The sequence below is a fragment of the Lissotriton vulgaris genome, chromosome 3_2 (assembly GCF_964263255.1).
Source record: "Lissotriton vulgaris chromosome 3_2, aLisVul1.2, whole genome shotgun sequence".
In the NCBI taxonomy this organism is placed as follows: domain Eukaryota; kingdom Metazoa; phylum Chordata; class Amphibia; order Caudata; family Salamandridae; genus Lissotriton; species Lissotriton vulgaris.
This window is the reverse complement of record NC_141690.1, coordinates 48,088,116-48,160,204: the sequence shown is the minus strand read 5'-3', so window position 1 is coordinate 48,160,204 and position 72,089 is coordinate 48,088,116.

The window sequence follows — 72,089 nt, the reverse complement described above, 5'->3', positions numbered from 1 at the left end:
CTTGAAAAAGTCTCTTACTTTCCAGACGTACCGGACGTATTGTATTATTAAAGGGTCTTCCCTTACCTACATATGCTATCATTTCTCTTTCTCTAGCTGGTAATTGCAATGCTTCTGCTGTGGTCTCTGGTTGTTCTTCCTCCTCCGAGGATTCATTCTTGTCTGTATCTATTTCTCTTTCAGGCTGTCTTCTTTCGTGTATTTTTACTACTACCTTTCGGATCCTTCTGTACATGTTATCTATACAATTCTGTTTATCATGCTTTCCGTCTGCTATATTCTGACCCCATTTGTTAAGTGCGTTCATTTCTTCCTTGTCTACACCGGGCCTATCTTGGTCTCTTATCAAGCAGTTTATGAAGAAACGTAATATCATACTTTGAGTGTCAACTTTCTGGTATGCCATGGCCTCGCCAATACTTTCAGGACCTTCCCCCGTTTGGACAAAATGATATATTCTGTCTAGATGATCAATCATTCCTGGTAGTAACATTAAATAGTTTGAAACTCGTCATAGACGTACTGATGCTAGCATCATTCTGTCGTCTTTACCGGGTACTGGATCATATCTACAGTCTGTGAGAGGCTCTTTAAGTATGTTGTAACTCGCTGTTTGAGGTGTACGTTGTTTTGCTAAATCCCTATAGGTCAGTCGATGTGTTTGTGACGGCGTTTGAAAACCTCCTGTCGCACCTCCCGAGGTGCCAGGTCCAAAAGGATTTAGTGGATGAATGCCAGGAATAATAGGTGCAGGAAGGGCTGGGGGAATAGGCGCAGGATGTGGAATGGGAGGAGGAGTCTGTTGTTGCGGAAGTGGTAGATTATCTCGGGGCGGGGTGCCATCAGCAGGCGGTACATGGACACGTGCATTTGTATATGCAGGAGCTACGTCGTCTAAATAGGAAGAAAGGAATATGTCCTTTGCGGTCTTGTGGCGTAATTTAGTCGGAACTAATGGAGGGGGCAGATCTTTCGGTACTTCCGGGGTGGCCTTAGGTAAACCCTTGGCCAAAAGAGGATACATACCACTCGCAAGAGTGTTTCGTTGTCGGTCTACTTGTTCTGCTTTGACTCGGATACCTTCCTCAACTAATTCATTTTCTCGGGCTTTTTCTGAATCTTCCCTATGTTTTTCTGCTTTTCTGAATTCTTTTTCTATTCTTTTATGCGATTCTTTACGCCACAATTCTATGGCATCTTTCTGAGATTGTCTGGCTTTCTTTTTCCATAGCGCTTCTTCTACTCTCATGATGCAATCTGCATCCCATGTCCCTGTAACGGGCCATCTGTATTTCTCTTCTAGGTTCTTAGTATAATCGGCCCATAAATCTAGGTACAGTATGGCCTCGAAACCATGCTTATGGTACATAAAATTTCCGGGAGTGTCCCTGGGTGGGACAGGAATTGCTTCCTCTAGTATCCCTTTCCTAGTTCCTATCTGTCTTAATTTGCTGAATAATGGCATCTTGATATTCGGTACTCGATACTTACTTGAACCTGAACACACTTTTAACACGGAAACACAGTAATGTATATCAAACAGTCACTCATACCACGACATTAATCACATAAAAACATTTTGAACACATATTGACTACCCTTGAACTCTAAAACGAGAACAAAAATCGAACCCTTGAATGTCTTGATATACTGCTAAACAGTACAGATACACTGCTAAAACAGTGCAGACCGGGTCTGTGTACCCAAACCCGTCTTTACCGGATACATAGTAATGCACCCGTCTAGATGCGTCCCCAGCAACGGTACTCACCGGGAAGCACGGAACGTAAGGCCTCGGAAACTCGACTGGACTGGACCGGACTGGACTCGACTCGACTCGTGACGTAGATACTTCGGAACTGGTGGGCCTCTAGATACCTCGGACCTTGTTCTCTTTGGCTGGGCTCTGGTCGGGATCCTCCGCACTCCTCACGGCCTCGTATGGGTGCTGATCGCAGTCTCCGTCACCTCCGTAGGCCTGAGGGAGATACAGGAAATCCTGCGGGTACGCGTAATTGTCCGTCTTGGCTGGGGCAGGGGGCAAAGCCTGCAACGCACCTACCGGCGCGTGGGGTGGGGGAGGGGTGCCTATTCGGGCGCCAAAATTAATGTGGTAAATAAATATTTACCGTCGGAATTTCTATGCAGTAAAGTTTAATAAAATAACTCAATCGAAAATAAAGAGACAAAGTCCGTGGCAGCTGGGTTAAAAGGGGTTTTATTCCATAAAATGGAATGGTTCGAACCAGGATATCATGTTCCTTTCACCATAAAGGATCAGGAAGGGATAGAGCATACTTTATTGACAGAGTACAACTTGTATAGTTAATGCACAGAATGGTGATCAATACAGAAGGCGTAACAGCTGAGAGAAACGAGATAAGAACACATGTGCGTAACAATACGTAATCAGAAGGCGTGCACTAGGGCGTACACGGAGGTGTGTGCTAGAAAACGTCACATAAAAGTGTCACAGGTGGGTGGAAACATAGTGGAATCTTGCAGTGTCAGCAGAAATCTGTAGCAGGGATGCGCGCGCAGCAGCATGACGTGTGACTGACGTGAGACTGGAGGGTGCAGGGGACTTGACATTTAGCACTAGAGGAAAGAGACAGACGTCTGGCATGTCAGATCAACTCGTCCCTAAATCATATCTGATATCTTGTGTTTGGGGAACTATATTATCTAGAAGGAAAGGTCTCTCGGGCAGAGGCTACTCTATACTGACTATTAATGCGTGCATATGTGACTACGTGTCTGCGTGTAATGCGAGGGGCCATGGGCCTACCATGGTAACAGGAGCAATGAATTACTTGCATGGAGACAGAGAGGCCGGGCCCTTTGCTCTGCAGCCGGGGAAATGTTTATCTATTCTGCTAGACTGGAATGTGTTTTCGAGGAGCTGAACTCGGCTATACTGATAACTTGAAGGCAAAATACTGTCTTTGGCAGGCAAGCAGGCCGAGCCGGGCACCGGTCGCCGCGCAGGGAGTAGGACAGAGGTCAGGGAGGCATCCCACGTTGCAGCTTTTCAGGAGGCAGAGAACAGAAAGGGCTTGATGGCAGAAATCAGGGCCTAGCTCTGCAGGGCTAGGAAAAACGTGGAAGTGCACCATGAAAAGACGTTGGCAAGGCATACTTAGGAACTGAATTATCGATCCATTCATGGTGGATCTGAAAGAGGACATGTTAACGTTGGACGCAAATGTATTTGCGTCTTCATAGCAGGTTGAGGAGGGAAGTTACATGCACTTTAAGCTCGTACATGGAGACGGTGGGGTTCACGTTAGGGGACACAATTGACTATAAAAATTTATATTACCTCACTTGTACTCATGCAATCACCCAGACACTACCCTTACACTCTTTCAATCATCCAGGCAGTATATATACACTGCTCTATTCACTCAGGCAGTACACATGCACCTATAAAATCACCCCGGCACTATTTATGCAATCCTCCAATCACACGGGAACTACTCCTGTACTCCTCCAATGACCCAGCCAGAACCCTTCAAGTCATAAAATCACCCAGGCATTACCCCAACACTCATACAATCAACAATATATTACCCCTACAATTACCCAGGCATTACCTATGCATTCCTCTAATAATCAGACACTGCGCTTGCACTTATGCAATCACTCAGACATTATCTCTGCAGTCATGCAATCACCCAGACAGTACTCATGCACTCCTCCAAACATTTACACATTATCCCTGCACTCATACAATCAACTAGACAATACCCAAGCACTCCTTCAATCACCCAGTCTCTACCCTTGCACTCTTCCAATCACCTGGCACTATCCCTGTACTCATTCAACTACCCAGTCAGTACATCTTCACGTATAAAATCACCTAGGCACAACCCCTACACTCATGCAATTAGCTAGACATTACCCTTACACTCATGCAATTACCCAGGCATTACATATGCACTCCTCTAATCTTCCAGCCATTACCCCTGCAATCACTTAGGCTTTAGCCATACACTCCTCCAATGACCCAGATATTACACCTGCACTCATGCAATCTACTAGCTAGTATCCATGCAGTCCTTCAATCACTCAGGCAGTACCCATGCTCTTATAAAATCATCCAGACACTACCTGTGCTCATGCAATCACACAGACACTACTCATGCACTCCTTGATGTACCTAGGCACTCTTCCAATCAGTCATGCAGTATCCATTTACTCCTTCAATCACCCAGTCACTACTCTTGCACTCCTAAAATAACCCAGGCACTACCGCTGTACTCATATATTTACCCAAGCAGTACTCATGTACTTATAAAATCACCTAGGCACTACCTCTATACTCGTGCAATTAGCTAGACATTACCCCTGCACTCATGCAATCATTTACGCATTAACTATGTATTCCTCCAATGACCTAGACATTACCCCTGCACTCATGCAATCACCTAGGTATTACCCATGCAGTCCTTCTGTCACCTAGGCAGTACCCATGCACTTATAAAATCATCCAGGTACTTCCTACACACTCCTCTATTAACCCAGGCACTAGTTATGCACTCCTCAATGCACCTAGGCATTACCCATGCACACCTCCAATCAGTCAGGCACTAGTCTTGCACGCCTCCAATAGCTCAGGCACTAATTTATAATCGTGAAATCACCCAGGAACTGCCACAATACTCATGCAATTACCCAGACAATACTGTTGCCCTCATGCAATCACCCAAGTACTAGCTATGCACTCATAGAATAATCCAGGCACTACTCTTATACTGCTGCAATCATCCTGGCACTATCCATTCACTCATCTAATCATCTAACCAGTACCGATGCACTTATAAAATCACCCAAGCACTACTTATGCATTCTACCAATTGCCCGGGCACTACTACTACAGACATGCAACCACTCAGACATTACTCCTGCACTCATGCAATCAGCCAAACATTACTCATGCACTTCCCAAATTATGTACACATTACCCCTGCACTCTGCAACGACCCAGACATTACTGGTGCACTCATGCAATCACCCAGCTATTACCCACACAGTCCGTCAATCACTCAGGCAGTACCCATGTACTTATAAAATCATCCATATACGACCTATGCACTCATGCAATCACACAGACACTACTGATGCACTCCTCGATGCACCTAGCTCTATCCATGTACTCCTTCAATCATTCAGGCACTACTACTGCACTCACCCATTAACTCAGGCACTACTGCTATACTTATATAATTACCCAGTTAATACCCATGTACTATTAAAATCACCCAACACTACCTCTACACTCATGCAATTAGCTAGACATTACCCCTACACTCATGCAATTACACAGGCATTAACTATGCGCTCCTCTAATCCCCCAGACATTACCCCTGCACTCATGCAATTACCTAGCTATTACCCATGCAGTCCTTCAATCACTCAGGCATTACTCATACACTTATAATATCATACAGGAACTACCTATGCACCAATGCATTAACCCAGGCACTACTTATGCACTCATGCGATAACCCAGGAACCACCCAGCACTACTTATGCACTCATGCAACCACCCAGCCATTACTCCTGCACTCAAACAATCACCCAGGCACTAGCTATGCACTCATAGAATAACCCAGGCACCACTCCTGCACTGCTGCAGTCACCCAGGCCATATCCATACACTCCTGCAATCATCCAGCCAGTACCTATGCACTTAGAAAATCACCCAGGCACTACTTATACACTTTTTCTTTGACCCAGGTACTACTAGTACAGTCATGCAACAACCCAGACATTACTTTTGCACTGATGCAATCAACCAGGCATTACTCATGCACTCCTCCAGTTACCTACACATTATCCCTGGACTCATGCAATCACTTAGACATCACACATACAATCCCACAATGACCCTGACATTACCCCTGCATTCATGCAATCACCTAGCTATTACCGTTGCAGTCTTTCAATCACTCAGGCATTACCCATGCATGTATAAAATCATCCAGGCATTACCTATGCTCTCATGCAATCACACATGCACTACTGATGCACTCCTCGATGCACCTAGGCATTACCCATGCACTCTTACAATCACCTAGGCATTACCCATGTACTCATGCAATCACTCAGGTAGTACACATGCACTTCTGCAATCACATGCACTACTCTTACATACAATTCTCCATATATTCCACTTGCCACAAGTCATACAACACTTACAAATGTGTCTATTTTTAACCAAATAGGCTGTTCTGAAAAGAACCATTTTTCTTTTTTTTCTTTTGTACTTTTTTGTATTTTTTTAACTCTTTTTTGCATTTTTTGATGTTTTTAAAAAAATAAACAGAACCAATAGAGAAAATATAAAAAAAATTATGCAATTAGAAAATCGTTGCATAAAAAAAATTAACAGTGGTGGTTCTTAATGGCAACCAGGATGGCATCCACTGATGCTCACCAAAACATAACATCTAATAGCATTTAACACAATGTGATCCACTCTGACAAACTCAAGGATGATTTTTGTTGTAGCAGTTGCTGCGGAAGCAGGTGAGGTGCTTGGTCCAGCAGCGTTCTCCTGAGTTGCCTGCTTTTATTGCTCACGTCGCAGTTGTTCTCTTGCGAGATGCCGAGGGTGCATTGTTTGCAAATGCTTTAACATAGATGGCGTGCAGCAAGAATAATTCTTCTCTGATCCTCGTGAGAGGACCTTCTCGTAAATGGTGCATATTACTTTGCAGGCACTCACCTTTTTTTTCCCAGGTGGTATGGAGAACAATGCCCAAACATTGCTCTCTTACCTGGTCTTCACGGGTTCCTCCAAGTCTTCTTCCTCTTTAGATGGAAGCTGCTGAGATGCATTGCCAGCTGCCATTTTTATATGGAAAAACCCTCCAAAAAAGGCAAAGAAGAGGAGCAAAAGACAACAGGTGTGTCGGCTAAGACGCACTAGAAAGAATGAAAAAAATGGGTGGGGTCCATCAAGTTTTAGAATCAAAAGCTTCTTAACAAATGAAATTGTGGGATAAGATTTACGCACCGGGAACAGAAGCAGCACGCACCCAATGCAATTCCCGAAAACGATACTTAACAATAATGTACTTTTATTACAGTTACAAATATATGATATTTACAATTATGGTAAATAATCTCTTGGTATAATATACATATTAAAGTTATATACAACTTTTAAAACTTAAACATTTTCGGTGGATTTGTGCACCTGGCGTGACCCCTAGAAATACGTACTTTACATTACGCCAGCCTGGGAAACACTGACCCTTCGCATACCAAACGCACAATGCCCACCCCTTATAATTGTAACAGTAGGGAAAGTGTTGGCTAGCAGAGGAGTAAACATTACTATTCCGACTTCAGTGAGTGCAACAATATGGAAAGAAAAACATGAATATAGTTTCAGGTCGCATCTATAGATTAGTAGTGGCTCTGTTATATCACAATTTCAAGGTGATATATATCTCTGGGGTTAAGAAACAGGTTGCTGATTGCCTGCCTTGTTTGAGCTCAACACTAGAATACCATGATCTTGATAGAGTAGATGAATTGTGGGACTTTAATGAGTACACAGTTTGTAAGGACACTGATAGATTGGTCAGCCAAGATGAGTTTTGGTGCTGTTTGAATGAGGATGAAGTCTTGAAGGAAGTAAGAAGCTTGTGCAGAAAAGGAGAGAGCAAGGAGTATTTGAGGTTTAGGCTAGTGAAGGATGAATTGTCTGAAATTAATGGATTGCTTTGGAGAATACAAAATTGATAGCTTATACAGCTGAGTCACTGTGTTAATTTAGGAATTTTAAAAACCAAGGAGAGAATTAGATTACATTTCACATTTTGTGGTAGTAATAGGAGTCTCAAAACCAGAGTGCAACTCATGATGGATAGGGATGCCCCGGTGAGAGCATGGTAAGATGTGGTGCTAGATATTCTGCATCCAGTTAAGAGCAGAGTGGGTCAATTTTATGTGTTGGTTCTAATAGATATGTTCTCGCGGTGGCAAGAAATTTGCATTACACAAAGTGTGGAAACTTGTAAGTTAGTTGCATTTCTTAAGGATATTTTTAGCAGGGCAGGTTTCCCAGAGTTTATTTTTTAGCATGGAGGGGTTTCCAGAGTTTAGTTTGACAGACCATGGTGTCCAGATGGTGTCCACGGACATGGAAGAGTTTCTATAACAGAGGGGGATGAAGCCCAAAAAGTGTTCTCTCTATCATCCCGAGATCAATGGGAAGATAGAGAGATTAAACAGGTCATTGAAAGCAAGGCACAGAATAAGGTCCGGAAGGAAAATTTATGAGAGAGGGTTGACATATTTCTGCTTACTTTACACTCTGTTATGGTTAACACCTTGGCTGCCAGGTGTTTTCCCCCTCCTGTGCTGGATTTTGCCATTTTGCTGTTCCCATGACGAGCTCAGCTCGTCATCAGCACACGACACCCGTGGGTGATGACGAGCTGAGCTCGTCATCAGCATCGAAGGGGTTAAATAAAGCACCTTTGAAGTTGTTTTGAGGTAGAAGACTTAACACAGTTGTGACTCCATTGTGGATGTGGAGTGATAAGTTTGAGGGGAAAGGAGGTAGAGAAGGCATACATAAAGGTAGCGATTTGCAGAATTGATGACATATGAAAGTGTGTACAATGAAACAAGCGTGTGATGTGCATAAAACCTGAAGTTCTACAGTGGTGTGTGTTGGAAATGTGGTGAAAGTGAAATTTCCACTCAAGTGTGGAACAACAAAATCCTCCTCATCCTTCCGGGTTGTGAGTGTGTTTCCAAATTCAGCCAATCTGTGAGACAATCGCATTTGGAATTTAAAAAGAATTTTGGTGATACGTGCAAACCCAGAAAAGGAGAAACCCCAAAACTAAAAAGGGAAACCACAAAACAAAAATGGGAAAATAAAGTACAGTTCCTCTGTGAGTGGTAAGGACTGTGGGTAAAGACGAGTAGGCATAGAGTAGTCCCTCCCAAGTACATGAAAGGTTATCTGAACATGGATAATAGAGGTGAATTGATTATTATGCATAACAGTTATGTTGCATTTATGTTTTGAAAAAGTTATATTGTATGGAGTTATATTGTAATTAGTACCTTGTAGTATTGTATATTTTTCAAGGGCTCCACTTTTGTTGTTTTTCTCTTTCCTCTTTCGCAAAAGGAACAAAGTATGTAGTATTTTAGTGTATTGTACCAAAGCTTAAGTGGGTAGAGTGAAGTGGCGTAACTTTGAATGTAGAATCCTAGTTCAGAGTGAGAATGTAAATGAGTTCAGTTGATCTCCAGCATTTGTGGTGGCTAGAACATTTCTTACAACAATTGTGTATTTAATTAAACAACCTTTGAACCAGCTTCCAGGTGGTCGGCTGTTAAATACCATATTCACCTTTATATTCAGAAAGAGAGCCACCAATCAATATGGCCATATCTAGGCCTGGAAAGACTCAAATGGAAAGGGGCGACCACTCGGTCCCCCCGAACGTATGGTTGGGTGCCCCGATCCTCCCGGGAAACCATTTTGGGCGGGGGGCGTGTCTCGGCTGGTATGCCCGAAGCGGCGTAGCCGAGGCGCGCCCTTTCCCGCCCAAGAGGGGTTGTCCTAGACACCTACACTGATGGCCACGCCCAGAGGCATACCGGCGGAGGGTACACGCCCTCCCGAAGAAGAATAAAGAGAGCGGTAATCCGAAGAAGCATCCTCTTGTTCCTGTGCTTGGAAGCTGCACCCACTCGTTGCACGTGAGCCCTCGACGGAACAAGGAGCAATTTTGAGAACTTGTAATTTTTGTGTTTATCTTTCAGTGACTTTACAGAGAAGAGTCCCGGACCGTCTTGATCGACCCGGAGTGAATACATCGAACCATGTCTGGCAAGAAGTCAGGAAAGGGTTCCGAGACAGACCAGGTGCTTTGCATGTTGGTGAACAGGATGACGCGAATTGAACGCAGCGTCGGTCAGGTTCCAGCGCTTGGTCGAGATATGGCGGGGATTAAGAAGCAACGGGCCGCAATGAACAAGCCTGGTAACCCGAAGAAGGTAATAGGACCGGCATTGCCAGGAGTCGCCCCCGAGGGTAGAGAGAAACGGTAAAGAGGAGGGCGGCATCAGGGGAGGTTCCGGTCCCAGAGGTGCCCCCGGCCGGCCCTGCCTTACCAGCTGATGCCCCAGTACCAACTCCAGACGCGGGTCAACCGATTCCGGTTGTGATTACGCCCGCCGTCGATGAGGACATGCCACCCAAATTGGCCACCCAGTTGGCCGCGTGGCTCAACAAAAAGGCAGGGAGTGCTACGGCGCCCGGCGACACGGCCGAAGAGGCCAGGCTACTAATCCAGCAGTTGCGGCAGTCGCGAGATGCCGCGAAGGCGAATCTCCCTCTTGTCTCCCCACAGGTGACCCCGGAAGGATCAGCAGCTGGCACCGAGAAAACGGCGGGAACAACGACCGAACCGGGTAAGCTCGCTTTGCCAATGGTGGGGGAGGGCTCCTTGCCCTCAAGACGGGAGAGGGTGGTTCAACATATCCCGTTGGCCACGAAAGAATTAATATGGGCAGACAAGTATGTTAATATGTTTTCACTGTTGACCGACCATCGCGAGATGGAGTATGCTAAGACACAGAAAGATTTGTGGCACCCGAGTGTCTGGCGAGCCAAAATGGCGGGATTCAGGGTGGATGAGACAATAACAAATTGGGCCAAGGCCTTTGCAATGTTTACTGTGATTATTGGCGAGCGTAAGCCCGAGGTGTTGCCCGAATTGTCTTGTTATCAGGCACGTATAATGGATTTTTATGAAACATATGAGGGAAATGAATGGATGGGTTACGACATGAAATTCCGTAAAGCAAAAGAGTATGATCCCTCTCTGACATGGGATTGCCTCGACTCGATTTCTTGGCAGAAACAGCTCCTCCCTGGCGCGGTGAAGACGTCCTCGCCGGGTGGGAATGGGTCAGGGTTTTCCCGCCAGCAGCCCGCGGTACCCTTTCGAGCAGGCGCTGGTGGCGATCACCAGCCGAGAACCGGCGGGAATGGAGGGAAACGGGGGGTCTGTTGGGGCTTCAATAGAGGCAACTCTACCAGACCGCAAGGGGCATGTAAGTTCAAACATGCATGTGCGGGTTGCGGGAATTCCTCGCACCCGGAGATTTCATGCAGGTCGAAAAATAACGGGTCGGGGGGTAGAGGAGGGTCCAAACAGGACTGAGGGGGATCATTGTGTACAATTGCCCACTACCGTTGATCTCATGGCTATGACTCCGTGGTTAAACAAATACCCTGATTATGTCTCTGCTGGGGTGTTGAGGAAGGGATTCTTATATGGCTTCCACATCCCGGCAGGGGATTTTCGTGAGGAACCTTTTTGTAAAAACCAGCTTTCAGCACAACATAATCCAGGCGTGGTAGAGAAGAAAATCGCCAAAGAGGTGACCCTAGGCCGAGTCTCTGGCCCATTTCAGTGCTCGCCAGTGGCGAATTTCATCTGTTCCCCATTAGGGGTGGTCCCCAAAAAAGACCCGGGGGAATTTAGGCTGATCCACAATCTGTCTGCTCCAAGGGGCTTCTCAGTAAACGATGCTATTAACCCTGAAGTCTGTTCGGTGCAGTACGCATCATTCGATGATGCTGTCACCATGTTGAATCGCCTGGGCCCCGGGGCGCTGATGGCGAAATCAGATATCGAATCAGCGTTCCGGTTGCTCCCAGTACACCCACAGGATCAGCGTTTGTTAGGTTTTTTGTTCCAAGGACGTTATTACATGGATAAATGCATGGCGATGGGTTGCTCCATTTCCTATGCCTATTTTGAAAAATTCAGTTGTTTTTTAGAGTGGGCATTCACCGAGGCCACAGGGCATAGGCATGTTATGCATTACCTAGATGACTTTCTGTTCTTGGGAGCAGCCGGCGACACGGAATGTGCGCAGGCGCTACAGGACTTTTGCATCCACATGAGGGAATTTGGAGTGCCATTGGCACCAGGTAAGACGGTCGGACTATCTACTTCACTTGAGTTTCTGGGAATTTAACTCGATTCTGTGGAGGGATGTTTCCGTTTGCCAATGGAAAAGGTAGCTAAATTTAGGGCTTCCCTGAAACTATGCCTTAGTAAGGAGAAAGTGACCCTGCACCAGTTACAGCAGGCTGTAGGACAGCTTAACTTTGCCTTGAGAGTGATACCGATGGCCCGCCCCTTTTCACGCTCTATTGCACAAGCTATGGTTGGTCTCAAGGAAGGACACCACCGCACGAGACTGTCTGCAGAGGTTCGCCAGGATATGCTCATCTGGTTGGCATTTCTGGCGGATTTCAATGGTCGAGTGGTGTGGAACAAGCCGCCGGCGTCTTCGGACGAGCTAGGTTTGTGGACTGACTCGGCAGGGAGCGTGGGATTCGGTGCCATCTTTGGTAATCGATGGTCGGCGCGAACGTGGCCGACGTGGTGGCACACCAGCAGTCTCACAGGTAATATAGGGTTCCTCAAGCTATTCCCTATTTTTGTTGCTCTGATGGCATGGCCGGACGAGTTCCGAGACCGCTCAGTGGTATTTTGGTCCGATAATATGACTGTTGTCGAATGCATTAACAATCAGGCAGCACGCTGCAAATGGATCTTGAGATTATTGAAGGAAGTTGTGCTGCTTTGCATGAGACTGAATGTACAGTTCAGAGCGAAACATGTGCCGGGTGTACTGAATCATGTGGCTGATGCACTCTCTCGTTCACATATGCAGGCGTTCAGGGGTTATCTACCTACAGCGGACCTAGCGGCGGCACCATTCCCCGAAGCACTCTGGCTAATCGGTGCCCCGGATTACAAGACCTCGTGGCAGCAAGCTTAGCCCCCAGGACAAGGAAGGCATATGAAGGAGCGTTTCATTCCTATTGTGCATTTTTGGGTCCGACAGGGAATCAGAACTGGGGTCAGGAGGAGTCCTTTCTTGGGTTTTTGGTAGCACTGCACAGGGAAGGCCGATCAGCGGCAACAGCCAATAGGCATCGTGCGGCCATTTCATTCATGGCGCAGGTGCATGGCATAAAAGACCCAACGGGTTCCTTTTTGGTGAAGAAAGCCCTTCGTGGCTGGCAGCGCCTCAAGGGTCGTAAGCAGGACGAGAGGCGCCCGATTGGCTTAGAGAGGTTGGCCCTACTCATGGCAAAACTAGTCACGACATGCTCCTCCCATTTCGAAACAGTTCTGTTCCAGGCAGCTTTTGCATTAGCATTCCATGGGCTATGCGGGTGAGCGAACTGGTCGCAAAGAATAAGAAAGATGTGGAGGGAGGCCTGTGCAGGGATCACATCTTAATTAAGGGTGATTCGATGGTGGTCACAATAGCTAGGTCCAAAACTGAGCAGGGAGCTATGGGCCACAATGTTGGTGTGCAGCGCATGCGAGGGTCCCCCACGTGCCCGATAAGGTGCATCGAAGAATACTTGGCACTGAGGGCGGATACATGGGGGGGAGTTTGCTGAGGCACATCGATGCCACCCCGCTGACGAGGTTTCAGTTCCAGAGGGTGCTAGCACTGATAATCGCGGCAGCGGGCATGGACCCGGGCGATTTTGGGACCCACTCCTTTAGGATAGGGGCTGCTACTGAGGCTACAGCCAGGGGTCAGAGTGCTGAAGAAGTAAAACAGTTGGGACGATGGTCCTCGGATTGTTTTAAAAGGTATGTGCGTCTGCACATGTTGTGAAGTCAAGTTACATGCACTCACGCTTCTTGTCTTCTGTTTGATTTACAGTTTCGCGAGCATATCATGCGGGGCGAAATTTGCAGTCGACCCAGTACCAGGGGACCAGCGGTCACGGATCACCTGCTGAGGAGAGAGTGGTGTGGGTCGTGGGCCTCTCTTACGTGAGGCGGGCCGGGGACGTATTCAAAGCAGGTGACGCGGCTCACGCAACTGGGGAATACGGGTACAGAGTGGCCTTCCACGGAAGGGGCGGGCTCTGTATTGACCAGTTCGAAATGTTTGTTGAGGGTCTCTTAGGGCGGCAGAGGTCACCGCCATCGGTAATCATAGTACACCTGGGGGGCAATGATTTGGTGGCAATCGGTAGGCGAGTATTGCTCGAGCGAGTTTTGTCTGCTGTTAGCTGGTTGGCAAAAAGAATCCCGGGGTGCACGATTGCCTGGTCCCACATGATTCCCAGAAGGGTTTGGCGGGGGGGCCTTTATGTGTCAGCTCTGAACCATTCGGTAAAGAAGGTTAATAACAAGCTTGGTAGATTATTTCGCTCCCCGCAGTTGCATAGCATTCCGCATGGGTGTATTAGGGGTGATCACATGTATCTCAATGATGGGGTTCACCTGTCCAGGGAGGGGAATGTCTTACTCATAGGAGACTTCATAGCGTGGCTAAGAGGTTTGAGTAAGCATGACCTTTAGGAGGAGATTGTGGGGGGGGCCGGATAGCCTGTCAACTATCCGGCCTGTGGCGGTAAGGTCATGATCGGTGAGCAATAATTTCAAGGTCCCTAGAGGGGGGCGCCACCCACTATGGATGGGAGCGCCCGGGGGAGGCGGCCATTGGCCCCTCCCATTGGGAGGCGGCACCCACTAAGTATGGGTCGCCTAAGGGGAGACGGCCATAGGCCCCTTCCAGGGGAGGAGGCGGATATATGCCCCTCCTACGAATTTCCCGGGGCCCGGATATCCGCGACGGCGGATGTGAGAGAGAGTGTAGGGTGGGGGGGGAGTCCACGCTTTCCTTCCTACAGATACCTCACACGGGTGCTCGAACGACCTTTAAGATGGCGTCGAGCTAAAATGGGGGTCCCCAACAAGACAAGCCTTCCAAAAGTTCAGAACTGAGTCCGTCTTCCCATCCTTGGGGATTGTGTTGGGAGGGGGTGACAGGCATCCCGGCCATATTGCAGTTTGTCAATACCTGTATGCATACTTGTTTCTGGGTGTTTATAAATGTACAAGTGTTAGACCATTTCAACCTTGTGATGGTCTTCAATTTTGCCTTTTTCCCTTCTGTTTTGCTGAATTTGTTATTGTTGGCCGTAGAACTCTACTTTACAACTGCTAACCAGTGCTAAAATGGTTGTGCTCACTTCCTAAAAGATGGTAAAATTGCCTGAAACCGGATTGGCACACTTATTTACTTATAGGTCTCTAGTAAAGTTGTATAGCATATTATCACGGCAAGTACATTTGATTCTATTAGTGGGCCTGCATCACTTATAGTGTCACTCACCTTAGTAGCCCCTTAAAACATGTCACAGGCCTGTCACTGCAACCAGTGTTCAATTTTAAACTGACAAATCTGCCTGACAACATTTTCCTAAGCCTAAAACACCATTTCCAATAGATAGAAATCACCGCTAAGGTAGGCACTAAACACGTTGTTTTATATGTCCTGGTATTGAAAAACTCACACATTCTTTTTGCATTACTCTGAGGCCTACCTCTCCCATAGGATAACATTGTGTTACATTATTACATTTAATAAGTGATAACTTGTGTTTGGGAGCTGGTAGAAATTGCATCTGTGGTGTCTAATAAAATGTAACTTAAACCCCTTGTTAATTGAAAAGTCAGACTTTAAGTCATAATTCTGAAAATACCACTTTTAGAAAGTTGGGATTTTCTTATCTTGACTATTTGGTGTCTGCAGTCTGTTTCCAGGGCAACATGACAAGGTGTAGTTGGAAGTTGTTCTTTGTGTATTTTTCCCAGGCAGTCACACAAAAGTGAGACAGTTGGTTGGCAGGATAGGACAGCCTGACAGGATGAGAGGGGCAAAGCTGTGCATAGCCCCATTTACTATTCAAAGAAGCTGCCTTCATCCTAACACAATGAACTTCACATGAGCCTTTTGTGCCCCTGGACATTCTGGGACCAAATCAGGGAGGAAGGAAATTCCTACACCTTCTGTGGGGGAAAACACTTCAAGGTGGGCACCAGGTATACATTTAGGACAGTCAGACCCATTCTTCAGTTCCCTTCTAGACCTGGGGATGACTCTCAGATGGCTGCCCTGCTGCCTTTGGCCTACAGTGTACTTTAGAGGACTGCCCTGCTGCACCGAGATGACAGCCCTGTTGCCTGAACCCTTTCCTTTGTCCTCAGAACACTGCTCTGCTACTTAAAAGCATGACCACCTGAGTGACTCAAGGGCAAGTTGGCTGGCCTCCTGATCAGAGCCTTAAGGACATAACAGGGTCTAACTGTCTTCAACCCGCACCTGGACCATGTCTTAGTGAGTCATGACCCTCCAAGTGGTGCCCTCCAGTTGTGTACCCTTGGAAGTAGTGCAAAATGTGCCCAGATCACTCAAATTGATCCGCCAAGGTGCATCACCAGTGTGCTTGACTTCTCTGTAGCGACCACTATGTTATTCCTCGCAAGAGAAAATCTTGTTCAGTGGCTTCTAGGCAAAGGGGTATCTGACCTCATGGAGCCCCCATTGGCTACAGCCTGCAGTTTCATCCCGCTGGAGATTTTCCACTTCCAAAAAGCGACTAATGGCCTGATATAGATCTTGGCAGATCTGGTCCCACAGTCAATTTTTATCGGTTTCATCACCCTCCTACAAGGAAGTTTGTCCACTCAATTTAGATGCTGGCAGGTCTATGGAAGATAGTCTATCTGAGTGCTGTGGTCTCCATCATAAATGTCCTCCTGCGTGATGGCGCCATAGGCAAAAGCAAGTGTCGGAGGTAGCCAACCCAATATGTCTACTGGGCAATCATGATTAAGCGTGAGCGCAAAATCCGTTTCGCTCGCGGATTTCGTGGATTTTCGGTAAATCCGCAATCCGCGAACTACAGCGAATTTCTTGAAAATCCGCGAATCCGCGAGCGGCGGATTCGGGGGGCAAAAGTACAAGCCTTCAAGCTTGAAGTTATTGTTGTAACTATTTTAGGATGGCACCGGCAAGCTGCCAGCGCCATTGTAAAATAGTTACTAAGTTAGCTTCAACAGGAAGCACGGGAAGCACTAATAGATAAAATAAAGCAGGTGCTCGAGCACCTGCTTTATTTTATCTATTAGTGAAGCTAATTTAGTAACTATTTTAGGATGGCGCTGGCAGCTTGCCGGCGCCATCCTAAAATAGTTACAGGAAGATGATGGATGGACAGCTCACTCAAGGGAGCGTCGTCGAGGCTGGGCAGGTGTGCCTTTTTCCCAAATCTACCGTCGAAAATCAGCTGTGATGCTGGATAGAGGCCTTTGCATCCTTGACTTTCACGAGTGCAATCCTCGTGCTGTTCCTGTGACCAGGAGCTTCTTTCTCTTGATCTGCTGCTCTGATCGGTCTCTGACCTTTTATACACACAAGAGGCATGTGAACTCGCATGGAAGCCCCGCCCGTTTGGCCCCACTCACACACTCGTGGTGTGCACCATCTTCCTGCCATCTACCCACTATGATGGACAGCTCACTCAAGGGACCCCTGCGCCCTTCGGGGCAATTGCATAGTAACACACACATGGTTGCTGGAACTAGTTGAAGCTCAAATTCAGTGACTCATTCATCAGCCCAAAAACAATTGTGAGCGTCGTCGAGGCCGTACAGAAGACCCCCCCCATTAAAAAAATCTGCGAATCCGCAAATTCGCAGATTTTGCGGATCCGCAAATCCGCAAATTCACGGATCGTAGATCCGCGAAATCCGCCCATGCTTAATCATGATGTGCCTTCCCTCCGACATAACTGTGGCAGGTAATGACACACCTGATTTGGCAGTTAGAAGGGATACAAGGTCAAAACTTACCTTTATTTCTTTTTCCACTTCCATTTCCGTCATGCACCCGATCGGCCAAGTCCTTCCTTTGCTGCTCCTACTTGACCATGAGGCAAATCAACTCTGTTGTTGCCGTAATTGAATGTAAGCTTCTTTTTTACGTGTCCCCTTTTGAATTGTCTGTTTACATGAGGTTTAGACTTGTGCATTTTGAAAAATCTCTTACAAGTAATATTTTTTCAATGTGTATTTCATATGTATGTAATGTTGTTTAAGAAATTTAAACAAACACACCTATTTTATTTAGTTACACAAACATTGACATTAAGCAAAATGTATAAAATATTGGTACAGGTGTGTTTAATTATGTGGATTTCCCTGGAGGGAACTAATACATTTCGGTTTAAATGGGAAAAAAGGAAAAAAACGTGCTGCAGAAGAAACCATCAGTTTTTTCCTGCAAATGACATCAACAAAACATTTGTGGTGCTAAAATCACCATCTTTCCAGCTTTCAGGAATAGGCAGACTTGATTCAGTAAACCACAATTATTATCACAGTTTTTATCATTATACTGAGAGATTACCCATTTTTGTGCATTCAACCTCTTTCCAGTTAATGGTGGAAACATATATGAATACCATGGTGGATCCCGGAAAACTGTACATTTCTGACACCTAGAAAAAATTCTGAAATCAGCAAGGGGTCACTTGTGTATTTCCTTCTGAACAGGGGTGGGAGAGCAATCATCACCAATGCATCCAAGGATGTCTTATCCATGTAAGATCTGACGATCAGGGGTATAAGGGCATAAAGAGCGCAATAGGGTAGAGAGGAGGGGGAGAAGGGTAAGATTGATGAAGGTTCACCGGGTCAAGGTGGGTGGAGGGGTTTTATCAAGGGGTGGGTGGTGACATGGTGGGGTAATGATGAAAGGTTGTAAAATCTTGAGGGGAGCTTTCTAAGCGAAGAAGGAAGAGGAGCTAAGGTGGAAAAAATACAAGACACCAAAAGGTTCTCCAGACCATAGAACAGGAATATCATCAGGCATTGTGACAGAGCAGGCAACAATTTATCTATCAATACAATATAATGCGCAGGAATGACAGGTTGGGGTGGTAACTATGAAAGTAAGGGGCCAGAATGATACAAGAAAGAGAGGCATTGTGGAAGAGGAATTGAGAGTGTTTAAGGAAAACTTGATCTGTATCCAGGAACACTTATTCAGCAAAGTAAGAAGCATTTGTTGTACCCTTGGGTCTGTGACTTGTTGGTTACTACCACACACGAGCCCACTACCAAGGGGATGGTCATATTAGCTGGAAGAAACTACATTAATGTTAAGTGCATGGCATAGGATAAACTAGGCTGGTGATCCATTGTTTTGGTCTACTTTGCAAAAATTAAGTTTACTATTTGTTTGGCATATGAACCTGTATTAGATGATCAAGGTACAATCGCATGACTAACAGTAGAACTAGCACAGTGGCTGTTCCCATTGTACTAATTTGCAATATTCCCTTAACGTTTAATTGTAATGCTCCTTATAAAATATGGAAAAGTAAAAGTCTTAAGGCAATATTAGACCTCTAGAAAACTCATGGCCTCGGCCTGGGCCGAACTAAAATCTTCTGACCGTGGTTATAATTTGTATTCATATGTACTTTAAAAGTATACACGACTGGACTATTTCTTATTATCCCCAAGTCTTTTAAGTGGACCATAAATGGTAAAATATCCTAGAGTATTGTCTGATCCTAATTCATTGTATGGTTACTGTGATATTGGTATTACCATAGCAATGTGGATTTTTCCCATGTAGGGGGACAGTGAATCACATTAGCTGCTTCCATGAAAAATTCTATATATTAGCCCTAAAGCTACAGTGCAGCTAATGGGTCAGGAGTCTATGGCTAGCATGATTTTGAGGGGCATGCAGCAACGATGTCCATTCTCCCCTCTTTTATTCACACTATATATTAAACTGTTTCTGCAGCAGTCGTTTTCAAATGTTAAAATCAAACCTCTTATTCACTTAAAGAACTGCCACAATGCAGATTAAATTGCAGTATTCTCCACTGAGCCAGGCACTACAATGAATGAGATTGCAATAGTAGCAAAGCTGTTTGGGGCAGTTTCAGGATACCAGCTGAAAAGTGATAAAACACAGATAGTCTGTAATAATGTACAGATGGTAGATAGGAAACAAACAGCAATTGCTACCTATCTTGGAAAATGTCAGTTAATCTGGGGCAAGTGATCTCCCACAATTATGATGTGGTTCTTAACAAGACAGAGACATGTTTGAAACAGTGGGATGTCTTGAAGCTCATGATTATTGAACACTGTAATAATATTTAAAAAGTCTGTATTGTGGGGAGTTTTATACCTGTTCAGGGCCATACCATTAGAGGTTAGCTCCAAGTGGTTCCAAAAGCTGGATTCGATTTGTACAAACTTTATATGGGAATGTATGGAAACTACAAGGGCCATTAAATTCATGAGATTTTGATTAGATACAGGTGGAATAGCTCTCCCTTATTTTAGGTTTAACTATGTAGCTGAAATTATGCAGTGCATTCTGTAACTGGACCTTTTATTAGGGAAATAGTGAACAAAGCTCTGCCAACGATCTTTATTTATGAATTTAGGATTAGCAAATTAGGCTTCCTACTAGAATTTACAGAACAGAGCTACGAAAAAAAAAGTTAGATTTAACACACTAAGGATGGTGTTTAGAATATGAATAAGGTGGCTGCAGTGATGAAAATTACAAAAGACAACTATTATCCTCCTTTATGGATTCTCTCCTGTTTCCATCAGAATTTCAAATTTCATGATTTATACTGAAGGAGATGGAGACAGGCTGGGGACATATTGAAAGACGATTATGGGTGTTGATTTGAAATTCTCCAAGACAATTATGGGTTGGGAAGACACGATTTTTAAAAATATCTACAGCTCAGACATTTCTTGCAGATGATTAGTTCACGAGAACTAAATGGGTTGGAAAATTCCATTACGCACTCAATAATATCTAAAAAGGGTTTGACTCTTGGTAAGTACATATGAATACAAATTATATTTCTGGATCTTGAGAAAGACACTAACGGGGCACAGACATCGAAGATGGTAGGCAAAGCGAATAATGGTGGGGGAACCACTTATTTCCATGAGCAACTAATCATGGGTCACAAAGTTCTATTGTCTGCCAGGTTAAAATTGCAACATTTCAAAACTATTTTCAATTTGTATTACATGCCGAAGAAAACTACATAGGTGGGGAAGGAGGTCTAGCTCTGATTGTCCAAGGTGTGAGAGAATTCAGAGGCATTTGATATACACATCTGCCACATGCACTACACTTACACGTTCCGAACAAGGATCATGGAAATCCTATCCGCCATTACCATTACACATATACATTTGACTCCCATGTTAGCTTTACTTGGTTTGAATAGTAATAGTAATTCAGCCACAAGTTCCCCTTGGTTTTTGGCAATAGGCAATTCTTTAAATTGTGTAGTAAATAAATGGCAAATCCAGAACCTTCACTTTGTAATCAATGGTTAGCACAGTACCTTGCTTGTTATCATGACAAAATAAGTATGTTTAAAAGTAAAGCAAGGAAGGCTCAGAATCTTGGTTGCAAAATTTGGAATCTCCTTGCGAGTTGAGCTGCTATGACAGTAGTAGGCAACTTTAGCTAACTGTTTAAAAAATGAGAAGTTGACAAGCTAACCACATGTTAATATCGTTATTTCACTCATAGCTATCTCTGGGTGAAGAAAAAGAAAGTATTGAACATAATATAGTGTATTTTCACTATAATTGCTTTTATTATCTGTATGGTCTAATATTATGTAAATTACTGATGAAGTTGTTTTTGATTGACTTGGCAGGATGTATTAATCACCTCCTCCAGACAATAAATACATTGTTTGAAGTTATCAATGAAATAATAGAATTGTTTTAGTATGATTGTTTAAAGACACAAAAGTGAAATGTGCCTTGTCAACACCACTTGTTCATACAAACACAATGAAGTGGAGTAGAGCCCCAGGTTGAAAGTTAAAGCTATTAATGACAGCATTATTAATTTATTAGTAGTGTCTATGGTAATTGTACTACACACATTATTGACAATAGAAACTAATTATGTAAAGCTGAAGTGAATTCAGAAGGCAAGGTGACTGTTGGAACTGAAAAGGCACAACTGTGGGAATATGCAGATCTTTGTTTAGAAACCTATCCAAACATGGCACAACTCTGGAAATATCGATATAGCTGGTTAGAAATTGTTCCAAATAAGTAAAATCGTTTGAGTGTAGCATGATCCTATGCCAAGTTTCTATATTGTTGTATGGTTAGATTGGGAGATGAGCACCTAACGCTACACTCATATTGTTCGGAGCTACTGCCCTTTCCAGGAGATGAGCAGCACAGGTGTTTTGCTAGCAGCATTCCATTATATTTGTAAGTTATCAACAGGTAGGGGCAGACATCCTTACCTGTGTCATGGGAGTGGTAACTTTAGGACTACTCCCAGAAAGTTGAATTCCACTGCTGTGTGACCAGCTCAACCTTGAGTTTACATTGAGACAGATGTGGTCCAACCACTGCCTGCATGTTTGTGTGCATTGTGTTGGTGGACACTTGAGGCAGATCCTCCTTAAGTACATACAGACAGTGCTTACATGTATAAGTGCATTTGGCTAAAATGCGTATGTGCCCAGGAGTAGTTGATCATACGAATGCCTACATACGTGTTTGTGTGCAGCACTAATGATGCATGAGTATCCCCTAATGTTAAAGTGCACAAGGGTCTCTGGTTAACATATTATAAGCCTTATTGGCCTGCTTGTGGAACATGCAGAGGTGGATGAACATGCCTGTCAGATTAGTATATGTTTGCATTCCTAAAAGATGTGTGAGGCACACACTGGAGGAAGGAAGAGCCAGGATCTTCCAGAAACTTCTAAATTAATCTTGGATTATAAAGGAGGTCACCAGTCAAAGAAGCATGGTAACATCTCAGGAAGGAAATGTGAATGAAAAGAGTCTCAGATAGAGTACTGAATGAGCCTTTTAATTAAAATTTCCCATTAAGACCGCCCTCCAGGTGTGAACCCCACTCACTGGACCTGTGCTGTGCCCTATCAGGCTTGGAGGCTGTCCTGCTGTGATACACTGCTGTCTGGAGGAAGAGCAAAACTGAAAATGATGTACTTTGAAGGTAGCCAAACAAAAACAAATTATATTAAAAACAGACATATTCATTGAAATTGGTGTGCATAAATGGATTTGGAAAAGCTGCACAAATAATTTTTAAGACTTCATTGCTGAAATGAATCAAGCGATCTGACACCAAAGAAACTGGTAATCCTTTCCTAGGTATGAACTCTTGCAACAGCAGTTTTGCTACAGTGAAACTAACATTTTCCTGTGCTGAGTAGGCTTCCATCCATCGAGAGAAAATGCACACTATAACCAGGATCTATCTCAGCTCATTGCAAACAGGCAGATCAATAAGTTCAATTAACGACCTCATGAAGGGACTACCTGATCTTTCTACATGGCATAACATTACTGGTGTTATTTTCTCAACATTCATCTGTTGATATGTCACACAGCGATGGAACACTTCTTTTGCAGCATCCTAAATGTAGGGTTAAACTAATTCTGCCGAAATAACCTCGCCATTGCTTCTCTCCCTAGATGGGTTGGGCCATGGAAAATTTGTGTCATGGAAAATAATAAACTCTCTTGCAACACTGGTCTTCCATCTGCTGATATCCAAATGTGACATGCATTTTTCCAACATCTGCTCTGATCTAACTCTGTTGTTCTCAATTAATTAATCAAACAGTTTTTGTAAGGCACATAGATGTTACTCCTAAGGGTATCTCGGTGCTGTGAATCCATCGAAGAACCAGGTATTGAGTCTCTTTCTGAAGTCTGCCAGCATGGAGGCTGTATGGAGCTGGAGGGGCAGGTAATTCTAGGTCTTGGCAGTGATGTAGAAGAAGGAGTAGCTGCTCCTGCAATGGATGTGGGGTGTATGTGTGAGGACAAGGGAAGAGGAGCAAAGGTGTCCTAAGGGTTGGTGGAAGTTCAGTAGATGGTTGATGTAGGAAGGTCCAAGGTCTTGGAGGGCTTTGTAGGCATGAATGAGGATCTTTAACTGGCATTACTTCAGTATGGGGAGCCAGCAGAGGTCTCAGAGGTGGTGGGCAATGTGGGTTAATTTGGGGAGGTCCGGGATGAATATTTCTGCACCGTTTTGTACGGTCTGGAGTCTTCTGAGAAGATGGCTGGAGAGGCTGGCTTAGAGGGCGTTGCCATAGTCGAAGCAGCTGGTGACAAGTGCCTGAATGATGTTCTTTTTGTGTTAGTTGGGATCCATCTGAAGATTTTATGGTGCATGCACATTGTGTGGAAGCAGGTTGTTCTACTTCTCAAACATCTTTCTGCAATCTCTTGAGCTCTTCTCATTTGTCAGCTACTGACACCAACATTGAGAAAACAGTGTCCTCTTCAGATTTATTTGTATAAGCCCTGTTAACTATGTACTGAGAAACTTCATCCACAAATCTGTTTCATAATGTAACATACCTATTGCCACTTCTGTGAGCTGCACATTTAACAACTGCAGCTTAGGTGGGCATGTGTAAGGATTCAAGCAATTTCCTTACATGTTCTCCATTTCTAATGGCTATGGCAAATGAGATCATGAAACTTATTTTTTTACCATAACTGTTCAACATCATAGATCGCACCAAATTCATATTGCCTATCTGTAAACAAAGCCACTCTTGAATGGGCTGTTAGACTACAATCTCCTATAAGAGCAATTAATTTTGCAACTTGTGCTTGTATAACACCTCAAAGCCATTCAGCTTCCGCAACCTCTTGAATTGTAGAGACAGTGTAAGCTACTCTTATGGTGCCTTCATTATTTCTCTGACATGAGACATCGACAAAATCAGGCTTAATCAAAGGGGTGTCTTTTATGTCTGGCATTAGCATGGTGAATAAATCTGTGACATCTTGCCAATTTGTTATACCTTGTCTACATTGGAGACCTCATTTAAGGGTAATAAAGTCAATAAATTTAACATCTGACATCTCTTAAGAATTATATTTTCGTTAGCAAGGATGTACTGCTAGTACTTTGTAAATTCTGTTCGTCATGTACTGGATTTTTTTTCAAGTGAGTGTGAGGCAATAACAGTTAAGGGATGTCCCATGTAAAGATAAACAAATCACCACAAAACAGTTCCAATTCTATTCAACAAAAACGAAGATTTTTAATTTGTAATTCCATAAGAGAAATATTCATTAGATGCTCTTGTAATTCAGAGCATTATTGCTATTCAATATAACCACTTAAGTATATTCTAAGTGTATGTATTATTTACAGCGCTCACAATGTGATAAAGAGAAAGAAGGTTTTATGGGTAGTGAGGGTGAATGAATGAGTGAGGGACAGGGTAAAGGTATAGTGATATAGAAACATTTGCATTTATATACAGTAGAACCTTTACAGCCTAATATTGGTCCATAGTTCCCTTATATTCACAACACATAGGTACAGGGGCTTTCAATGACATTAGTCATCTGGGGTAATTAATCTCCCGATGCATGTTGCCAAAGAGTCAACAGGACAAAGTCTCGCTCTCGTCTTTCTGTAAACAGTTTACAGAAAGATGAGAGCGAGACTTTGTCCTGTTGACTGTGTGGCAACACGCATCGGGAGATTCATTACCCTAGATGAATAATGTCCAGCAAAATACAGAGGAGCCATTGAAAGCCCATTAGGATCGTTCATTGACAGCTCCATCCATTTACAAGTGCTCCCCAGATAACCTTGTCCTGAAGAAGACCCCACATTGAGGAATCAAACGACCCTCCTACCAACAGGGGTCGAAACGTAGACTACCACAGACCCTCAGACCCATAGGAATAGAACAAACCAATTCATATGTAATTTGAAAGAACTACCATGACACTTTTCTGTATGTACCGTAATCATGACCCAGGTTGGGTAGTTTTATGTAACCATCCTCAGTGCTGACACTGACCGCAGCTATTGAATTAAGGCAGCCGGACAATTCTAAGGCTACAGGGTCAAGAGTAATCAAAAATAAGACACAGGTCTCCATGCAACTCTATGCACCTGACTAATCACAGAGAGAGCACAGCCCTCCCGCTCACTGCAAAACATTGTGAACATTTTAATGTTGAGAAAAGATCAGACTTATATATGTGTTCCATGAGAAGAGTGGCTCTTAAGGGACGAGAACCCTCAGTCACCCAAAAATGGCATGCTTCTTCACTGGGTTCCCTCCTTACACCTGGACCACGAGGTACCTAGTGTAGGCTACCACTCCCCAAAGAGGAGGAGCTGAGGAGTTTTGAAAAATAATAAGCAGTCCACTCCCCAAAGAGGAGGAGCTGAGGTGTTTTGAAAAATAATAAGCAGTTTTAAGTAGGCAAGTGAGGGGCAGAGTGCAAAGCACAAGTGAGGAACAGATGAAATCATCTCAGGAGTGCTGGATAAACTGTATTCAAATGTCCTCTGGGATATGGTTAAAAACATGCAAGGACTGGGAGGATTTTACCGTATATGTCAACATGTTTCTGCCCTTTCTCGACCACAAAAGGAGTTCTGGGGCATTCATCAGCACCTGGATAATTAGTCACTTTGATTGAAACATAAAAGAAAACATAGAAGAAAATGAAAGAACATATCTGCCTCACAAAGGTAAGCCTGGTAGGAATGGGGATGGCCCGAATGTACCCTGGGTCCATCGACATTCTGAAAGGAGACAACCAGAGGTATGCTAGTAAGAAGCACTCTCAATGCTACTATTGAAAAAAATGACACTGTTCCTTTTAGTGCCTTAACTTGGTGTCTTTAGTGCCTACAACCACACAAAGTGATGCCATGTCCTCATAGATATGGAGCAAGGTAATGCAGCTCAAATTGCTGCGCTGCCTTACACTGCATTAAGGATGCATTCCACGAACGCTGCAGGAGGTGTTACCATGTAACAGCCATGGATTTTGATGCTTCCCCAGATGTGGGTATGTTCCAAATCGTTACGCCTCCCCAGTGGAAGAGCAAGTTATTTCTCCTTGTTTTTTCCTTTTTCTATGTGTGCTGCATTCTGAAAAGTACACATAGAAAGAGGAATGGCCTCCCAGGACTGTTGCAAGAAGGTGCCCCAGTCTGCACAAAACAAATCCTGCATGCAACACCGGCACCCTTGCACCATGGGGCACCCTTGCACCATGGTGCAAAGATGCCTGTATTGGCGCTAGGATACTGAAACTCCACCAGTGCAGGGGGAAAGGACAGGAATGTGACATATGCAGCGCTTTCTTGCCATTTCACTTTGATGCAGGGCAGTGCAGCAACTTGACTTGCTACGCTGCCCTGCACCAAATCCCAAAAAATATGCCCCATAATTTGCCATTCGCGTTTGTAATACAAAACATAGGGAAACATGCATTTTTGAAACCACAATCTTCACATGCTTTCCATAAAATACAATGGAACAAACGCATGAATCCGTTTATGGCAGCTTTTCACATCGATTACGCAGACCATCTTCAAGACATGTTAGTGTCAAAATCTCCATTCCGATTTTTTTGTCCTATTTATCAGTTTCTGAGAACTGTTGGCTGTCCTTGCAAATATTTCTTGACAACTGCATCGAGGAGTATTTCAAAACGGTTATATCAACTGGCAAACACGTGTGGGTTTTGTATTATTTATTTTTGACAGCAAGGGCTTAGAAAGGATGACCCTATATGAATCTTATGGCAGGAGCTAATACGCACACAGAGAAGGGAAACCGACTGGTAAAAACAATTACCTTCACCCATCAAGCAGCAAAATAGCAGAAACTGAAATATTTTTTAGACTTATGCTGTTCTCTTCTTAAGAGAATATGTACAGTTTGAATAACAAACACAATAAAGTGTCCCAGTTGAATGGAAACTTAAGCTAAGCATCTGCAAGTCCATTCACCTAGCCTCTTTTTACACGAATACAAGTTTTCACACAATACATACAATAATACATGTGTGCACTATCTATGTAACTATAATACTATTCACAGTTGATAGGAATTGTATTGCATTTGTACTGTGGTGTATAGGTAAAATGCAATCTGATTACAATTTCAAATAGTAATAAAGACGTTATTTCATTTTTGTCTTGGTCTCTCCACTTTTTTTGTCGTATTTAACTGAATTAGAACGCGGTACACTCTGCAAGTCCTAATCAGCACTATAGTGCCTGCGCTTTGGCCGGAAAACAGGCACTTCGAAATTGACTTCACTAAATTGGTGCATTTGACTTTCCAGTACGGCTATTGTAAATTGGTGCAGGAATTGCACACGTGGCGTGGACATAAAATGCCATATATATATACTGCATTGTGTATTTACATCACTTACATGTATGACAAAAATGTATGGTCATTGGCCACCAGGAGCACCATTGGGCTCTTGGTGGGATGCAATTTAAAATCAATGTAGAGACGCTTGGCTAAGAGAAGTGTCTTTGCCATGTAAGACAACCTGTTTTTATATTAAATCAGTCTCACCCATAAAATGCTCCTTATAAGCACACAGTGCTTGGTGCCTGTTATATAAAAATGCGGCATACTATTAATGGGAGTAGTGTACTCAGTAAACGATCCACAAGCTGTTTTCCCTGTGTAGGTAAATGTGCCGAAATTGGATGAAAGTACGTATTTCCTATTACTGCAAAGAAAAAAATATGCATTGCTTATTTCATAAATATAATTTATTAGGGAAAGTGGACTTTTATGTATTTATTTATTCAGCTTATAAAGCGTACTGTCACCTTGGAGGCATCCTGGCGCTGGCGGCTCGAAAAAGGCAGGAGGAAGTGTCTAAGACATGGTCAGGCATCTAGGTCTTGGGGGACAGCCAGGATTTTACACTTTTTCTGAATGGGAGAAGCTCCCTAATTTGTCTGATCTCCCAGGGGAGTCTATTCCACAGTTTGGCTGCTGCCACCCCAAAAGATCTACCCCCTGACCTAGCTTTCCTAAACCTTGGTTCCTTCGCCAGTCTCACCGATGAGGAGCGGAGCAATCTTGTTAGGGTGTACCAGTCCAATTTTTTTTTCGCATCAGCACATGCCCTATCCCATAAAGGGCTTTAAAAACAAGGCAGAGAGATTTAAATTGCACTCTCTGTCTCAAAGGGAGCCAGTGAAGTTCTGCCAGAGCCGCAGACGCAAAGATCTTCTAGGCAGCCCTAAGACTAACTTGACTGCTGCTGACTGGATCCTTTGTAATCTGTCTAGCAGGAAATTAGGCGAGTCAAGCAGAAGGGCGTTACAGTAGTTAAGACTGAACACAGAGTCAGAAATCCTCAGCCGTGTGAGAGCCTTCCAATCTCTGCATAGGTATTCAGTCGTAGGACGCGAAACCTGAGTCTGAGAGATCTTACATTTAAAAAAAAACAAATTCAATGAATGATCCGACCAATCCATAGGCAGAATTTCGCCAATGTGCAGGAGATGGGGTTCAGAAAAAATTAAATCAAGGAGATGCCCAGCCTTATGAGTGGCATCAGTGGCATCAGAGACCTGCTGGAAAAGGCCAAGACCTTCGCAAGAGTGAAATAAGTTGAGAAAACCAGAGTCAAGAGAACCATTTAACCTCAAATTTAAGTCCCCCAAAATTACTAATTTGTGGTGAGTGGCTGCCATATTAGTGAGGGTATCTAACAGCGATTGTTGCTGCTGAACACTAAAATCCCCAGGAGGTCTATAACAGATGATCCCTGTAAAAATGAGCTCAGAATCATTCTTTATGGTCAAACATTTGATAGGTTAAGTGGAGAACTAACCTTTTTTATGTTTTAATGTGCAATTTTTTCTGTCTAATTGAAAGTTTAAAATCAGTTCTACTCCAGAGGCTCAGTACATATTTGAGGCTGTGAGTGAATGACCACTGTCCCCAAAGGACCTTAGACCCAGGAAGGCAGTAGTAATGTAAATATCAGGCCTCTTAAGAAGGTTTAAACATCTGGAAGTGGAACAGGGACACAAAGTAAAGTCATACCAGTTAATTGTTGCCAAATGGGTCTTGTAAGAAATGCTCTCACTTCTTTCCGGGATCATCATAAACTATTTTGGACCCTAATAGAGGGGAGGGCATCTCATTTGAACAGAAAAGGGGCTAACAAAGGATCCACACTGCACCGCTGGAGGAAAATGAAATCCATCTTGGATTGTGTGATTGTAAGATGCTTTGCAGTAAACCAAATATGGAAGTGCTGATAATGAGGTTCAGTTATTATGATTAAATAGTTAGGGTTGGGTATAGGAACTCTTCGTCACTTGCTAGAGTACGGGATAAGATTGCTGCCTTACCTCCACATCCTTGTATCATTCCTGGACCTTGTAAGCCAACATCTTTGAAATTGAAGACTGCCTAAAAGTTGGAAGAAAGAAGACCCAAGCTCTCCTGATTCCCACTATCACCCAGACAGTTATATTCTCTACAAGTGGCAAGAGGTTGGTATCCTCTTTACATGCACCAGGACAAGAACGCAGAAAGACTCCTTGCTCCGAACAAGGCCCAAATGACTATTGTGTACTGGATCCTGCTGGAGCAAAACTTGATTACTACAAGCCTGCCTGAGAACCTGCGTACTGCAGGAGGGACCAGAAAAAACATCCATAATCCTAGAGAAAAGTGGAAGTGGAAATTAGTACTTTTTTTTTACCTCTGGAAGACAGAGACTAGAGGTTTGATCTCATTCGTCGTTTATTGCTGTGCTGAAAACTGCCTCAGATGAACTCTTGGTAAAGGTGTCTGGACTTCTGCCTAGCGATTCCAACCCTGCACCACTGGCCACATCTGAGACCTAAAAAAGTACAAAGCTGAAATCTTGGACTTACCACGGCGAGCATTCTATCACTGCAACAAAGTGACATCAGTGGTTTGTCAGGATCCTGTGATCCTGCCAATGGGTGGTGGTACTCCTGTGACCCTGCTGTCATTATGAATACATGTGCTGAAGTTCAGTATTGAAATCCTACCACAAATAAGAGCCACCCAACATTTCATTTCAGGGTTTACTTATCAACCACTAATAAACTATGGAACTTCCCTTGTTCTAGTGACTGTTGGGTTCATTCTTGAATTCCTTGTTCTGAATCCTAGTTCCAGTTTCCCTCCACCAGCGGGGCAATATTTGTTCCAGTGCCTTTTGGGTGCAACCGCAAGTCCATTGCTCTGAATCCTAGTTCTTATTTCCCTGTACCAAAAGTGCATTACTTTTTCGAGTGCCTGTTGGGTACAGCCTGCCCTTGATTCCTGTATTGGGTACAGCCTTCCCTTGATTACTGCATTCCTCTTCTTGATTTCAGAAGCCTGATTCGTCACTTTTTGTCATTTTTTTCCCAATCTCTGATTGCTGTCATCTCTGTCCTGTATTTTGGTTATTCCGTTCCAAATTCGATCCCACTGTCTGTTGCTGTTCCTAAACATTTACTGTGTGATCGCTGGCTTGGTCCTTGTTCCTATCAGGGAAGAACAAGACTTCTGTTTTTTGTACCCAGGTCTGTCTCACTGTTGTTGTCAGTTTTGGTCCATATTGCACTGAGTACAACAGACTCCAAAGAGCAGAGACAAGCACTTAAGTCACTACAGGAGAATGACATGCTAATGATCAAACCGGCAGACCAGGGGGGGTGTTGTTATTTTCGACACGGCAAATTATGAACAGAAGATGAGGCAACTCCAAATGTTGAAGCACACTATCAAGGAATCCAATTTTTGGAAATAGATAAACTCAAGAAAGAGGTAGAAACACTATTGAAAACGGGAAGGGACGAAGAGATGATTTGTGAAAACGAATTTAAATTTGTATTAAATGCACATCCTGTGATCCCAGCAATATATGGATTGTCCAAAATCCATAAGAACATCACAGACCCTCCTATGCGACCTATTTTCAGCAGCATAGGTTCCATATTGGAACCAAACAGCAAATATGACGATTGTTTTCTAAAACCAATAGTAGGAAAACAACGATCATACTTAAAAGACACGGTGCATGCAATTTCAGTATTTGAGGGACAGGGCTTCAACAGGGTGACCCAGCTTCTGGTCACCCTGGGCATTGAGACCCTGTACACAAATAGCACCATCAAGGTGATCGCCGCCCTATTAGATGGGGAGAACCTTCGGGGTGGTAACAAAGAATTCATTATGTCCTGTATCAGTCTGATCCTCAAATTTAATATTTTCCTATTTAAGGATGAGCTGTACATTCAAACTAAGGGGACCAGTATGGGGGCCTCTTGTGCCCCCAGCCTGGCCTGCCTTTTTGTCGGTGAATTTGAGCAACAACATATTTTTAATGAGTTGGGTCAATTTTTTGAAAATATTGTGTGCTGGTACCGTTTCATTGATGATATCATCTTCATCTGGAACGTTACCAGCACAGCCCTCAGTGAAATTCTAGAATGGATAAATCTGGGCGATCCGAACCTTAAGTTTACAGCCCATTACAGCAACACGCAGTTAGAATTTCTTGGTATTATTATAAAAAGTGCAGATGAGGCCCTACAGGTGGAACTCTACACTAAACCGACTGATAAAAATTCCCATTTGCAATATACCAGCAATCACCCCCGGTCTCAGAAAGACAACATCCCCTTTGGGGAGTTTTTAGAGACTTCGTAGAAATTGTACAATGTTAACTGACTTCTACCATTATGCAGAATGCATGAAGCCTAATTGAATGCCAGGGGATACCCTAATAAATTAATTAAAAACTCCTTGAAGAGGGCTAGATTCTATGACACGGACAGTCTTCTGGATCTTAACAAAATGAAGGAAAATAAAGTCTCTGGAAGAATGGTGTTCGTGAAACAGTACTCACACACCAGCAACCAAATCAAAAACATTGTCAATCGCAATCTGTCCACAATGTCTGGAAGGCAAGAATTTAGTGTTTGCAGGCAAAAACCTGACAGCAACCACACTTAACAATTGCTGCAGTAAAAATGTGGTATATTTAATAAAATGCCCCTGTGATTGGGATACGTGGGCGGAACTAGCAGAGAATTACGCACACGCATCCTAGAACACAAATCGTCCATCAGAACAAAAAAATTGAATGCCCCCTTGACGGAGCATTTCAATAAAGAGAATCATGACTGTAACAACCTGACTTGGTTCATTATAGAAAAGATAACGATCAACAGACGGGGTGGCGACATAGACCAAAAGAGGAAAAGGAGAGAACAGTGTTTATGTGCTCCCTCAATAAAATTGAAGCAGTTCTAAATTCAAGAGAAGATTGGAGCAAAATCATACAGGGATAGAATCACATGGACAAATAGAAGATTAGTACTGATGGGGATAGGTGTATTAGAATATTTCACAAAAATAAATTGCTTGGAGCAATGATAACAGTAGAATAGATGCACAAACTAAAGGGTAATATCAAACACCATATCGTTTTACGACTTTAGAAGAAGGGCAATATAGGGGATAAGCCCACATATAATTTGTGCTCATATAAAGATGGACACACTCACATCTTATAACAATACCTGTATTGTCAAATAGGTGTAGATCTGACACAGAAATCAATAACCAGTTGAAGTTATTGACTGAAAGGCGATTCATCGCTTAGTTATATAATATAAGAGTAGATCTGAGTGCGATGAGGAAGCCAGTCGCTATGTGATTGATGCTTGGATAGAACCACAAGATGTAAGGTTTTGTCTTTTGTTGTCATGGATACAGGAATAATACATTTACGAGGCGAGGACAGCCAGGACGCGATGGGCAACCGACCTTGATACGTGTTAACCTATCACAAACTAGAACACGTACTAACTTGATACGTAATGGGACACGTGTACTGTGGATCCAATTAGATCACAGAACACAAGTTAGGTTACGGACACCCTCAGATTGTGGGCGGGCACACAATGGACAGAACCAATGGAAGCGTAGGGCCAGTCAAGTAAATAGGAACCCAGCACTAGATTGCGCGTCACATCAAGGAAAAGGCAGATACCCGATAGCTGGCATTTCTGCTCACCATCGCTCCAACCGAGGTAAGGTAGATGCCTGTGTGATAGCGTAGCCAATATAGATCAATGATTTTAGAATGAGAGTGAGGGGCTTTTACTTATTAGTGTCTTTTTGAACGTTGTAGAGCAAGACACTCCCCACCCGATTTGGGAGCTCGAACATACAGCAGGGTTTTAACAAAGAGTGCGGCCGTAAGAAAAACATGCAACGATATATCCACAACATTGCACTGAAGATAATAGGATGCGTAAAATAGTTCTTTAGTACAGGGATATTGTCCTTATCAAATAGTAAATGTATCTTTACATCAATTACAGCTTATCCAGCGAAACGGAGAATACTAAACGGAATAGCGTGTACAAAGCAATTTTACCGTTCCAACAATATTAGACGTAGAAGGGGATTATCACGAAAGTTTCCCTAAGGTAATTGAGTTGACTCTTGCTCGGTGAAGTGAGACAGAATGTGCATAGAGAATCACTAAATTAATATACATATACCTCCATCTTGTTCGCAGAGTGGACAGGCACCGAGAGTTCCCCCACACAGCAGCAGGGGATTTAATTGTAACGAACAATCCTAATAAACTGTCAAGTAGGCAGTTGGTTCTTAAACAAGTTATTCTGTAGTGGACCAAAACAGCTTTCAATGGTAAGAGATACATGTGGAAGAGTAAAAATACCTCGGGCCCATTCAGGCCTATCTTGTTATTCCAACATACAACAACAAATTGATTTGTCTTCAAGAAAGTAGAAGTGGGATGATGACTATATATAATGCATCATACACCATTGTGTAAACTTCCCTCCCTCCCGTCCCATTTGATGCTGGCTAGAGGAGGGGTTAGGTTGATAACCACATTGCAGAAAATATTATAAGCATAGACCCATCGTGGATCATGTATAAAGTAGGGTTCTAAGCTTTTCTTTTCCCGTACAAAACCAGTGTTAAATATAGGATGAGATCTGTAAAGGCTGTTTTGTGGATGCAATAGGATAGCAAGGGGCCTAGTATATGGTGAGATTAATAAAGACCAACTTAAATGTAGAGCACTCGAGTACTTCATTGAGAGGATCATTTGAACTTAATAAGATGTTAACTATATTGTAAGAATGTAACCTTATTATGAACATTTAATTTATTGATGATATTTATATCTGTTTTTAGGCAGGAGAGGAAAAGGGAAAAAAAATATAAGATTGTATCGGGACAGCTTAAAAATTTCTTGTCTTGGAAAAGGTGGTATTGAGTTAAGATATTCCACTGAAACGCATCGACTCAACAGAAGAGTACAATCGAAACAGACAGCTTAAAGAAGGGTGCAAATAAAAATTAAGAGTATTGGCCTTTGGGCTATCTAAATCGATGTACAATAGAATTAGATAAATCTTTGATGTCTTTTGTTGTTTTTGTCAGGATTATGCAGGTCATAATTAATGTTTATTAAATATGTACATGTTGATTTACAATATAGGAATGTTTTACTGTTAACTTTTGCGACAAGTTTTTTAATCCTGCTCAGCACACACTGATGCAATATATGTTGTTTTAAAGGAAATCTATTGTAATTATTTAAGGCTGATCAATAAAGACACATTTTTTTTAGAAATAATTTTCTGTTTTACATTATTTCAGACTGGTTGATTGTAGTCTGTAATTTATGTACTGTATAGTGATTGGATGCACCAGTTAATATTGTGAACAAGGTAACTTTCCTCTTTCTCTGGTAGTTGTACCTCAATTCCCTTGGTTAATCTAGGGGTCCCTCTCATTCCTATTTGCAAACTTTTGTACAACCAGTTGGTTGGAGAGGCTTGTTGGTCTCAAACTTTGGATACCAGAACAGTCTACCATCTAAAGAGTATAGGAGACCCTGGTAACCATAGATGAATTAAAAACCTTTGGGTTCTCTGAAGACCAATTTAATAGACTTATAAACCAAAATTCACGGAATGGTCACTCAAAGGTACTTAATAACAGTAGTCATGAACAACTTGTTAAGATCTTAAATTTAAAGAAGAAACAAATTTGCACAGACCTTCATGCAGAATTTTTAATAGACTACCTAAAGGCAGGCGTGATTCCAATTGGCCTTCAAGTAAGAAACAAGCCGGGACTATTTATAGAAAATCCTAAATTCATAGAACCGAGAACACATATAGCCAACCGGTGCAGCCGTGATTGGCTTATCCTGATCATAGAAACAGCACAAGAATTACTGAAATTAGAAAAACAAGAAATAAATGGATTAGAAAACCAACTAAAACAAAGTACAGCAATAGAAGAGGCTAAGAAAACAATAGTGGAGCTCAATATAGAAGCAGATAGCTATAGGGAATATTTAACCAACAAAAAACAAAAAAAAATCAAAAGGGGTATAGAAAGATATAGCATAGAAGGAGTTTATCCCTATGCAAATAAAGAGTACTTCGACAACAAGAAGGAACAAAGATGGGAGAAACCACAACCACAAAGACCAATATATTCTAGAGGTGGTGCTAAACGCATCACCTTTTCAGAAACCTCAGGTTCCAGCAGTGAGGAGGAACAGGAGCGAGTGCAGGGGAATAGAGGAGGCAGACCTGGAAGCAGAGGTCAGCCCGGGACCAGGGTACAACTCCCGGCTCTGCGGGGTCTTGAGTCCTAAAATGTCCATGGACTCGACAATTCTCGCTCTGGTGCCTACTCGATTCACGGGTTCACACTCTGCGACTCTGGGCAATAGCTTTCTTAATCTCCACAACGGCCCCTCGCGGCGGGATGCCTGGCTTTCACCTTGCGGATACCCTGCTGGGGTATCTCACAGGGGAATACCAGGACGGGTTCCCTAAGCAAGCTCCTTGATGCCTCCGGGTGATACGTGTGCTATATAAATTGCAATACATTTACATTTAAAATAGAGCAGGTCCCATGTTCGAACGCGAACCTTTTTTAGGGAGGTGCCAGAACCGGGGACAATGAGACTACAGGGGTTACAATCGACAGGGACCTATGCAGAACCATCAACCTATAGAGGGGGGACAGGAATATTTGGCCACCAGAAACAAACAATACTGGAGATGATGGAATTCCCCATAATCGATCTGTCACAAAAAATACTAACTAGGGAAGAAGAATAATTGTTAAAAAAAGGGATTTAGTTTTGCTCCTACCAATGAACACAGAACATTTGAAGTAGAGAGGGATCTTAGGAATTTTTTCAGAAAGATACGCTTAAACAGATTCTTTGTGGATAAAATTCTACCCAATAATGTATCAGGACTTAAACCTGTCTCCACCTTCACACCCAGTTTCACTCAGATAGATAAAAGCGTTGAAATTTTTGAGAAGGTGGTAAAAATAGAAATTAAGAATATGAGGAAGACAGTTCAAAACAACTTTAATAACAACCTTTCCAAAGAGCAAAGACAAGCACTAAAGTCACTACAGGAGAATGACATGCTAACGATCAAACCGGCAGACATGGGGGGGTGTTACTATTTTCGACACACCAAATTACGAACAGAAGATGAGGCAACACCTTAATGTTGAAGCACACTATCAAAGAATCCAATTTTTGGAAATAGATAAACTCAAGAAAGAGGTAGAAACACTATTGAAAACGGGAAGGGACGAAGAGATGATTTGTGAAAATGAATTTAAATTTTTATTAAATGCACATCCTGTGATCCCAGCAATATATGGGTTGCCCAAAATCCATAAGAACATCACAGACTCTCCTATGCGACCTACTGTCAGCAGCATAGGTTCCATATTGAAACCTCTCAGCAAATATGTTGATTGTTTTCTAAAACCAATAGTAGGAAAACAACAATCATACTTAAAAGACACGGCCGCATGCAATTTTTGTATTTGAGGGATAGGGCTTCAACAAGGTGACAAAGCTGCTGGTCACCCTGGACATTGAGGCCCTGTACACAAATATCCACCAGGACAGCACCATCGAGGTGATCTCCTCCCCATTAGATGGGGAGAACCTTGGGGGTGGTAAAAAAGAATTCATTATGTCCTGTATCAGTTTGATCCTCAAAAGTAATATTTTCCTATTTAAGGATGAGCTGTACATTCAAACTAAGGGGACCAGTATGGGGACCTCTTGTGCCCCCAGCATGGCCTGCCTTTATGTGGTTGAATTTGAGCAACAACATATTTTTAATGAGTTGGCCCCATTTTTTTAAAATATTGTGTGCTGGTACCGTTTCATTGATGATATCATCTTTCATCTGGATTGGTACCAGCACAACCCTTAGTGAAATTCTGGAATGGATAAATCTGGGCGATCTGAACCTTAAGTTTACAGCCCATTATAGTAACACGCAGGTAGAATTTCTTGATATTATTATAAAAAGTGCAGATGAGGCACTACAGGTGGAACGCTACAGTAAACCGACTTATAAAAAATCCTTTTTGCAATATACCAGCAATCACCCCTGGTCTCAGAAAGACAACATCCTCTTCAGGGAGTTTTTGAGACTCCGTAGAAATTGTACAACTTTAACTGACTTCTACCGTCATTCAGAATGCATGAAGACTAAATTGAAAGCCAAGGGATATCCTAATAAAGTAATTAAAAACTCCTTGAAGAGGGCTAGATTCTATGAGAGGGACAGTCTTATGGATCTTAACAAAAAGAAGGAAAATAAAGTCTCTGGAAGACTGGTGTTCGTGACACAGTACTCACACATCAGCAACCAAATCAAAAACATTGTCAATTGCAATTGGAAAATTTAAAATTACAGAAAGAAGACCTAATTGCAAAAACCCCTCTTTTCCTTTAGAAGGAATAAAACAATAAGAAATTCACTAGTGAGAACCTATAAAGCAACAGGTATTAAACAAAACGCCTTGAGTGGGAAATCTGCAAAAGGTAATTACAAATGTGGAACTTGTTCCATCTGTCCATCTTGTCTGGAAGGCAAGAATTTAGTGTTTGCAGGCAAAAACCTGACAGCAACCACACTTAACAATCGCCGCAGTAAAAATGTGGTATATTTAATAAAATGCCCCTGTGGACTCGGATACGTGGGCAAAACTAGCAGAGAATTACGCACACGCATCCTAGAACACAAATCGTCCTTCAGACCAAAAAAATGGAATGCCCCCTTGACGGAGAATCATGACTAAAATGACCTGACTTGGTTCATTTTAGAAAAGTAAACATTGTGTATAGGTGGGTTGCACACCATAATCGCATCAAATTCCTTTGTTGTTCATCACTTTGTCTAGCATGCTCAATGGTCAACATGCCCAACCCCTGTGGCACGTGGAACAATGTATCACAACGTTGGGACACAGGAAAGTGCCCCAAACCATGGCACTGTAGCTACTGCGAGCGCAGAAAACTTTACTCAAAATGTTGAATCTTAGTTAGTCCTTATTTTTATTTCTTCATTCCAACTTTAATCCTTTTTTATCCACATGTAAGGAAATGCCAATTTCCAATGTTTCTCATATTCATGATGGGTCATCCGAACCTCTTCAATCAAGAGTATATACTGAAGGAATTTTCATCAGAGGCAGTTTTTTTAAAAACCCAATGCATTTCGGGCCTCCATGGGCCCTTCGTCAGGGGTAACTGGAAAAGCAATTAAACAAAAATTAATATTCAATACACCACAAAGTATGTGTAATTAACATAATTAACACATCTTTTCTCATAAAAACAATAGTCTAGCAGTGACAAACCACATGCTGTTCTTACTAGAAACCTCATGATGTATCCCTCGTGATTAGATTACTGTTACAATCTCAAGTTTTCATCGGTTATCGTGTGCGCTCACCACATCTCTTCTCAACTTGTTATTAACAACATCCTATAACCTCGCCCCTCCACTCGAACCCCAGGTACTCGTTGTCATTGCCCTGCGTCCCTCGTTATGAAACCCTCTTTCCACAACCCCCTTCAAGTCCCAACTCAAATAACAGGCTTCCCACCATAATGTTATATTTTTCCTTTCATGCACCAGATGACATTTAAAACTGCTCAATCTTTTCTAAACTTCACAGCCGCTTACTTAAGCTTGCCAGTTTCTACTACTTTTACCTGTGGTAACGATGTGTCTAAAACTGCCTGTTTACTTTACTCTCACTATGTTGATCATTCTTTGAATCCCCTCACGTACCTGCCCTAAAACCGCCGGCCACAGCTTTAAGGTTTCTTGTCTTGAAAAAGGTGGTATTCAGTTAAGATATTCCACCGAAACGCGTCGATGCCACAGGGGAGTACAATCGAAACAGACAGCTTAACCCCTCCCCTGCTGATGACGGAACCGCTCCGTCATCAGTCGCGGTGGCGCTGTGCTGATGACGGAGCGGTTCCATCATGGCCCGCCCGACGCTCCTGCGCGGCGCGGATTCCGCGCCTGCGCTGAGCGTTCTATTGAGTGGGCGGGGCCATGACGGAACCGCTCCATCATAAGCACAGCGCAACCAACGCTGGTGATGCAGCAGTTCCGTCACCAGCATGCGCCCGCCGCATTTCCGCCCCGCCCCCTTAGCACTGCGGCGCAATAGCCGCCGCAGTAAAGGGGTTAAAGAAGGGTACAAATACAAATCAAGAGTACTGGCCTTTGGGCTATCTAAATAGATGTACAATAGAATTAGGGAGAACTTTTAAGAGTGTGGGAGTACCTGTGCAGCGCCGTCACCGCCAAGACTCACTCCACCCTGATTTCAAGTGCAGAAGCGCCTATGACCTTGCGGGACAACACTGATGCGGCTACAGTGCCAGGAGGTGCATATAGTCGCCCAGCCCTCCGCATCGCGGGACGCACGCGGGACGCCCCGGGCTAAGCCCGGGCAAAGGGCGGGCCATCTGGGGCCATCTGGGACCGGATGAGGCCGGGCCGGGCTAGCCCCCTAACATTTCAACAAGGGCTGAGACATCTGCCCGGACTGTGGGTCAGTGAAGCTACTCTGTTGTATTTTAAAGTAGTCCCACCGTCTCCTTGTTAGCTGGGCCTGAGTGTTTTTTTTTTCATGTTGCCTATAAGTGTAAAGGTTCAGGTTGCCTAATTGTCTGTATTTGCAGGTTTACTTGAGGTGAGTAGAACATGACGTCCAACACAGGGAAAGGGAAAAACAGTACGACTAGCAGCACTGGTGGGTCTTTAACAAGAACCACGGACCAGTGTATTACTAGGGCTGCTGTAGCGCTCAAACGCGAGATAGCCATAACGGAGAAGAGACTGTCACTAGAACCTATCTTCTCTAAGCGTTCCTCACTGGGCACCATTAGGGATGTCATCCCTCCTGAGCAGCTATCCGCTTATTCTCCTAAGGTTGTTATACGGCTGGAAACGAGTCGGGATTTGGAGGCTACCGATGTATCTGACACTTGTTCTACGGTAGCCCCCACTATCTCGAGTTCATTAACAGAGGACAGCCCTTTAAAAAACCTCTAAAAGTGGGAAAAGAAAGCGAAGGGGGGGAGTTCATAAGGGTAGACGCCCCAAAGTAATTAAATCCACCATCTCTGGAGGGGCCTCTACTACACTGTCCCATTCTACTACCGATAGTATGCTGCTTACTACTGAAAACTCAGGGAAACAGGTTCCTGTGTTGCCTCAGCACTTGTCGTTGTCAGCACAGCCCCCTGATAGCATCTTCGGCCAGATAGAGCACTTGATGAAGTCTTTGGTGCTTCCCCTATTCGAAAGAATTAAATTAGCCCTTGAAAATCTGGGGAATCTGGAAAATATTGTTATGGCTAATACTACTGTTTTGGAAAAGTGTGTGGGCTGTTTTATGGTCCCCAATTGTTTATCTAAAGGAGTTGTATCGTCAGCTCATGTTGGTAACTCTGTCGTTAGCCCCAACACAACACACCCCAAACCTCCCCAGCACCCAAGTCAACACAATGGTAGGGGCACTACAGGGGCAAATAAGACAAGTCACACCACCAGTATGAGAGCTGAAGTGCAGGGGTGGGAGGGCAAGAAGGTGATAGTACCTGTCACAGTGGCGGTAGAGTTGATCCCTAAAGAGAAGGAGGTTGTAGTTGCTGAAGATAGGAAGAGTAAGCATCCCTGTATTGACCTACCCCCTGACTCAGTGCCCTACACTGTGATATTGTCAGGGGTACCCGAGATTCAACAGGGTAAACAGGAAAATCACAGGGAACTGAAAAACAAAGTCATCTTTTGGCTCAGCAACTATAGACCACTCCCAGGATATATCAATGGTGAACTCCTACATGTAAGGGGGGTGAGTTGGTTGGGTAGCAGATGTAAGGCCCTGGCAGGGGATTGTATAATTGTACATTTCAGAGACCCCAGAGCAGTCAGGTTCATCTGCGAAGGGACGGAATCTAGAGGGGAGGGAGGGATCCAAACTCTGGATCTGAGCTATTTTTATCCTCGATAAACCTCAGGTATCCCTCTGTTTTCTCGAAACTGGTATGAAACGCCCTCTATACATCCTACCTCTGCATTTAGGGTGGAGGGTCATCCTCCTCGGGCTCATCAATTGGATACCCTTTTCAACCACCCCACTTATACTCATAAGCGATTTGTCCCCCCTATCCACCCTAGAGGAGAACGATTGACTTGGGGATGGTAAGGATTTGCATAGGTCACCACCTAATGGGAGTCTGTTTCAAAGTTTAGGGATAACTAATAGTAGTAAAGTATCATCACCTCAAGCCTGTTTCCCTCTCCAGCCCTCCACTCCTATTAATAACAGCGTTGTCATGGGAGTCCTGTTCCTCGCCACACGGGGGGTTGCCTGGAGGTGATCTCTAGTCCCGATGTCCCATTGGTGAAGGTTTCTTCATGGAATATTGCGGGCCTGGAAACTAAATTACACGTACCAGATTGGGCTAGTTTTATCGACGAGTCTGATATCTGGTCCTTTCAGGAAACTTGGGCAATAGCCCCCCCTTCCGCTCTGGTTATTTGAATTTTTCAAAACCAGCAGCTAAGGGTAGTAGGGGAAGACCGGTGGGAGGCTTGTCGATATGGGTACGTCAACGTGAGGATGTCTCTGTCGCTGAGATCCGATAGACAGTCTGGACATTATGGCCATAAGGATTAGCTCCACAAAGGGTCTCAATAATATTATTATCAAGATATATCTTAGGGGGCTCCCAGGTGGGAGATGCTCTCCAACAGCCCTTTTATTAGAGGAATTACTGTGTTCTGTTTCTAAAAAGGTAAATAGGGTTGTGGCTGGGGACTTCAACACCTGTTTTGAGCCACTTGGTATGGTTGATGGGAAGCTTTCAGAGGCAAAAGATTCTATATGGGGTATTCCCCAGTTGGAGGTGACGCCAATTAAAAAATGGACGCAAGCGGCTCTGTTTATGAAGGGTTTGTGTCTTGATAAGGGCATGCGGGCTGTCAATGGCAGAACAAAGTCAGACAGGGCAGGGGCAGTGACTTTTGATAATGGAAGATCTGGGTCTCGCATCGACTATATACTGGCTAACTTGGACTTGTGATTGGTTATCACCAATATGGTGGTCACGTGTAGACCTGAAAGTGACCATAACCCCATAGTCCTGTCTCTGACAGATAACAGTTTTATTGATACTGTCATGGTTGATGTCCCTATTGTACAGGGAAAGGTAGCCCTAACTAATGATGAGAGAAGGGTACGTTGGCCTAAAATAGCTATGAATGAGGGTTCTTTGTCCACAATAAGCAATTTGCTCACTAGCACGGTGGTCAAACTAAATAGCTTTGAGTCGCAGGTTAAGATTAATGAAAAATTTCCTGGAATCCACAATGGTTTATTTTCTGAACTCAAATCTTTTTTTGTGAAGAGTTTACCCCTAACAATAAAAATAAAGAGTTGAGACCCTGCTCCTGGTATGATAATGGCTGTAGACAGGCACAAAGAGCTCTGCTTGTAGCCACTAAATCTTGACTACCAGATGACATTTGAAGTTGTAGGGCTGCTTATAAACTCGCCCAACTAACTGCTAAGAAGAATTGGGACGAGGATCGTTGGAGGGGGTTGCTTCAGGCCTGCAAGGGGTGGAACATGACACAATTCTGGCACCTCCTCAAATGGGGCAACCGCCCGCAGGACATGGTTCCCACTAACCATGTGGAGCCACAGGCATGGGTTTCGTATTTCAAAAACCAGTTTAAACTGAAGAGTAGGTCCATAGCTGCGACACAGACCCCTAAGTGTGAGGAATACCTGTTTTTTGTACCAAGTGAGGTGAAGGCTGTCTTAAAGGGCATTCCGAGAGACAAAGCACCTGGGCCTGACTGTATCATTGCAGATCTATTTTAACACGAGCAAGATCTATGGTTCCCATATTTGACAATGTTAGCCAACGCCCTTGCTAGTGGAGCCTTGGTTCATGATTCTTGGCTAAGGGCAGAGTTATTGCCTATCTATAAGAAGGCCGATCGCTCTGCCCCGGCCAACTATCGTCCAATTAGCCTTATAGATGCAGTACAAAAGATTGTGGCCAGCCTTCTTTTGGGTCGTATACAGGGCTGGATGGCCGATTATGATGTACTAACACCCCTTCAGGCGGGTTTTCGGTCGAACATTGGTACCCTGGACCAAGCATTTAGGGTTATGCTCCTATACTGGAAAGAGGTTTTGCTGGGGGGGGCATGCTTTTCGCGGCCTTCGTGGACCTTAGGTCCGCATTTGATCTTGTTCTGAGGATCAAGTTGTGGGAAGTTTTTTTGGGATGGGCATGCCCAAAGAGCTGGTAGTCTTTTTTATCAACATGCACGAACACACGCATGCTAAAGTTCGATGGGGCAAACCCGGGGAGGTGGGTTTGAGGTCTCTAAAGGGGTTAGACAAGGGTGTGTGTTAGCTCCTACCTTGTTTTCTCTGTTTATCAACGGGGTTACAAATTATTTTTCTAACCACCTGACTGACGCTCCCTCCCTAGCCGGCAAGAAAGTCCCACTGCTCATGTTCGCGGACGACATGCTCTTAATTTCTAAGACAAGACAGGGGTTACAGCTTGCACTGTCTCGCTTTGAGCTTTTCTGTCACGAACATGAGCTGGAAGTCAACGTAGGGAAGATCAAATTTATGGTCCTCCGTGGTCCAAGACCAGTCAAAGCTAGGGTCAAAATGGGTAGGGTCATCCTCGACCAGACAGCTGTTTTCACGTACCTGGGAGTCACCTTTAGTGAAAACTTAAGCTGGAAACCGCAGATAGACCTCCTCACCTTAAGCATGCCCAACTTGGTGGTGCTTTATTGAAGGAGCACAGAAACTCCCTAACTAAACCACTGGCCCCCTTGATAAAAATCTATGGATCTAAAATATTACCGGCCATTATGTATGGAGCGGAACTGTGGTGCTTTAGTTACATGTCCCAACTTAAGGTCACACAGAACAAATTTCTCAGATCGGCAATAGGGCTACCCCAATCAACACCTCGTATTCCCTTATTATATGACCTAGGATGTAACCCCGTAGAGGATGTGATTCGGTATAGACCACTGGCGTTTTGGTGGCGCCTGTAGATGACACCGGAACTGTCCATGTACGTTGAGGCCCTTTTGGATGTAAAAGGGCTACGGGGCTCATCCAGGATTTCCTGGTTATCAGCAATAAAGGGCTCCCTGATGGATATGGGGTTGGGGTCCTTGTGGGTCGATCCAGTTACTGCCGTTTTCCCCTCTAAGAAGCTTCTTAGGGAAATGTATTGGAGTAAGATTAAGGAAAAGAGGGTGGTGACTGCTCAGGGAAGTTCTATGACAGCTTTATTCCTTGTTATCAAGGACGCTCCCTATTATGAGGAATATTGGGACATTACAACAAAACCACTAGATCGTAAACTCTACTATCAGTTAAGGGTAGGTTCCCTCCTGCTCCGAGGGTTAACTTGCTCTTGGAATCCTGTTAGCACTGATAAATGTCCCTATTGGGTGAAGGAGGTGGAAACAGTTGACCATTTCCTTTTTTGCTGTCCAATGTACACACAACCCAGACGAGTATGGCTAAGTCCTGTATGCCGCTCGTTGGGTACCAGATCCGCACAGGCCGCAAGTAGAATTTTGAAATCTGACACCTCAAATTGTATTGTTATATGTGTATCTAAATTTGTCAGTTGGGCTTGGATAATTCGGATCCGGAACTTGAGACCTTAATATATTGTGTACACTATGCAGATGGCGGGTTAGCATGATTGTCTACTCCATATGAATTTCATTTTTAATCCTTGTATATTTTATTGATTGCTTCAGACGTGAGTCTTTGTATATACATTTAATATTATTTTATTCTTGTTTTTAGTGTACTCTGTATTGATGGATTTTATCAGGACATTTTACTAGGGATTGTGCTGTATTTGTATAGTATGTCTTTTATGATGTAAATCGAAATAAAGACCTTTTTGACTGACTGACTGATAAATCTTTGATGTCTTTTGTTGTTTTTGTCCCGATTATGCAGATCATAATTAATGTTTATTAAATATGTACATGTTGATTTACAATATAGGAATGTTTTACTGTTAACGTTTGTGCCACGTTTTTTAATCGTGCTCAGCACACACTGATACAATATATGTTGTTTTTGAAGGAAATCTACTGTAATTATTTAAGGTTGATCAATAAAGACAAATGTTTTTTTAGAAATAATTTTCTGTTTTACTGTATTTCATACTGGGTGATTGTAGTCTGGAATTTATGTACTGTATAGTGATTGGATGCACCAGTTAATATTGTGAACAAGGTAACTTTCTTCTTTCTACAACAGACTCTCCACAACAGGTTCCACCATGACTACACTGTATGACTGTTTTTAAGAGCAATCTTCTGGTGGCAGTCCAAAGGGCTTAGCTTAAGTTACCAAGAGACCGCTTATAACTTAACTTGTGTATTTGTAAAGCGTACTTTCACCACGATGGGTATCTGGGTGCATAATAACAGGTGTTTATTATTACCGAATTGGTACTCTTTTTATTGACCTCCAACTAAAAAAATAGCAGAGTAGACCAGCTAGGATTTGAACCCGTGACCACAAAATCAAACACAGGCCACTACAGGGGATGCATTGTCCACTAAGCCACCATGCCTGGCTCTTGTTCACATACCTGTGCACTCGTTACTTTGATTAATTTTTTATGAATTTTTGAGCTTGTAAAGCGCACTGCTACCGTAGGTTTACTGGCGCTGAGGTTTTGTAAATTATGAGTTCATTCGTGCTCAGCCTCCATTTTGAGATCGCCACCATTTTGTGTTGCCTTCACTCAGGCAGCTCGGCAAACGTAATGTTTTTTTCATTTCTGCTTTGCGTGTCAGGTGGCTTCCTCGCCTATGTTTACTAACGAGTGTCAGGGTCTGGCCGAGTACACTAATTCCTGTCTGAGCTGATTAATCCCCGTCCGGACTACATGTCATTTCACACCATTGTTTCCTTTAAGTTATCTTATCTGCTGTCCTTCGCTACACGTCTCGTGCATTCTCCTGTTTCTCGACTGTCCTACTACGACACACAGCTGTGTTTTCTCTGCTAGTAAACTGAACTGTGTGGATTCACTTGTGATTTGCTTAAGGGGTCGAATGACAAACAGACTCAGGAACTTGAGTTGTTTTGGACTTAAAGTATTGTCTATAACGTTTGCCTATAGCTCATGCTCGTGTGTGATTGCATTTTTACATTGTGTTGTATGATATATAAACCTGTGCGCCACGGAGTTAAGTGGCAGTCTCTTTTGAACCTCGTTGTATTGACGACTTCTAAGACCACCGTACTAGCTGCAGCTAATAAATACCATCTTCTACGCCAGACGAAGAGTCCGTGTCTCTGTTTTGACAAGGCAGGTGAATCCCGGGGATTTAGGTGTACCCTGCGCCACCGGGCCTTAAGGCTGCGGTTCTCCAGCGCTGTATAACACTGGGGAACCCGTCCTGGCTTTGCCTGTGAGATGGTCCCTATTGGGCACCCCCAAGGTGAAACCAGGCATCCCCAGCGTTGATGGGGCCGTTTGTGGAGATTAAGCAAGCTATTGCCCTGAGTTGCTGAGTGGAACCCATGGTTAGATGGCACCGAAGGCGAGATTTATCAAGCCCGCTGACATTGGCCCAAGTTTGATAAACTTGTTCTTTTCTATCTTCTGTCAGTGTTATTTAGGAGCCTCCGTTATACTTTGAGTAGCCTAGTATTACCTTGCCTTGTCTCCTTGCTAAGTGTTGCCTCTGGAATCACTCTGTCCTACCTTACCTCTGTGACATTGTTAGAAAATACAGCTTAATTCATACCGTAAGGTACTTGTTAGTAGAGCCTCTACCATGCACAGTCTTATCAACATTGATGATGCTTCAAATGTTGCAGTGATGTTATCAATGATCTCATAGAACATGTCATGAGTGAAGTAAAACGTGGGGTCAATAGAAGTGCATGATGAGGGCAGGAGTGATAGTTATTAGATATAACTATATCCGTTGAATTTCAGTGTTTTTGTTTAAAACATTGATTTTTCATTGGTATTTTCACCTTACTAAAACGTCACTTTAACTTTTGTGTTTTCACTGAATTTTTAGGGTGTTTTTAACATAAAGTAATATTTTGTTGCCATGCGTAAAACCAACCACCAGCCAATCTTTATGCGGGTGACCACAACCAAATGCCATGCGCAGAAGGGTGTTGGTAGCAGGCCCTGCAGCCAGCCCTCCTTCACACAGCCAAACCCATGTGTGCAGCATGCGGTTGACAGGTCATGGCCTGCAAGGAGCCAACCCTCCCTCCTGCCTTCATCAAGGGGTGAGCATATTAAGATATATAAGACAGATCTATCATCTGTCTCCTATATTTGTAATCAAATGTATATTTCAATAATTCACACAAAGCAATGGTTTTGAGACTTAATGATACATAAGGACTTACACAGCGGTGGCACAGCGACAATATGAACCCACCTCCTCTATACTCTACCTGTCCTTCCTAGAGAAGAGGTATTGCTGCCAGATAAATGGATCCAGCAGAGGGAGAAGGGTCTTGTGTTTTCTTTCCAGATTCTGCTTCTGGTGGTCGAGCCTTGTAAAACAATAAGGCTTTAATACTTAATGCCCTGAATGACACACTTACATTTCCCCTCTCCTGTTCTGTTCAGTCAAAACACATATGAATGTATAACTGCAATCATGGCACCCTTGTTGTTAAAGAGTCAGATTGATTTTCTGAGCCTTCTCATTCCTCTGGGTATTTAGAGGTGTATGTGTGCTGTTATCCAGAAAAAAACATACAATTTTAATGTGCAAGTTTGGCCCTCCAAAAGACCCTCAAACAGTACCCATGTATATTCTCTTTTACTTATTAAAGCATATACACTTAAATCAATACCAACATGCTAATCCTCACATAGTTCTTGCGGTGTTGTCATGTCACCAATTGCTCTGAGTCTTCCTCTCCATTGATCGACGTAATCCTTGCACTCTTGTTTATGAAGCAACATAACAGTTCTGCACATTAAATGTTATCATGAAGTGATGGTGAGCACTAACGTAGAGTCTTTCTTTCTCAGAGTGATGTCTCTGGGACTGAAGATCCCAGGGGGAAGAGCGTGGTGACCAAAGAACCAGAAGTTAGCAAACTAAGTGGTGGTGGATGCTTCCCAAGTTCTCAAGGCAAAGCATGGGAAGTGCTTTGGGTGCAGTTTAAATACTATCGCACCTAATATGGCTGCAGATACTTTTATAAATCTCTTGAGATTTCAACAACAACCACAGTAGAGATGCACAAGGATTTGGCCAGCATGAGATTCTGCTGTTCACACCAATCACTAAACAAAACTCAGGTATCTGTTTACATTTGATGGAAACCTAACCAAATATAAACATTATTTGACACCTTGTGTGTGGCTTCATGCTTAACGCCCCTTAAAAGGGTGTGCAGCAACCCTCCCTGCCCACCATGGGACCTTGGGATCCCATCTTCCAGGGTCTTAATTTCCAGCGGGTGAGGGGCCCTCAAGGATCCCCCACACAGCATAAGCGGGCAGGGTATCCCTACTCTGTCCCCTTATAACTTTTTAAATTAGACACATGACAGGGGACTAATTTTAGGGTTCTGTAATGGTTGCTTGTAAAATGTCCTCATGTTCTAGGCAGCTAGTTAGATCCTCCTGTGGAAGCAAAATGTCCCAAGGGCAAAAATGCCCCTCCTGCGGATCTTCCTGCAGAAGCAAGATGTCCCAAGGCTATAAATGTCCTGGAGTGCCCACATTTCTTTCAGCTACTACTGTATTTTGTGTGATACTAACACACACACACATATATATAGATATATAGATATATACACATGAGTTTTGTGACCCACTATGGGTATGATTCAACAGGATCTTATTGTTATTTTTGCACATATTTGGATGAGGATGTTATTTGTGCATTTATGGTTATATGTAGGCACTGTTACATTTATTTCTAGGTGCTCCTGTCACTGGTGGACTTTCAGACAATTTATTCTGTCAACTTGTACTTTGATGTGCTCACGATGGAACTTTCCTGAATATTTCTTGGAGATATAATGTTGGTGCACGTGGTTTGAGGAGCAGTATTTTGCACTATTGCGTATATTTTGAACATTGTTTTAAAAGGCAACGTTCTTGGGTATTAGCTTTGCTGTCTGGAGAATGATAGGCTAATAAGGACTATGCACTTTATGTGGACAACCATTACCATTCTTGCTGCTAACCCCAATAAGGGAAGACTCCTGAATTGCCTGTTTTTGCACAAATATGCTCTTTTGCACTACAGCATGTTTTGCACATTCATCTGAACTATGTTACAGTTTTAATCTACCATAGTTGAAATGTATTGTTAATTATATACACATATGTAAAACGGCATTCAGGTATGTTTTCTATATCCTTTGGCCCCAAGGTCACGTGAGACACGGTACTTGCACTTTAAATGTGGTGGCTTTGATCAAGGCCGTTCTGAGGCCGAAACGCGTCATGGCGGTGCGTGGTGTTACTGCAGAATAAATTACATTTTTGTACGCAATTTGCTGGGTCCGTGTTCGTCTTTCCTGGAGTTCAGATGTTCAAAGACGGAGATTGTTGTGGTCACCAGTAGGTAGTTATAGTTAGGAACTAGTTACCATAGGAAAATCGCAACAGTCTATTCCCAATAACTTTGTCGCCGGTCGACGAATCTTTGCATAATTTCAAAACTTGTGGCCCGCTCCAGTCCACTTCTATTTTGAAAGTTTCGGGGTGATTCGTCAAGGGGGCAGAGAAAAAAGGGGGGTCCCAAACCATGTTTTCCCCATGTAATTTTCCATAGGCCGCAGCTAAAGCCCTAACTGCTGAACGGAATTACACCAAATTTGGTAAAAAAAGGTCGCCCTTGGTTCAGAAAGAACTCCTTTTGTTAAATGGTGTAAATCCATTCTGTAGTTGCTGAGAAAATCAAATTTGAAAAAATAGTGATATCTATGGCAGCGCAGGATCCGCACACCCTCCCGATTATGAGCTTTACGCTAATTGGCAGTCAATACTTCAAACCAGGAAGTGTTGGCAGCCATCTTCTGCCTCGGTTCTACAACACGAAAAGGGGGCAGGGTAGAAACACCCTGACCCCCTAGACCTGCTTAGGGGGTCCCACAAGAACCCTCAGGCCCCACCAATTAATTTTTTTTAAATCACGGGAGGAGTGTAGGATCCGCGGATCCGGCTGCAGAAACAAAATGCTTCATTTATATTTATTTACAAAAGGGGGTGGTGATGAACAGAGTGTCTGAATTGAGCAGACCACTCTTACCCAGTCCAAAGATCAGGGCTTGATCCATCACCGTTATTTATCTCACTGCCCCATCCCAGCTCAGAACCTGGCTATATGCAAATCAGTCTGTCCCTGGCCCAGTGCATCATGGGAACAGGGCAGACTAAACTACCAAGCCAATTCTTTACCAGAAAGGAGACAAGCTACCGGGGACCGGTTTCTGGCATTTCAGCCTCTTCGGCCCGGCTTGCTTGAATCCTGATGGAGCAGTGAGAAAGGGACTCATGTCTGAGTATACCCTGCCACACCTATAGTGGCCAAAATCGATTTACAAAAGGGGGTGGTGATGAACAGAGTGTCTGAATTGAGCAGACCACTCTTACCCAGTCCAAAGATCAGGGCTTGATCCATCACCGTTATTTATCTCACTGCCCCATCCCAGCTCAGAACCTGGCTATATGCAAATCAGTCTGTCCCTGGCCCAGTGCATCATGGGAACAGGGCAGACTAAACTACCAAGCCAATTCTTTACCAGAAAGGAGACAAGCTACCGGGGACCGGTTTCTGGCATTTCAGCCTCTTCGGCCCGGCTTGCTTGAATCCTGATGGAGCAGTGAGAAAGGGACTCATGTCTGAGTATACCCTGCCACACCTATAGTGGCCAAAATCGATTTACAAAAGGGGGTGGTGATGAACAGAGTGTCTGAATTAAGCAGACCACTCTTACCCAGTCCAAAGATCAGGGCTTGATCCATCACCGTTATTTATCTCACTGCCCCATCCCAGCTCAGAACCTGGCTATATGCAAATCAGTCTGTCCCTGGCCCAGTGCATCATGAGAACAGGGCAGACTAAACTACCAAGCCAATTCTTTACCAGAAAGGAGACAAGCTACCGGGGACCGGTTTCTGGCATTTCAGCCTCTTCGGCCCGGCTTGCTTGAATCCTGATGGAGCAGTGAGAAAGGGACTCATGTCTGAGTATACCCTGCCACACCTATAGTGGCCAAAATCGATTTACAAAAGGGGGTGGTGATGAACAGAGTGTCTGAATTGAGCAGACCACTCTTACCCAGTCCAAAGATCAGGGCTTGATCCATCACCGTTATTTATCTCACTGCCCCATCCCAGCTCAGAACCTGGCTATATGCAAATCAGTCTGTCCCTGGCCCAGTGCATCATGGGAACAGGGCAGACTAAACTACCAAGCCAATTCTTTACCAGAAAGGAGACAAGCTACCGGGGACCGGTTTCTGGCATTTCAGCCTCTTCGGCCCGGCTTGCTTGAATCCTGATGGAGCAGTGAGAAAGGGACTCATGTCTGAGTATACCCTGCCACACCTATAGTGGCCAAAATCGATTTACAAAAGGGGGTGGTGATGAACAGAGTGTCTGAATTGAGCAGACCACTCTTACCCAGTCCAAAGATCAGGGCTTGATCCATCACCGTTATTTATCTCACTGCCCCATCCCAGCTCAGAACCTGGCTATATGCAAATCAGTCTGTCCCTGGCCCAGTGCATCATGGGAACAGGGCAGACTAAACTACCAAGCCAATTCTTTACCAGAAAGGAGACAAGCTACCGGGGACCGGTTTCTGGCATTTCAGCCTCTTCGGCCCGGCTTGCTTGAATCCTGATGGAGCAGTGAGAAAGGGACTCATGTCTGAGTATACCCTGCCACACCTATAGTGGCCAAAATCGATTTACCTCACCACCCCTTGTTGTAAATATTTTTGTCCACCCTAAGCGTGGAAGGGTATTCTCAGATGTGAGACCCTTGCTCATTGCACCATCAGGATTCAAGCAAACCGGGCCGAAGACGGCTGTAATGCCAGAAACCGGTCCCCGGGAGCTTGTTTCCTTCCCAGTGTAAGAATTGGCTTTTGTAGTTTGGTTTGCCCTGTTCCCATCATGCACTGGGACAGGAACAGACTAATTTGCATACAGTCAGGTTCTGAAACTGGGATGGTGCAGTGAGCTAAAAAACGGTGTTGGATCTAGCCCTGATCTCTTGACTGGGTGAGAGCTTTCTGCTTAATTCAGAGACTCTGTCCCTCACCACCCCTTGTTGTAAATATCATTTATATTTAGCCCCCGGGTGGGCCAAATCCCGGGGGCAATCTTTCATTGTATTGGGGGACCCAAAGGGGCCCCCCGGCTACAGGGACTGTCAACCCCCAGGGCTTTTTGAAAATATGTGCGAGGGCTCATGGCCCCCCCACAGCCCCCGGGACTGCCACTCACTGAGGTGTCCATTTGCTCACCAAGACACCCATACACAAACTCACAAACTCACCCAGCCATACAGCCCTTCACAGATACAGACTTGAACACATATACGCAGTGAATTATCCACTCACTCATGTATGCACAGAGTCACATCCACCCACACAGATACTCAGGCACCCATACAGATACTCTTACAAGCAATCAATAGCCCATCTGACAACCTAAACTGTGTGAATGTCTGTATCAGTTGCTAACACATACATTAAGTAAGACACAATCACTCACTTATACAGTCAGCCACACACCTACTTAATCATGCATCCTGACTCTTATACACCCATTTATTAGGATCTTGTTTCTTTTCAAAAAGGGTTTTTTCCTTTGCTAATATATTTGGTGTCATTTGATGAATAGTCGCAAAAGTTTCAAAACTAATGGCGCGCTTTGGTCAGCTCCTGTCTTGAAAGTTTCGGGGTATTTTGTGAATAAGGGGCCGAGAAAAAAGGTGGGTCCGAAAACACATTTTCTCCATGTTAATTTCCATATTAAACTTTAGACAGGGCTACAGCCCGAACTGCTGAATGGAGATACACCAAATTTGGGTAAAAGGTAGCTCTTAGTTCAGAAAGTGAAAACGCTCCCAAGGCGCTAGGGCACCACAAACACCTACTGTAGCAGAAAAAGTCCTGGGGCAAAGAAGGTGGAGCACAGCAGCTCCCAACAAAGAAAAGTCCTCCAGCTACCCCAGGAAAGGCAGAGGGGTCCCAGGAATTCCTCCAGCAATTCAAGGCATCCAGGGGCTGGGCAGGGCCCAGGGAGGCAAGCCTTCCCCTGGGCGCAAACAGCAGCACACCCCTGGTAGATTCAAGTCAGGAAACAAGAACATCTTACAAGAGGTCAGAGCCTCTTTTTGTACACAAAATCCTTTGTCTAGCAGGGTGCAGGCAATGTGAGAACCAGCTACAACTGGTTATGGGGAACTCCTTTCACTGTCCAGGCTAGGGACATCAGACGCACCACAGGGGGTCGAGCCAGCCTTGTGGAGGGAAAACCCAGCCCTATTCAGGTGCCAGGTGTACTCCTCCCTCACATCAGCATGCTAATCTCTCCATTCACGACCGGGGCAGACCCATCCTGACTCCTGGAGCCAGACTCACCAGCCAGCTCCAGCCAATCACACACCAGACACAAATTACACAAACATGCCAACTTCTAGAAGTGGCACTTCCACACTAGACACAATCATGCTGCATATATCATTACGCAGCATTCAATCTCACGAGTTCGCACATACCAAACTCAACCCTGCACTCCCCACACATCAGGAACTACCATGGTCACACATATTCCCCATGCATTCCTATAGGTGGGCAGGTCACTCTCACCACACACACAGAGAGCGCACACACTTTACACTGGACCACAGTAAAAAAGTGTGCAAAGACCTAAAATCACCAACACCAGGTTACAGAAACAGGCTAGGCAAAAGCAAAAAGTTTCGGGGTGAACCTGCCAAAAAGGGCCAGGTCCAACACCCTCCTAGTTTTTTCATCCCACTTAAAGCTCAGGAAACAACACATGCCACAGTCGCCCCACGTCAAGGCACTGTGCATCATGCATGACTCATACCTTCCACTTTTTCAGATTGCCTACGTGCAGGGGCATTGTGAACCTCGCTCCACCTCACCCCTTGCTTTAGGAAATACAGCGAGGGTGGAGTTCTTGATGGGTCTCCTAATTATTGTTAAAAGGTGAGTGGGTAAGTAAGTGAAGGGATGGGTGGATGGATGGCTGGATAGATGAGTGAACTGATGGATGGATGGATGAGTGAAAGGGTGGATGACGGGCGAGTGAATGGGTGGATGGATGGATGAAATGATGGATGGATTGTTGAATTGATAAATTAAAGGGTGGATTGATGAATTGATAAGAGAAAGGGTGAATGGATGGATGGATTAGAGAAAGGGTGGATGTAAGGCTGGGTGAGTGAGTGAAAAGGCGGGTAGATGGACAAAAGGATGGATATATGAGTGAAGGAGTAAAAGGGTGGATGGATGAGAGAAAGTATGGATGAATGATAGGATCAATGGATGGATTCATGAGTGGATGATTAGATGGATGGGTGGGTGGATGGAAGATGGATGGCTGAGTGAAAGGGGAATTGAAAGAGGAAGGGGAAGGGTAAATGGATGACTGAACGGGTGAATGGCTGGATGGATGAGTTAATGGATGGATGGGTGGAAGAGTGGATGGATGATTGTACGGATGGATAGGGTGAAAGGGTGGATGGATGATGGATGAGTAAAAGGGTGGATTGAGGAAATGATTGAGTGAAATGATGGATGGAAGGAAACGTGATGGATAGGTTTGTAAATGGATGAATATGGACATGGATGGGCACACAGATGGAAGGACAGAATGAATGATGAAAGACTGAATGATGGATGAAAGTATGATTACACATTGTAAGCCCCATTATCTTAAGCAACATTTCCTATACATTGACTTTCCCATTTATATGAGTGATTGTCTCTATATAATATGTGTGTGTTGTAACGCACTCCAAAACTCTGCCCCACATACTTGGGATGAGTAGCACTATAGAAGAAATTAAATACACATGAGAGAGGGTCTATGTGAAGATGAGGGGCGCCATTGGAGGGTGGTATCAAAGCCATACTGGCCGGACCGGGCATCAGGCGTTTTCTCTGGGAGCTGGAAAGGTGGGGGCGGTTTTGTTACCTCAAAAAAGACCTGCACATTTGCTTAAAGATGCGCGTATACTGACAAACCATGAAGTGCACAATTATCTCAACCTAATATAAACTTATTTTCACTTTTACTTTAGTGGTTGTCTATTTACTTACTTATATACTATTGCGCAACCTTCTCTGATGTGTCTGTAAACCTTAACTTTTGTCTTGAATTTTGAACTCCTGTCCTGAATTTTTGTCCTGAATTTAGACCCTTTGTCCTGAATTTTCACACTCGCTATCCTGATTCTGCACCCATGCCAGTTGGTCACCCCAGGCATCATGGCGACCCTCCGGGTGCAGGTGGTTGGGGGGGGGGGCGGTGATCCTCTGTGTTCAGATGGAAGCAGGGGGCTACCAAAGACAGAGGAGACAAGTGCAGGCACCCTGCAACCCACTCATCACCACCACACGAAGGAAGAAAAGAACCCGATCAGCTCGTCGACCCAACTTCAAGAAATAAACTTTCAGACGCGATGGAAAGGCAGCAGAATTTGCTGTCAGCGAGTCTGTCAAAGTAGATTTGTACAATAAACCCATTTGAAAGGGAAACAGCATTAAATGTCTGCCCCATCAAGGTCGCCACTCGGCGTCTTCAATCTCTCGTTCACCCCTCTTTTAAACCTCACGTCAACTCGTCTCCCTCAAATTTCGGGAGGGGGGCTAATTCATCCAGCCAAAACCATGTGCAGAGTGGAGATGCAGGAGGTTTAAGTAGGGGTGAAAACACAACAAAGCCTCATTACCAAGTAAATGGTCTTTTAAAGACCTGTGAAGTACTCAGGTGCTGCTGTGGGTGTGTGGTGTGCCGAGAAGCTGTCTAAGCCAGGAACACACATTCTTATAACATTCACACCCCTCAGAATGACAAATCACCACTTCTAGCTGCCTCGTCATGGGGTGGGAGTGGGAAGATGTGCACAGCAGGGGGAAAGGGATGGCAGTGTAGGTGACGCTTTTCTTTTGTATAGGAATTTCTGCTGGCATCATAGCCCAGGGTTTGCTGTCTGTGCACTTGTATAGATGTGTATTCCATACAAGTGCACAGACAGCACACCCTGGGCTATGACGCCAGCAGGAATTACTTTACAAAGGAAAAGTGTCACCTACACTGCCATCCCTTTCCCCCTGCTGTCTGTGCACCTGTATGGAATACACATCCATGGCGCTGCTCACCAGAGAAATGGTGAACAGGGCCGTGGATGTCTCGTTTTGCATCAAAGGGCATCAACGAAGAAACAGAGGAGGCCAGGGCAAGGAGAATCCAGAAGACATTTGACTCACACCTATCTAGAAAGTGAGAACTTTGGGAGCGGCTGGATGCAAGGACGACTGTGCTGCTGATCAGCCCGACTCCACTGAATAGTATCAGAAGAGCAGGCAGCAGTTTTTAAGTAAGTTCCAGTAACTTTAATGCATTCTACAGCATCACCAGCATTACCTACTGGCTGCATATCTAGATTACAGTGTTTTAGACTTACATGCATGGAAACGTCAAGGAGGACAGTCCCCTCCGAATATGCAAATGTAGTGTAAGCTTGTAGGGGCAGATTTACAAGCCCTTTGGGTCACTTTTGCGTCACAATTCCCATGTTAAAAGTGATGCAAAAGTGGCGCAAGGGGCTTGTAAATATGCTGAATAGCGTTCAGCTTTTGGGATGCCAGTGGGGTCATTTTAGGGTTCAGGGTGGGTATGGGTTTTGGGGTGGCAGGGTAAATGTTAGGGTTCAGGGTGGATATGGGTTTGGGGTGCCAGGGGTAATGTTAGGGTTCAGGGTGGGTATGAGTTTTGGGGGGCAAGGGTAATTTTAGGGTTCAGGGTGGGTATGGGTTTTAGGTTGCAAGGGGGGGACATTTTAGAGTTCTGGGCGGGTATGGGTTTTGGGGTGCCCAGGGGACAATTTTAAGGGTCAGGGTGGGTATGGGTTATGGGGTTTGGGGTGCCAGGAGGCCACATTTAGGGATCAGGGAATGTATGAGTTTTAAGGGGCCAGGTGGGTAATATTAGGGTTCTTATGTGTGGTCTATTTGTCCAGTTTCAAATGCAGAATTCACCACTTTTTTTTCTCAGCTTGGCCTGAGAATTACCCGATCCTGATTGCCATTTTATCCCCACCAATATTGATTAACATTAGCCACGCCCCTTTGTTTGCCAGGTTAGTCCCCCCTGGAAAAATTTCTGCGAATGCCCATGCCTGAGACGCCGCCTTAAATAACTTAATTACGTTTCGGTTTCCTTTAAGTATTGGACCATCAGCGGGGATCCATACTCTTCCAGCATCTAACCCCTGGAGGAGGCTCAGCTCCTTGGCGCAACTAAGGGTGCCCCTCGCCTAGGCATGGGGGGCACCTACTCAATAATTTTGTGGACTAATACTCAGACCCAAACCGAGCATACTCCTCCAGCAGAAATCTTGTTCACTCCGTGCAATATGGTACAGCCACATATGCCACATAATTACACCAGATGCCCCTGTTTACGTCCCTATGCCAGGGGCGGCCTTAGGCGTGTGCAAGCTGTGCACCTGCACAGGGCCACCAAACACCAGGGGCCACCAGGCCAATATATATCCTTAATATAATAATCCTCTGAGGATGCATACATATTTGCGTGGCGGCCCATGGCAGGGATTTGGCGGCCTCCGGCTCTGTTCCTCTTTCAAACACCCTGACCCCCCCCCCTTCACTGGCCTCCACGTTCTGCCCAGCCCGGACCCCCTCTTCCGGGGCCCCCTACCTATGCTCCCTGTCCAGGGCCTCCATGAGCCTAGAGTCGCCCCTGCCAATGCTTTCAAAGTTCAACCATGGCATCCCACGAAGAACATTATGCTTCTCTAGCACAAAACCCCTCCCTGCCACTGCGCTGAGATATGCTACGTTGTCAATGGTGTAGGCAAATGCTTGATTTTAATACAGAGCTTCTACTGAATAGATTGTATGCTGTCTTATTTTAGCCATATCAGTTGAAAGTCTCCCTCCAAAACATGAGGTTTTTAGTTCCTCGAGTAGTTCATATCATGAGTCTATGATGTTAAGCATCACCTTCGATTTTTAAGAAGCATCCTCTCTGCCTCATGGCTTGGTGACTTCAAATATATAAAAATGGCAAAAGTAGAGGGTTCCTAGAGAGTTAAATGTAAAGCATTTTGATCATGTACAACAGAAGTAAGTCAGAATCGCTAATTAAAACTTTATGCTGCTCAAAGTTGAAACAGCAGACTCGCTATTCAGCGTTTCCTTCTTTTCTGACAGATTGAAGATAACTTCAGAAAGAATCTCGGGCTGTCAAAATAATTTATATGTATTAAATGTCAACGCAACTCAGGAGGTAGATAAAATTTGCCTTCACTATGACATTTATATGCCAGCTCTTGATTTAGATATGCAGTAGCAGCGAGACAGGCTAGCGGAAAGTAGCTTGTGCAGCATATTTCTAAACATGATGTCCCATTTATGCTCAAAATGATGTGGACTGAATCAATTAGGGGAAACAAGTGAGTTCCAAGAAGTACTTTAGAGCAGCAGAGTTGCTTAGTAACATGATGATAGATTCCACTTCCCTAAGGAGCTGTAATGCTGCCACAGTTGTGGACGGGGGGCTCCCGCAGAGGGCCGGAGCCCCGTGATTTTCTGCTATGTTTGACCTCCCTGTCGGAAATTGTGTTGCGCCACTTAGTGACAAATACAACACAGCAGTGACCAGAGAATGACAGCTGGCTGTATAGTGACATGACACAACATAAGAAAAAAAATACATTATGTGCCTGAATTTTTAAATTGCTCTATGCATTTTATTTTGTTTAAGGCCCAATGCAAATGCGGTTGTGTAATAATTCAGAACGGACGCGAAACTCTGAGATACCACATACACATATACACACACATTGACACACAATTTTTAAGCAATGTAATTGCTTTTGTGTTCTTTTGATAGTATCGATATTGCTTGTGTACAACAATAATTGAATCAGCGTGGTCATTATGGTTGCTAAATTAGCCTGTAACCATAAAATAAAAATGTATTTTCATATTTTTTTGTGGATGAGGGCCCATGTTGTGTTAAGGTTTCGCAATTAGACAAAAGAGGCAGTTCTTCATCCCCTATATTCCGAGTCTGTGTGTTACCTAAGGCAAAACAAGACTCTAATATAGATGGTAATGGGAAAATATGCTACAGATCCATCACAATGTTTTTATAAGACTACGAGGTGGCCGTATCCAAAATCATTGCTAGACCAAGAAAAAACAAGGTTGGGAGCCATTGAGAGGTGGATCGCCAAATATAGTGGATTTTTAGAAGACTGTAAAAAGTGGTGAGTTTATAGAAACATTGAAAAAATGTTTTGTGTTAATGAGTAAAAGTAAGAAACTAAGGGCAAAGATGTACGAGCATTTTTGCGTGCAAACACGTTTGTGCATGCAAAAATAGCATGGAGAATGTACAAACCCTATTTTGCGAGTCACAATTTTTGGCAACTCGCAAAATAGGCTTTTGCGACTGCAACTGCGGACGCAAAACACTTGCAAATTACCACCCTCTTCAAGAGGGTGGTAATGGGGTCGCAAAAAGGGAAGGGGTCCCCAGGGGACCCATTCCCCTTTGCAAATGCGGGGGAAATTTTTTTTTAGGGGCAGGCAGTGGTTCCAGGGACCACTACCTACCCTTAAAAAAACTGCTTTATTTAGAAGCAGTCCTAGACATGGTGGTCTGCTGAGCCCAGCAGGCCACCATACCTGGGAGGGCCTGCCATTCCCCATGGGGTCGCAAATTGCAAGAGGCTCAATAATATTCATGAGCCTCTCTATTTGCGACCCCATTGAGAATTGCTAACAGTTTGAAATACACTATTGTACACTGGTAAAAGCATCTCGCAATTTGCAAGGCACTATTTCTACGGTCGTTCATCTGGCCCGAAAGCTGTTGTGTTAGAAAAAATATGCATGCTAAATGAGTGTGTCAGCCGCTGTCAAAGTTCACATAGAAGATCAAAGGATTCTCAACCGATCTCTATTGAGACAGTTGGCCTGTGCAGCATAGCTGAGGCAGCATCCTGAAGTATTGACTTGCTCCGAGTCACCTTGGGCTAGACGTACGACCATTGTGATTTGGGAGTCGCAAATAACAATGTGCAACAGTGTCTGTGACACTGTTTGCAATTCCCAATGGGGTCGCAAATTTCATGCCTCATGAAAATTAATGAGGCACTCGCAATTTGAGACCCCATTGGGAATGGCTAGTCCTCCTAGGTATGGTGCTAGCCTCAGCAGACCTCCATGTCTGGGACTGCTTTTCAATAAAGCAGTTTTTTTTAAATGCAGACCTTTTTCCCTAAAGGAAAACGGGATGCATTTAAAAAAGAAAAATTAAACTTTTTCGTTTCATTTTTTATATGGAGGTAGTGGTCCCTGAGACCATTGTCTGCCCCTAAAAAATAATTTTCCCCTGCATTCACATAGGGGAAGGCGTCCACACGGGACCTCTTCCCTTTTGCGAGTGCTTTAAATGGCAACTGTTTTGCTAACACACTTGCGGTCACAAAACAATCATACATAGGGCTCAGACTTCGCTTTTAGGAAGGGATGCCCTTGGAACGCCCCTTCCTAATAGCGAGTCACTAATATATTTAGCGAGTCACAAACAACTTGTGAGTCACTAAATAGGGTTAGTACATGGCCCTTTTGAATTTTGCATGTGCAAACAGGTCGCAAACCCATTTGTGCATGCAAAATAGGGTCCTACATCTGGCCCTAAGTAACTTGACAGACAGCTGTGACCCACAAAGACTGCTGCTGGATTGACAGCAAGTGCCAATCCAGGTTGCTGAAAATATTTGAATATTTCTGTGGCGCTGATGCTGCATGTGCCAGCCAATTATGCACACAATGCCGCCACAACCATCCATGTGTTTTATGCACTTGTAATTGGGCACTTGTTCACAGGCAAGCCGGTTATATATATTTGTAAGGCGCAAAAAGAGAAAATGCAAAGCCAAAGAAAAGAAATTATTGGTGCAAAAAGTAGATGACAACACAATAATCAACCTCGAACCACTAGTACTATCAGAGGCGGAAAAACAACTGCTAGCCCTGGGACTGTCATTTTGTCCAGTGAGTGATTTCAATTACACAAGTACAAGGGTGGATGTCTTTTGCTTTATCCACAAATTGAAATTGAATTTTTTTTTTGCAATCAATGAAGGTTTGACAGAATCCCAACAGAAAAGAATCATTACTGATCAGCCTACTAAGTCATTTCAAGAATCCGATATTCAAACGCTGCAAACACTATATGAACTGGGCAACAAGGAAGAGAGTGATGATAGAATATCTAGCATGCCCACTTCATAAGACAATACACAATACAAACAAGCCCAAAAAATATTGAAGAAACTCCTGACACCTATGGTATATAACTATTTAAAAGTGAATTTCCCTATAGTACCAAGAATATACTTCATTCCTAAAATCCATAAGAACACTGTACCAATACCAGGAAGACCAATTATATCTGCAATTGATATCATGGATGAACATGTGACTGAATATGTGGATTACTTCTTACAAAGCTTTGTCAAAAAACTCCCAACATATGTTAAGGACACCGGGGATTTTTTGACCAAATTACAAAAAGTAAGACGGGTAGAAGACTCACTATTCATAGCATTAGATATCGAATCGCTATATACTAGCATCCAACATAAAGATGGTCTAAATACTATGAAGGACTTTCTAGAGACTAGACCAGCTGAATGTTATTACCACAACAAGTTACTGATGGAATTGATTGCTTGCTGTCTTGACAACAATTTATTTGTCTTTAATACTGACATATACGTGCAGAAGAGGGGCGTTGCTATGGGGCCCTGCTTCTCTCCCAGCTATGCGTGTCTTCGCATAGGCTGGTGGAGGAGCAGGTCCTCAAAAGCATACACTCCATTGAGTATAACAACCATGTAAAGCATTGGTTTAGATTCATTGACGATATGTTCACTGTCTGGAAAGGTGATGTCAAAAGTGCTTCAGATTTTATAGATAAGATCAATAGGAACACAGTAAATCTAAAGTTTACCTCCCAGATGAACAATGAAAGTATAGAATTTTTGGATGTTAGGGTGTTTGTGAAAGAAGGGCAAATTGTTACCACACTACACAGAAGGGGCACTGCTGGAAACTCGACACTACACGCCAGCTGCCCTCATCCCAAACACCTTATAGACAACATTCCATATGGAGAATTACCTAGACTTAAAATAATCTGTACCAACCAAGAGGATTTTACAATGTGCTGTGAAGAAGCCTTGGACAGATTTAGAAAGAGGGGATATGATGAAAAAGAGATTACAGGAAGCAGTAAACAAAGTAAATAAGAAATTTAGGGAATCTCTTCTTTCTACACCCACAGAGGAGAAGGAATCAACAGAAGTTGACACACCTAAGCTTATCACCCCATGCAATAGACAAGAGAGGAAATTCAGGTCGATTATCAAGCGTAATTAAGATCGTTGTTGTGTTCTGCCTTAAAATGCCTTGCCACTGGGTACATAGGGTCATTGTTCACAATTGCATGCAGGTGCTGTAAGATTTTGACATGCACCTGTAGCTTTGTGCTTCCCACATATCTTAAGCCACAGGTATATGTGAGAACATACACAGCAAATTCTGTCCTACAGCCAAAGTTACCTTTTATTTTGATGGCAGAGTGGCTGAATGGAGTGAAATATTCAGATGTGTTCACCCCAAATTTGCACACCCGGCACGAGGTGCATTTTAAAAACCCTTGTCTATTTGTCAACCAACTGCCTGAGGTTTTGAATTCTGGACTGCTTTTTACTATCTGCGTGCGCATTGATGGCCCTTTTCTAAATGCGATGGTTGGTTGGTCAGGAAGACTAGGGGCTAATACACCATCTGTCCTTATTATTGTCCAAACTAGAATCTACCACCATTTTGGAATTAGACAGTGTTGGACCCAGCTCTTTTGGCCGTTTCACCCCGAAACTTTTTGCTTTTGCCTAGCCTGGTTCTGTAACCTGGTGTTGGTCTCTGCGCACTTTTTCACTGTGGTCCAGTGTAAAGTGCGTGCACTCTCTGTGTGTGAGGTGAGAGTGGCCTGCCCTCCCATAGGAATGCATGGGGAATATGTGTGACCATGGTAGTTCCTGATGTGTGGTGAGTGCAGGGTCGAATTTAGTATGTGCAAACTCGTGAGATTGAATGCTGCACAATGATGTATGCAGCATGTTTGTGTCTAGTGTGGAAGTGTCACTTCTAGAAGTTGGCATGTTTGTGTAATATGTGTCTGGCGTGTGATTGGCTGGAGCTGGCTGGTGAGCCCGGCTCCAGGAGTCAGGATGGGTCTGCCCCAGTGGTGAGTGTTGAGATTAGCATGCTCATATGAGGGAGGGGCTGCACCTGGGACCTAAATAGGGCTGGGCTTTCCCCACACAATACTGGCTCCACCCCATGTGGTGCGTCTGATGTCCCTAGCCTGGCCCGTGAATGGGAGTTCCCCATAACCAGTTGTAGCTGGTTCTCACATTGCCTGCACCTTGTAGACAAAGGACTTTGCTGTATACAAAGGGTGCTTTTGACACCCAAAAGATATTCTTGTTTTTCCCAACTAAAATCTACAAGGGGCGTGCTGCTGCTGGGGTCCAGGGGAAGGCTTGCCTCCCTGGGCCCAGCCAGACCCTGGATCGCTGAGGGACTTGGATGCTGGAGGACTTTCCTTTTTCTTGGGAGCTGATTGCTCTATCTTTCTGGTGTCCAGGACTTTGTGGGACCCTCCTGCCCTCTCCACCTATGGGGATCATTTCCTGGGTCCTTTGGTGCCTTCTGTGCCCCCAGCGCCCTGAGAGCAGTTTATTCTTCATTGCTGGACAGAGCGCTGTCGTTCTCCAGAGGAGGGAAACGCTCCTGCCCATTGGATGCCCCTGAGTGCTTCATGTGCATTTTATGCTTATTTACTGGTGCCCGCCCGTGGTTGAGCTCTTAATTAATTGCTGGCAGGTGCCCACCCTGCTTGCCCCGTTATTTACGCTACTTTATTTATTTTGTATTGCGAGGAGCGTACCCCTCATTTTCCCCCGAGGTCGCCGTCCGTGGCACGCCTGGTTGTGGGCGGGGCCGCCAGACGGAATGGGAAGTACTGCCGGAAGCTGGTGCTGCGAGGGGAGGCCGGGAGCCTACTCCATCTCCCCGAGAAGCCACGAGGAATCCCGGGTCCCAGGAGGGGGCCCGGGGGTAGAAAGAGTGTGGCCATGGTCCTTCGGGGCTCCCGGTGCGAGGAGGGAGCCCCACGCCAAACCTGATTGCAGACGGGGCCCTCGTATGAGTGAGAGAGCCCCGCGGATCCCCTGCCTGACGCTGGAAGCCGGACCTGAGTCTGCTCCGAGCCGGTGGGTGGTCGTTTGAGGGGGCGGGGGGTGTACCAGGCGAGGCCCCAACCGCGAGCCGTCCCTCCAGAGAGCGGGCTGCTCTCTCATGGCACAGTGGCAGGGATACATCGAGGGCAATCCCGGGTGGCAGTGGGCTGCCCCCACATTTTATTAATAAGTTAGAGCCCATGCTTGGCTCCAGTGATGGGGGCACTCATTATATCCAGAGCGCTCCAACAATAGGGACAGCAATTGGTTGCCAGAGCCCCGTAAGGTGCCATAGGAGGCACAACGCTTTGTCCTGAGCGGCCCCAGATGCCAGTGGGGTGCTCCAACGCGATATTTGTTTAAGGGGCCTAGGTGGCTCCCCCGCCCCCATAAGTGTTTTCCGAGGCAGATGGCTGCAGCAGGGGCAATGTTATTTTAAAGAGCCCCCAGCTGGGCCCAGAGGGCATGGTTGTGCCAGGGCTCATTTTGTCCTGTCCCCTGCAGTTCTTTAGGGGACACCTACATTTGTGTCAGAGCCTATAGGGCTCTGGCATGTGGCGCATTGTTGTTTTGAGGGCCAGTGAGAGTTCATGCGTCAGTTTGGATTTGCTCATTTACAGCTGCTCAGCAAGTAGTGGGCAGCTGCACCATTTAGGCGCAAATTGGAGAGAGAGTCCCTGAGAGGGACAAAAGTGGCACAGAGGTGCCAGGCATTCTACAGCTGCACAGAACTTAGTGCCAGCTGCAAAGTTTACGCCCTGTTATTGTCCTCAGCTGCCCAGCAAGTAGTGGGCAGTTGCAACATTTAGGTTTGCGCCGGTGGCGCACCCCTGACTGGCTCTGCGATGGCAGCGCGCCCTTACATTCTGGACACAGGGCATTTGATCCCCTTCTTGATGACCAGTTGGCCTACGGGACTGGTAGATGTATAGGGTGCAAAGCCCTAATGTGATTTTTGCGCAATGTGTTTACCTGTTATGTTTGTGATGATAATTGTCTAAGGTGATTTATGGGCTAGAAGGATGTGGTGCTAGGAAATGTAATGCATTTAGTATGTTTCACGCACCCTGTGTTAATACCTCTAGCAATGGTTTTACCTATGTAGGTTTTTGCTATTGAGTTGATGTTTCTCTCTCTGAGTCACGCCCCTAAATGTGAGTTATGCTTAGGGGGAGGGTCTGATGTGTTTAGACTAGTGAGGAGATTGCCTACTGTATTTTTACTGGTCAGTCATAAATGTGAGTTATGCGTAATGTGCAATGCCATTATGCCTGTGATACCTCTAGATGTGCTTACATTCGTAGGAGGTTGTTTTGCCTAGTATAGTTTATACTAGAGAGGTTATGTGTCCTTGCATGATCTATGCCTATGGTTATTAGTATTGCATAGTGTGTACCTACCTGTTACCAGTGGTTACTGGTTGTGGTCTAGAATTGTTATTTTGTGCTACAATTATTCTATGTTCTAGAAGTGCTATTTCTGCTAAGTGTAGATTATGACAGTGGCACATGTGGCCCTGTCCTGGAGTAAATAATCCCGGGTGAATATTGCCCATGCCAGTTGGCACAATGTATATTGTGTGATTACTATCTGATGTGTTTTGACAATACAAAAGTTATTTTTATATATGTGGAGTTCCTTTTGTGGTGTGCCTAGGATGTTGTTGCTGTTGTGTGCGTGCGCAAATGCTTTGCACATTGCCTTCGGGATAAGCCTATCTGCTCGTGCCAAGCTACCAAGGGGGTGAGCAGGGGTTATCTTGGCGTGTGACTACCTTGCCCTGACTAGAATGGTGGTTTCTGCCTGGCTTTGGCATAAGCCTTAGCCAACCAGAAATCCCAGTTCTAACAGACAACAAGATGCCTAATGGCCTCAATAACACTGAGGACCTCCATTACGTTTGATAAAATATAGATGGATCCCCCCTTTTTTATACTGTCCCAGCCTCTATCTTAATTGTAATCCTGAGAATAGGTATGCTCCTGCTTCCTACCATAGGTAGTATAATACCTTGCTTGCATTTGCATTTATGCAGATTATGAAATGAATGATGAGCTTCTTTGCACTTTTTTTATTTATTTAAAATTAAGCACAGTACATTTACACTAGATTTTAAAACACAATAATTCTTTTTAGGAGCAATGGCACTTTTTAGGGAAACACAGACATACAATTAAATCCTGTAAGATTTTCAAACTAGGGTATGGTTGTAAATGTAATAGTCTGACTATCAATAAGGCCCAGGCTGATTCTGCCTCTAATATGCTGTGGTGGAGGTAGGGTCAATCAGCCATTACACAATGGTATAATTGCGATTTTGCACAGGCGAATATTAAACCTATGTTTTTAATTCTATATCTATACATGGTTTTAGCTCTGGAATAACATCTCCAGTTTTGATAGATAAATTATAATATGTATGTTATTGTGTTCTTATTTTCATACACATATTTATTTATTTATGTATTCATGTATTTATTTATCAACGCATGATACAACATCCGATAAAGTATTTTACTGTGATATGGAGGATGTGTTTGTGTGATGTAGATGACCCATGAAAAAAGACAGACTACAAATAATAGGTCTTGCCATAAGGGTTATTCATATGTTTACGGTGTTCATTAATCACGTGGTGCAGCATTGTAATTTAAAAATGGCGAACGGTTTCCTACGTGTCCGTGTGATCAAGGACTGGTGAAGTTTGAAGCGCGTCACTGAGGAGAAAATAAACATCTGAGCCATACCTTCCTGTGATCCGTGTCTCTCTTACCCTTTGAGGTGCGAGCTGGAGAGTCGTTTGTTGGTGATATATGTATGTGCATGTATGTTGTATTTGAATAGCAGAACCTTAGCTGATATGAAGGGGAGTACTGGATAGGGGCAAATGAAAAAACACAGTCAAGGGGTTAAAGGATTCTGGGAGGTGAAGTGGGCGTTTACTGCTTCTTGATGAAGTGTTCATTAAAGAGTATGGGGCAAATTAACAAGGGCTTTATCGTTTTTTGGCTTTAAAAGTCAAAGAAGCAGAGATAAAAATATTGTCCTATCAACAACAGGGTGCTAACATGCAAAATCGAATGTTAGCACCATTTTTCACTTTCCTTCCCTTTGCATCTCTATTGAGATGCAAAGTGGGCATTCCAGTGCAAAATAATAGGAGAAATGTCGCTAATTGACATTTCTCCTATTATCAAGCTTCACGCTAACCCTGTTAGAGACAAAAAAAGCAGCACTAGCCACGGTTAACGCTGCTTTTTTACATCTGCTAATTTTCAGATTTAGCCATGTAATCCAATGGGTGGTGGATTACATGGCTAAGTCCACCATGGGCTATCAACAAGGATATCCCTATCTTTGCAGTTTTATCGCCGCATTTCCTCCCAAAATGCCGCTATTGCTGTATTTTTTTATCGCCTAGGTGGTTAGCGTTATTAATAACGCGATAACCAGGAGATATTATCCAGCGATAGCGGGCTTTAAAAAAATTAATGCTAAGTGCCCTTAGCGTTAATTTTCCTTGTTCCTTGTTAATATTCCCCTAGGTTCTTTATCTTGTTCTCAATCCTCTGTTGATCTTGTTGGGTGTAGTAATGTTGACCGGTATTGTTCACAGAATAATTCAATTAAACAATCAAACTCTACAGGTGCATGTTCGTGCTTTTTGCGTCCGTGTGTGAGACTTCTACTGCACAACTCATTTTAGGAGCACATTGTGATCAGGTGCAGCTCCACAGCACCCTTGAAGTCTGTTCTCGGGCTTGAATTGACAATAGAACATGTCATCTCGTCTAACATAGGTTTGTTCCAGGTCTCAGATGATGAGCTTTGTTCTGTTTCAGGAATATGTAGTAATCAGGAAGAGACTTCTTGATGGTTTGATCCAGTTTATTCTTAGGAGACAGCTTACACAACCACCACGAATAGATGCACAGCTGTAACTGTTACTAGTAGAACATTACACTCCCAAGGATCCCTAAGAATCCTCAGGCAGAAAGAACCAAAACAATTCTGAATAGAACATGGGAAGGGAAGTACATGAATAAGTGGAGAGTAAAGCATGGAATGGAATACTACAGATGGCTTAGCTCTGAAATAGGGGTGTTTTTTAACCAAGCTTCCTATGATGCCAGACACCAGTAGAAAAGTAGAGAAAAGCAACCTGTCCCTTGAATTCAGAGAAGGAAAATTCACCTTATATTTCAGAATCTTCACACTATTTTTAAAATTGTCTTGGAGAACAGTGGGACAAGGCATAGATACAAGGTTAGAGGATACAAGGGAATCATTCAGTAGAACAGAAATGTCATTTTTGCTGCAACATGTGGATATGGTCAGTGACATTTCAAACCTTCACCACTGCTTACACAGACACATTTAATTCAGGAATGACAGTTCCATAAAGACAGCACAGTGACACATATTCCTTTCTATAGACAAGCCAACTTTGGCAAGGACTAATGCCCATGGTGATGAGCTTTTATTTTACACAGGTTCTGCATCATGATGGGTCTGCACAGAGCAGAACACGTAATTTTTCCCTGTAAGTTGTCAAAATATTAAACATATAACTTAGAATTTCTTGGAGATCAGGCACAAACTTTAAAAAACAAGGTACACAGCATAGACAGATTCTCTTTGTTTCCGACTTATTCTGTCCAAAGTAATTGCATTAATTCGGAGAAATATTGAGATATACATTTGGAAATTAAACATCTCGCTCCAGATTAACAAAGTTGTCAATCAGGGTAAAGTATTAAAGACCACCTTGTTCATTCCACAACCACTAACATCAGCCAGAACAGCACCAGAACTTTGGAGACCACGTGGGGTCTTCCACCTGTGTTGGGATTTTATCATGGCGGAAACTGTGTTGCATGTATTTTCATATTTGATAATAAGATCTTTGAACATGGTTCAGTAAAAAGAAAGCTCACTTTTTTCCCCAATGGTAGCTGCAGAAACGTGATGTATGCATTATGGTGCTTCACAACTGGTAAAGGTATGAGTATAATCACACAGCAGATGAATGAGATGCACAGTAGCAATTGTCTCCATGGTACCCCATTTCCTGGAAAAGAATCATACAGAGTATAATATCAAATGGCAGGTAATTGGCTGCTCCTCCATTCCGGCAAAGATGAGTAGATCTCACAAGTATCCACAAGTCAACTGGCTTTAACTGTGCTATTTTATAGAGCAAGGATTGAACACAACGGAGGAATGGCAGTCACACATGGCCAAATTAAGGGACCGAGATGTCTGGGCTTGGACAATACTGTTCTGAACTTGGGGCCACATGTACGACATTTGCGACTCATGATTGAGCAAGTGTGGTAAATTGACAGCGATTAGATTAAGCATTAGCAGAAGACATCTTAGTTCCAGCAGTTAACTTGACATTTAGCAGACTCCATTTTGTATTCACAACAGCCATTTTGTCTGCTACATGCTGCCTCTTGTCGACCATGTGCTTTGTCCTATCTTCCTGTCCACGGCGCTTGAAATCTGCCCGACAATAAGTTATATTTAGCATTCCTCACTTTTACTCATGTCAAGTAGAGTCCACACCTGTTAGTGATTAGTTCCAGATAGGAATGTTTGTTGACCCCCAAAACTGTTAGCTCCTCCCACTGATCGATTGTGCCTCTCGATATTACCTTATATGTATATAAACTGCGTTCTTGTGTTTGTACCGCTTTCATTTGAGCCCCTGTGCGGGTATAAATAAGCCATGCTTTCTTAGCTCGTGGTGCTACTTCTTGCAATACCGAAGGGTACTGTTTGAACCGTGGCACCACCTCATGAGGTGTAATAAATGTTACTTTTTCTATTCCAGTTTCTGTGCCAGCTTCTTCCTATTTGTCTGAGGACTTTGTGCAAAGAAGGACGAACCCCTTGCACTAGCGGGTCTGGCTGAGGCCTGTTCCAATACAAGGTGGAGAAACAAAATGTTGTGTAACCTTGAGAAATCATACTTCCGTAATCATAATTTGAACTAACTGAGTGACGCATGAAATTAACCAACTTAGAATAAAATTTGCACCTACACAGACACACGAGGGAAACTAATTTTGCTTATGTTGCAATCATAATTAACAACATTTGTGATCCTGTCATGTCCTAAACTAATAAGCAGCTTTAAGATAATGGAATGCAGCGAAAATGTGCTTTTTGTTTACGTATTTTGTGGCAAAACGTGAGATAAGTGAGTATATCATGCTTAAATGTAGCTATTTTGCTAGGTAACTACTAATAGGGAAAACC